The 71883-nt window shown below is 42.5% G+C and overlaps 3 protein-coding genes across 3 annotated transcripts; 2 read left to right on the top strand and 1 right to left on the bottom strand.

Moving 5' to 3' along the window:
- Window positions 1–16851: 16851 nt before the first annotated feature.
- LOC146611700 (cytosolic 5'-nucleotidase 1A-like) lies at window positions 16852–22712 on the top strand. The gene is made up of 6 exons (XM_085343324.1): window positions 16852–16872; window positions 20894–20989; window positions 21165–21288; window positions 21740–21856; window positions 21960–22144; window positions 22404–22712. Exons 1-6 carry the CDS (start codon window positions 16852–16854, stop codon window positions 22710–22712), a joined length of 852 nt encoding a protein of 283 aa, XP_085199450.1.
- A 36984-nt stretch (window positions 22713–59696) lies between these two features.
- On the bottom strand, window positions 59697–61309 carry LOC146611699 (interferon alpha-inducible protein 27-like protein 1). The gene is made up of 4 exons (XM_085343254.1): window positions 61251–61309; window positions 61086–61115; window positions 60796–60957; window positions 59697–60617 (listed from the first exon to the last, which is right to left on the bottom strand). The coding sequence occupies exons 1-4, from the start codon at window positions 61258–61260 to the stop codon at window positions 60535–60537; spliced, it is 285 nt and encodes a 94-aa protein (XP_085199380.1). The 5' UTR covers window positions 61261–61309; the 3' UTR covers window positions 59697–60534.
- Window positions 61310–62947: 1638 nt separating this feature from the next.
- Window positions 62948–71024, top strand: LOC146611698 (uncharacterized). Its single transcript, XM_085343372.1, has 5 exons — window positions 62948–63093; window positions 64516–64674; window positions 69757–69844; window positions 70417–70424; window positions 70704–71024. The coding sequence occupies exons 1-5, from the start codon at window positions 62950–62952 to the stop codon at window positions 71022–71024; spliced, it is 720 nt and encodes a 239-aa protein (XP_085199498.1). The 5' UTR covers window positions 62948–62949.
- The last annotated feature ends 859 nt before the right edge of the window (window positions 71025–71883 follow it).

Genomic DNA, 71883 nt, shown 5'->3' with positions numbered 1-71883 from the left:
AGAATTGAACTAATTGGTCTGATTAATTTTTGTTTTACTTTCAGGTCATAAGAAATGACTCTTCTCATTATTCAGACCCAATAGACTTGTCACACCACCATCAAACAATCAAAAATTTTGATATAAATTCAAAAATGTACTGGAAGCCGGTGTAATGATAATAAAACTGATGTAATGTGCTTTCTGTTTCGTTTCTTTGTTAAGAGCCTTCCAGCAGTTTTTCTAGACTGACTGGAGATGGTTAAGATTATTTTTGCTTAAACAAAGAAAAAGGCTGATACAACAGGTCTGTATCAGGAAGAACCTTTTACAGACCTGTTACACTAGTTTATTCCTGACTCCTCTAAACTGCTTGCAAAACATAGATCAGGAACTAATCCCAGTTACAGTCATAAGAAACAGGGTAGAGTAAAAAAAATGAGAAAAAACCCCCCATACCTTTTATCCTATCAGCCACAAAAGGCTGAAGGGTATTGTCATCCCACCAGGTGTTGATGTGATAACTCGAGAATGAGGTGATGTTTGATACAATTGGTGTATCTACTTGGATGCTGAGGGGAAGCATTAGCAGCATATTTTTTTTCATTACCTTGGTCTCCCAGTAATTATGGAATATCATGATGATAATCTGTGGCATTAAAATGGCCAGTCTTCTTTTTAAATGTAAACCCAAACGGAGAAAAACTAAAGAGATGCCAGTTATGTTCAGTCCTGACTGCACCCTTAAACCTGACTATCAGTCATCCATCTTTAAGAACTTGTACACAAAATCATGTCTTGTCCTTATAACTGTGTATTGATGGTTAAGAACACAGTTATCATTTCTGCTTTTGCAACTCTTTAAATGTTTAACACCTTTTTTGTGAAAATGAAAAATGTCAAGAATTGTCCTATTGATCTGATTAATTTTTGTTTTACTTTCAGTTCATAAGAAATGACTCTTGTTGTTATTCAGACACAATGGACTTGTCACACTACCATCAAACAATCCAACACAGGGACTCTTGTCCAGCAAGCTCTTCAAGTTCTCCACTAACATACACAGGGCAGTATCTGTGGAGTGATGTGCCCGAAAGCCAAACTGCAATGGATGTAATGAGGGTTGGGTGTTTTCTAGGTGAGCAGTGAGGAGTTTAACCACCCACTTCTCAGCTATTTTAGATACGACCGGGAGTATGCTTATGGGGCGATAATTAGCCATGTCAGTCTTCACACCTGCTTTGAAAATTGGTGTAACTGCAGCAATTTTCCAATCTGTTGGAACAATGGAGTGTTTGAAAGACATATTCAAAACATGAGTTGTTGGACGTACAAGCAAATCCATATGTTCCTTTAGGAAGTTTGTGTTAATACCATATACATCAAGTGCTTTTGATTGTTTTAAACCTGTAATTAGTTTAGCAACTTCAGTGTCTGAAATATGAGTGATGGTGAACAAATTTTGACCAACATCATTCACATTATCAGAGCATACGACTGAGTCAAAGCTCTGACTGATCTCCTTAACAGATGAAATAAAGAAAGTGTTTAAGTTACTGGCAATAGATAGAGGCTCTCTAACAATAGAGTTATTTACATAAAGTTCAATTGTGTTTTTACTTTTGTTTGAATGACGGCCAAGTAATTTATTTAAGTGTTGCCAGATAATTTTACCATTACCTTTGGCTCTTTCAATTATATTTATAAAAAATTTGGCTTTGGCCCGTCTCAAACTTCTTGTTACTTTATTCCGCATTGAAGTAAATCTCTGTCTATCCAGAGTTAGACCTGTTTTCAGGAACTGCTTTAGTAATTGATCTCTTGTTTTCATTAAATTCTTGCACTCTTTGTTTAACCAGGGCAAATTAGATGTTGTCTTTATTTTTTGTCGACCTCTAATGGAGTATGTTGATATAACATCCTTGACAATGTCAGTGAAGTGACTGCTGCAGAATTGTGGATCATCACTACACAATAAAGGCTCCCAGTTAACTGATGCTAATGCTTCTGCTACATTTTGTCGCTGACTTCTTGGTATGAATTCATAAAAGGATCTCCTATTAGATGAACTTTGAAAGTCATTCTTAACCCGTGATTTTATAAGTTTTCTAGAAAATAATATAAAATTGTGGTCTGAAATACCAGTGATAAAATTATAAGATTTAATAATTCGCTCGGGCTTATTACTGAAAACCAGATCTATTTTAGTTTTAGAGTATCTTGTTATTCTTGTGGGTTGTTCAATGTGTTGAGTAAAGTTCAAAGTCTCCATTATGTCCTTGAGTGTTTTTGTGTCCTTTTCACAGTCCCAGTTGACATTAAAATCTCCCATTACAATTATTTCATTAGACTTATTATTTATAGCATGATATTTAAGTAATATCTGTAGTTGTTCATAAAAAATATTCTTTGCTGAAGGAGGGCGATATAAACAGATCAACGTAAATGACATTTCTGGGGAAAGAGTGATTTTAACAGAAATATGTTCTATTTCGACATCTATTGGTGAACTAAGTAAAGAGCAATCCAGGTGTTTTTTTTACATACACAAGTATTCCTCCTCCTCTTGTTCCAATTCTATCCCTTCTGAATACTGTGTACTCTGGAAAGACAACCGCAGACTCAGGAGAAGAACTTGTGAGCCAAGATTCAGAGATACCCAAAATAGAAATATTGGAATTGCTTAGAATATGTTCCAGTTACTCATGCTTTGGTAACATACTGCGAATGTTAATGTGTCCACATAGAAGCCCCTTTGGTTTATTTTTAGTGTCCCAGATTACTTTAGCCTGATTAAATGTCTTGCAGATCTTTGTTCCTCTGTAAATTTTAATAGCAGGATTTCTTGTCCTTTTGTTGACAATACTATGAGCATTTAATGATGAGAAACCCTTTACCGGAGAGTGTAGTTTGGGTACAGCAGGTGGGGGCCCAGGCAGCCGAGGTGGAGGCCCAGGCAGCTGAGGTGGAGGCCCAGCTAGCTGAGGTGGAAGCCCAGACAGCCTAGGTGGAGGTCCGAGCAGCTGAGCTGGAGGCCCAGGCAGCTGAGTTAGAGGCCCAGGCAACTGAGGTGTAAGCCCAGGCAGCCGAGGTGGAGACCCAGGCAGCCGAGGTGGAGGCCCAGGCAGCTGAAATGGAGGCCCAGGCAGCTGAGTTGGAGGCCCAGGCAGCTGAGTTGGAGGCCCAGGCAGCTGAGGTGTAAGCCCTGGCAGCCGAGGTGGAGGCCCAAGCAACTGAGGTGAAAGCCCAGCTAGCTGAAATGGAGGCCCAGGCAGCTGAAATGGAGGCCCAGGCAGCTGAGGTGTAAGCCCAGACAGCCTAGGTGGAGGTCCGAGCAGCTGAGCTGGAGGCCCAGGCAGCTGAAGTGTAGGCCCAGGCAGCTGAGGTGGAGGCCCAGCTAGCTGAGGTGTAAGCCCAGCTAGCTGAGATGGAGGCCCAGGCAGCTGAGTTAGAGGCCCAGGCAGCTGAGTTAGAGGCCCAGGCAGCCGAGGTGGAGGCCCAGGCAGCTGAGTTGGAGGCCCAGGCAGCCGAGGTGGAGGCCCGAGCAACTGAGGTGAAAGCCCAGCTAGCTGAAATGGAGGCCCAGGCAGCTGAAATGGAGGCCCAGGCAGCTGAAATGGAGGCCCAGGCAGCTGAGGTGTACGCCCTGGCAGCCGAGGTGTAAGCCCTGGCAGCCGAGGTGGAGGCCGAGCAACTGAGGTGTAAGCCCAGCTAGCTGAAATGGAGGCCCAGGAAGCTGAAATGGAGGCCCAGGCAGCTGAGGTGGAGGCCCAGGCAGGCCTAGGCTAACTAGGCTAATTAGTTGTAGCCAGTCCAAATCACTGATGTTTGAATTAGGTCCAGGATTTAGTTCTATATCACCAGCCAAAAGTAGCATCAGAACAAGTTTCAGAATCTCCAGCGACAGTTGTGGTATATCTGACTGTTCATATTTACCTGGGGGTGGTCTGGCATGACCAAAATCCAAGAATCTTGTGAACAAAAGATGTTGACTCCATTTGGCTGGGAAAGTGGTATAATTATCCAGCTTTCTTGGACATGTCGAACTCCACAGAAGATAAAAATGTATAAAAACAAAACGACAAGTTGATGTCAAGATCCAGGGGTTTTTAGATGGTTTTTTAGGTGGGTTTTTTGGCAAACGCACAGGACCTGCCAAGCTGTGTGTCTGCACCCTAGCAGCCATCTTGTTTTTTTCATTTTGAACATGCAGTGATTTTGTTGTTGAATCACTGCATGTTTAAGATTCACAGGTACAACACCAGAAGACAAACTACTATTTACAATGGATTGTACAAATGGTGCTATAGTGAGGAAAACCTTTTTGAAAAATCGAGGAGGGAGAGCGTCATAAGAGGAACCTTAGTGAAACTGAGACACAGCTCCTAAACTTTGAAGACAAACAGAAAAATTAGACAGCTTTAAATATAGCTTCTGAAAATGTTTAAAGTTGCTTCGGCCTGCTGAGCTGCAAATACAATAACAAACATGAAAAGCATCTCACTCATGAAGTGCTTTCGACCCTTATGGCTGAAGTAGGAGCGATAATAAATGCAAGGCCTCTTGCTCCCATCTCAAGTGATCCAGATTCACCGTTTCTTCTGACTCCAGCAATGATCTTGACACAGAAGGTCTGCACCCCTCTTGCTCCTCCAGGATCATTTGAAGCTACAGATATGTATCGTCAGCAGTGGAAACGTGTTCAGCACTTGGCGAATACATTTTGGGAGAGATGGAGGCGAGAATATCTCTCTACTCTTCAAAATCGAAGCAAGTGGCAAAATAGTCAGCCCAATGTCAAGGAAGGGGACTTGGTGTTGCTCAAAGACCCTCAGGTAAAAAGAAATCAGTGGCCAATGGCTCTTGTCACCAAGGCTTACCCAGACAGTGATGGAAAGGTCAGGAAACTCGAACTGAGGGTCACGAAAGGAGGTACCATTAAGACCTTCTTTAGACCAGTAACCGAAGTAGTGGTACTTTTGTCTATCTGATTATCTACCATGGACAGTCAATGTGTTATTTTCTTTAGCTGATTGAACTGCTAAGAAATTGATAGTGGTATTGTGTTCAATACCAGGCGGGGAGTGTAATGTTATGTGCACATTGAGAATTTTAGCATCTCCTAGTGGTTAGCTTGGAGACTGCGGTCAAGTGAATTTTTATGTGGTTTGGCTTGTATTCCTATTGGATGTTTAGAGTCACATGAGTGGGGTGATACAGGAAGAGTTTCCTATTGGATGTTTAGAGTCACATGAGTGGGGTAATGCAGGAAGCCATTTTAGTATTGGGATTTGCACAATGAGGCGTACCAGAAGTCTCCCTGTTTAATCCTTAAGCATCCACCTGTGTTATGCCATGGAGAAGCTTTGTTTGTAAGTTTGAATTGTGTTTCATCTTTATAAGTAGTGAGTGTTGTATATTTTATTGATTTTATGCATATTTGGAGAGATGTATATATAAATGCCTAGATCTGTTCGCCATGTGAAGCAAATGCATAATTCTTTATTGAGCATATTTCTTTTTGTATTTTTTGTAGTTTCACAAGTTCTGGGAAATCACTGTAAGTTGTACGTTGATGAAGACAAACAAGTAAACAGCCCTCAACTTTACTTTCACGCCTGACTCATCATTCAACGCTTTCAGTGCTTACGGCATATGTTTAGCTATCTGTCACTTCGTGTACCAGAACCACGCACGCAGGGGACAGAATAATAATTATTAGGCAACGTCCTTTCCTTTGGCAAAATGGGTCAAAAGAAGGACTCGACAGGCTCAGAAAAGTCAAAAATAGTGAGATATCTTGCAGAGGGATGCAGCAGTCTCAAAATTGCAAAGCTTCTGAAGCGTGATCATCGAACAATCAAGCGTTTCATTCAAAATAGTCAACAGGGTCGCAAGAAGCGTGTGGAAAAACCAAGGCGCAAAATAACTGCCCATGAACTGAGAAAAGTCAAGCGTGCAGCTGCCAAGATGCCACTTGCCACCAGTTTGGCCATATTTCAGAGCTGCAACGTCACTGGAGTGCCCAAAAGCACAAGGTGTGCAATACTCAGAGACATGGCCAAGGTAAGAAAGGCTGAAAGACGACCACCACTGAACAAGACACACAAGCTGAAACGTCAAGACTGGGCCAAGAAATATCTCAAGACTGATTTTTCTAAGGTTTTATGGACTGATGAAATGAGAGTGAGTCTTGATGGGCCAGATGGATGGGCCCGTGGCTGGATTGGTAAAGGGCAGAGAGCTCCAGTCCGACTCAGACGCCAGCAAGGTGGAGGTGGAGTACTGGTTTGGGCTGGTATCATCAAAGATGAGCTTGTGGGGCCTTTTCGGGTTGAGGATGGAGTCAAGCTCAACTCCCAGTCCTACTGCCAGTTTCTGGAAGACACCTTCTTCAAGCAGTGGTACAGGAAGAAGTCTGCATCCTTCAAGAAAAACATGATTTTCATGCAGGACAATGCTCCATCACACGCGTCCAAGTACTCCACAGCGTGGCTGGCAAGAAAGGGTATAAAAGAAGAAAAGCTAATGACATGGCCTCCTTGTTCACCTGAGCTGAACCCCATTGAGAACCTGTGGTCCATCATCAAATGTGAGATTCACAAGGAGGGAAAACGGTACACCTCTCTGAACAGTGTCTGGGAGGCTGTGGTTGCTGCTGCACGCAATGTTGATGGTGAACAGATCAAAACACTGACAGAATCCATGGATGGCAGGCTTTTGAGTGTCCTTGCAAAGAAAGGTGGCTATATTGGTCGCTGATTTGTTTTTGTTTTGTTTTTGAATGTCAGAAATGTATATTTGTGAATGTGGAGATGTTATATTGGTTTCACTGGTAAAAATAAATAATTGAAATGGGTATATATTTGTTTTTTGTTAAGTTGCCTAATAATTATGCACAGTAATAGTCACCTGCACACACAGATATCCCCCTAAAATAGCTAAAACTAAAAACAAACTAAAAACTACTTCCAAAAACATTCAGCTTTGATATTAATGAGTTTTTTGGGTTCATTGAGAACATGGTTGTTGTTCAATAATAAAATTATTCCTCAAAAATACAACTTGCCTAATAATTCTGCACTCCCTGTATGGACTAAAGCTGGATCTCAAATCATGCGGCAGTTTTTCAAGCAACCTTGACACATGGGACCCAAATTCCTGCTCCACAGTTCCTTTCCTTCCTAATTGTGCAAGCATGCTGACCAGGGAGCGTACCTTTAGTGCAAACATCCTTAGGTTGCTCGAAGGACCACTTGTTATAGTGGACGCCCTGGACCACTATCTCTGAAACGTGATTCGGTACTGTTCCCTGGTAATAATGTCCGGTCAGAGACGGGGAATGATGTCAGAGTGGAAGAACTTTATTTGCCACGAGCCCACATCGAACACACACTATTGCCTAATAATTCTGCGCTCCCTGTAGTGTAAAATTAAATCGCCAACATGACTCATAGCTTGATTCTGGTTTGATTCCTGTTAAGGAAAATACTGAGAAACAGAAATAATCTGGGAAAGAATAAAGAGTTATCACAGCAGACACAAGAGCAGTAGGTGAGATGAGGTGACACACACACAGCAGGAAACACCACATAAATACAAGCAAGTACTTTTCTGAAACAGTTCTTTAGTTTCCACCTGAATAAACAGAAATTTTGGGGGATATATTGTGCTCTCAGGTTCTGCAGGCAGTGAATGCTAAACTTAAGTAGCATTACCCTGAGAGTGAAGAACGTGTAAGATTATACTCACTGATGACGGCCCATCAGAATCACTCAACGAAGTGATCAGAGAACACTGTGTTTGTGGGAGGGAGTGAAAAAGCTCCCACCCTTGAGAAGATCAGCCCTCACATCTTCTTTGATGACCACAAGAATCATATTAATGCTGCATTGGAGGCGTCCACAGTGGCAAAACAGAAGATAGTCATCGGAAGCGAGTCAGTTCATGTTCTCCAAATAGCCTGGTGTTGAAGGTTTTGTGATTTCAGCATTTAAAAGTGGTGTTAAAGAAAAACTGTGATATATCATTTATTGTGTCTTAACTCATCCTCAGTCAAAAGCAATTGAATTGTGTCTAGCACATGTTGAAGGACCATCGTAATCAGAGGGACGTGTCCTTAATCACGTCACAGCAAAAATGAGTGTAACACATTATACTGCATAGGACTTATGTTTAATATACTTTTTATAGAAAGAGTCAGCCAGCCTTTCTTAAGTCTTTAAACTCATTCGAAGTGTCCAATTATATAATTAGAAAATAAAAGGACTGTAACCCGGGAGTGTGATTATCAAAAAGTACATAAAGCTTCTTTTTTTTAAAACATCTCCGAGACTCTCAATCATCACTTCAAATGCCACATTACTCCAAAGGCAGAAAAGCTAAAGACTTGTTCAGCCTGTCTAACACTCCTTTAAAGCTCCATTCAGAACACTTGAGCCATTTTTTTTTTTTTTCAAAAGACTGTGTGATATAAACAGAGAAACAAGAATAGGAAAAAATGAGGAAACAGTCACAATCCAGTCTGGAGGTGAAAAGTGAAACTAACTAGTTGAGATGAGTTCTAATAAAAATCAGCCTTGTGGTGGTAAATGAGCCTGGACGACACAGGCCGGGTTGAGTCAAACGATGATTTTAATGTACACATGTGGCCGATGGACACTGTATGCAGACAGCATCAGATCTCAAAATGGTGGAGCATTGATCAAACTCTTATAGCCTCTAGTGGCCCCCCACCTAGTCATAAAAGCCTAAACATTCACATTCTTTCTCTCACACGGCGCCTAAGCTACAACCTTGGCTCCCTGTTTATCTGCTCCTGCTGAGATGGGGCAGTATGCTCTGTTCTCTTCTAATCAGACATCATAAAACAATATAATTCTTTCACAATAAATCAGCAGTCTAATGTAATGCAAATCAGTTTAACAAATGTAATAGTTATCACCTTCTTCTAATTCAGGAGAATAATGCAAACTAAAACTACATAATAATTCACAATCTTTAATCAGGGGTATAACATGGCATAAGGTAATATTATAATCCCACACACGGATACATTTTGAAATGAATATTTCTAACTTGACTGATCAGCTTATTGAGGACCAGCTCACTATGGGAAAACCAGACCATTGCAGCTATCAGTTGGGCCTGACTGGGTGCCCTATTTTCATCTTTTGTGGACTTGTTCCACTTCTCATCAGCGTGTCCTGGTTCCTCAACATCTGAGCGGACCTTGTTAATCCGGGCAACGTCGAAGCCGGCATGGCTGTGGTATGTTATGGCTTCATATTTATGTCTCTCGCTCATAAACATGGAGACAGACATGGAGAAAATCTTTGTTATTTGGCTTTACTTTTTGAAATTATCCTTGTACTATTTATATTTTTACTCTTTCTTTGATGTTGTTTTTCTGTTATTATTGTTATCATTTCTGCTTTTGCAACTCTTTAAATGTTGTTGTGGAAAATTTAACAATAACCTGCAACACACCCAGTGAGCTTGATTTGAAGTGGGTTTAATAAACACATTGCAATGTGGAGAGAGCATCCCAGTGAAACACCAGGACCATCTCTGAATTGTGGCCACCGCCCTTACATCTTATATACAGAGACACAGACAAAGAACATTCCACAAACTCTTACATGTTGGCCCCTCTCACGGGGGGGCTATACCTTCTCCCTCACAGAGAGAATTATGACCTTGTTTTCTGCTTGGCCGTCACCTAAAGATTTACATCCCTGATAAGCAGAAGGAGTCCCACTATCTGTTTAATGTCTCCCATTACAATGGCCTCACTGTGTTAACTTTCCACATGCATGTAAAGTAGTGACAGGAGTGCTCTTACTATAGTAAAGTGAGAAAGTGATATTATTATAACTAATGTAATATGATTAAATTTGTGATTAATATATGAGAAAAAAAATCTGCCATCACAATGTTTAACACCTTTTTTGTGAAAATGAAAAATGTCAAGAATTGAACTAATTGGTCTGATTAATTTTTGTTTTACTTTCAGGTCATAAGAAATGACTCTTCTCATTATTCAGACCCAATAGACTTGTCACACCACCATCAAACAATCAAAAATTTTGATATAAATTCAAAAATGTACTGGAAGCCGGTGTAATGATAATAAAACTGATGTAATGTGCTTTCTGTTTCGTTTCTTTGTTAAGAGCCTTCCAGCAGTTTTTCTAGACTGACTGGAGATGGTTAAGATTATTTTTGCTTAAACAAAGAAAAAGGCTGATACAACAGGTCTGTATCAGGAAGAACCTTTTACAGACCTGTTACACTAGTTTATTCCTGACTCCTCTAAACTGCTTGCAAAACATAGATCAGGAACTAATCCCAGTTACAGTCATAAGAAACAGGGTAGAGTAAAAAAAATGAGAAAAAACCCCCCATACCTTTTATCCTATCAGCCACAAAAGGCTGAAGGGTATTGTCATCCCACCAGGTGTTGATGTGATAACTCGAGAATGAGGTGATGTTTGATACAATTGGTGTATCTACTTGGATGCTGAGGGGAAGCATTAGCAGCATATTTTTTTTCATTACCTTGGTCTCCCAGTAATTATGGAATATCATGATGATAATCTGTGGCATTAAAATGGCCAGTCTTCTTTTTAAATGTAAACCCAAACGGAGAAAAACTAAAGAGATGCCAGTTATGTTCAGTCCTGACTGCACCCTTAAACCTGACTATCAGTCATCCATCTTTAAGAACTTGTACACAAAATCATGTCTTGTCCTTATAACTGTATTGATGGTTAAGAACACAGTTATCATTTCTGCTTTTGCAACTCTTTAAATGTTTAACACCTTTTTTGTGAAAATGAAAAATGTCAAGAATTGTCCTATTGATCTGATTAATTTTTGTTTTACTTTCAGTTCATAAGAAATGACTCTTGTTGTTATTCAGACACAATGGACTTGTCACACTACCATCAAACAATCCAACACAGGGACTCTTGTCCAGCAAGCTCTTCAAGTTCTCCACTAACATACACAGGGCAGTATCTGTGGAGTGATGTGCCCGAAAGCCAAACTGCAATGGATGTAATGAGGGTTGGGTGTTTTCTAGGTGAGCAGTGAGGAGTTTAACCACCCACTTCTCAGCTATTTTAGATACGACCGGGAGTATGCTTATGGGGCGATAATTAGCCATGTCAGTCTTCACACCTGCTTTGAAAATTGGTGTAACTGCAGCAATTTTCCAATCTGTTGGAACAATGGAGTGTTTGAAAGACATATTCAAAACATGAGTTGTTGGACGTACAAGCAAATCCATATGTTCCTTTAGGAAGTTTGTGTTAATACCATATACATCAAGTGCTTTTGATTGTTTTAAACCTGTAATTAGTTTAGCAACTTCAGTGTCTGAAATATGAGTGATGGTGAACAAATTTTGACCAACATCATTCACATTATCAGAGCATACGACTGAGTCAAAGCTCTGACTGATCTCCTTAACAGATGAAATAAAGAAAGTGTTTAAGTTACTGGCAATAGATAGAGGCTCTCTAACAATAGAGTTATTTACATAAAGTTCAATTGTGTTTTTACTTTTGTTTGAATGACGGCCAAGTAATTTATTTAAGTGTTGCCAGATAATTTTACCATTACCTTTGGCTCTTTCAATTATATTTATAAAAAATTTGGCTTTGGCCCGTCTCAAACTTCTTGTTACTTTATTCCGCATTGAAGTAAATCTCTGTCTATCCAGAGTTAGACCTGTTTTCAGGAACTGCTTTAGTAATTGATCTCTTGTTTTCATTAAATTCTTGCACTCTTTGTTTAACCAGGGCAAATTAGATGTTGTCTTTATTTTTTGTCGACCTCTAATGGAGTATGTTGATATAACATCCTTGACAATGTCAGTGAAGTGACTGCTGCAGAATTGTGGATCATCACTACACAATAAAGGCTCCCAGTTAACTGATGCTAATGCTTCTGCTACATTTTGTCGCTGACTTCTTGGTATGAATTCATAAAAGGATCTCCTATTAGATGAACTTTGAAAGTCATTCTTAACCCGTGATTTTATAAGTTTTCTAGAAAATAATATAAAATTGTGGTCTGAAATACCAGTGATAAAATTATAAGATTTAATAATTCGCTCGGGCTTATTACTGAAAACCAGATCTATTTTAGTTTTAGAGTATCTTGTTATTCTTGTGGGTTGTTCAATGTGTTGAGTAAAGTTCAAAGTCTCCATTATGTCCTTGAGTGTTTTTGTGTCCTTTTCACAGTCCCAGTTGACATTAAAATCTCCCATTACAATTATTTCATTAGACTTATTATTTATAGCATGATATTTAAGTAATATCTGTAGTTGTTCATAAAAAATATTCTTTGCTGAAGGAGGGCGATATAAACAGATCAACGTAAATGACATTTCTGGGGAAAGAGTGATTTTAACAGAAATATGTTCTATTTCGACATCTATTGGTGAACTAAGTAAAGAGCAATCCAGGTGTTTTTTTTACATACACAAGTATTCCTCCTCCTCTTGTTCCAATTCTATCCCTTCTGAATACTGTGTACTCTGGAAAGACAACCGCAGACTCAGGAGAAGAACTTGTGAGCCAAGATTCAGAGATACCCAAAATAGAAATATTGGAATTGCTTAGAATATGTTCCAGTTACTCATGCTTTGGTAACATACTGCGAATGTTAATGTGTCCACATAGAAGCCCCTTTGGTTTATTTTTAGTGTCCCAGATTACTTTAGCCTGATTAAATGTCTTGCAGATCTTTGTTCCTCTGTAAATTTTAATAGCAGGATTTCTTGTCCTTTTGTTGACAATACTATGAGCATTTAATGATGAGAAACCCTTTACCGGAGAGTGTAGTTTGGGTACAGCAGGTGGGGGCCCAGGCAGCCGAGGTGGAGGCCCAGGCAGCTGAGGTGGAGGCCCAGCTAGCTGAGGTGGAAGCCCAGACAGCCTAGGTGGAGGTCCGAGCAGCTGAGCTGGAGGCCCAGGCAGCTGAGTTAGAGGCCCAGGCAACTGAGGTGTAAGCCCAGGCAGCCGAGGTGGAGACCCAGGCAGCCGAGGTGGAGGCCCAGGCAGCTGAAATGGAGGCCCAGGCAGCTGAGTTGGAGGCCCAGGCAGCTGAGTTGGAGGCCCAGGCAGCTGAGGTGTAAGCCCTGGCAGCCGAGGTGGAGGCCCAAGCAACTGAGGTGAAAGCCCAGCTAGCTGAAATGGAGGCCCAGGCAGCTGAAATGGAGGCCCAGGCAGCTGAGGTGTAAGCCCAGACAGCCTAGGTGGAGGTCCGAGCAGCTGAGCTGGAGGCCCAGGCAGCTGAAGTGTAGGCCCAGGCAGCTGAGGTGGAGGCCCAGCTAGCTGAGGTGTAAGCCCAGCTAGCTGAGATGGAGGCCCAGGCAGCTGAGTTAGAGGCCCAGGCAGCTGAGTTAGAGGCCCAGGCAGCCGAGGTGGAGGCCCAGGCAGCTGAGTTGGAGGCCCAGGCAGCCGAGGTGGAGGCCCGAGCAACTGAGGTGAAAGCCCAGCTAGCTGAAATGGAGGCCCAGGCAGCTGAAATGGAGGCCCAGGCAGCTGAAATGGAGGCCCAGGCAGCTGAGGTGTACGCCCTGGCAGCCGAGGTGTAAGCCCTGGCAGCCGAGGTGGAGGCCGAGCAACTGAGGTGTAAGCCCAGCTAGCTGAAATGGAGGCCCAGGAAGCTGAAATGGAGGCCCAGGCAGCTGAGGTGGAGGCCCAGGCAGGCCTAGGCTAACTAGGCTAATTAGTTGTAGCCAGTCCAAATCACTGATGTTTGAATTAGGTCCAGGATTTAGTTCTATATCACCAGCCAAAAGTAGCATCAGAACAAGTTTCAGAATCTCCAGCGACAGTTGTGGTATATCTGACTGTTCATATTTACCTGGGGGTGGTCTGGCATGACCAAAATCCAAGAATCTTGTGAACAAAAGATGTTGACTCCATTTGGCTGGGAAAGTGGTATAATTATCCAGCTTTCTTGGACATGTCGAACTCCACAGAAGATAAAAATGTATAAAAACAAAACGACAAGTTGATGTCAAGATCCAGGGGTTTTTAGATGGTTTTTTAGGTGGGTTTTTTGGCAAACGCACAGGACCTGCCAAGCTGTGTGTCTGCACCCTAGCAGCCATCTTGTTTTTTTCATTTTGAACATGCAGTGATTTTGTTGTTGAATCACTGCATGTTTAAGATTCACAGGTACAACACCAGAAGACAAACTACTATTTACAATGGATTGTACAAATGGTGCTATAGTGAGGAAAACCTTTTTGAAAAATCGAGGAGGGAGAGCGTCATAAGAGGAACCTTAGTGAAACTGAGACACAGCTCCTAAACTTTGAAGACAAACAGAAAAATTAGACAGCTTTAAATATAGCTTCTGAAAATGTTTAAAGTTGCTTCGGCCTGCTGAGCTGCAAATACAATAACAAACATGAAAAGCATCTCACTCATGAAGTGCTTTCGACCCTTATGGCTGAAGTAGGAGCGATAATAAATGCAAGGCCTCTTGCTCCCATCTCAAGTGATCCAGATTCACCGTTTCTTCTGACTCCAGCAATGATCTTGACACAGAAGGTCTGCACCCCTCTTGCTCCTCCAGGATCATTTGAAGCTACAGATATGTATCGTCAGCAGTGGAAACGTGTTCAGCACTTGGCGAATACATTTTGGGAGAGATGGAGGCGAGAATATCTCTCTACTCTTCAAAATCGAAGCAAGTGGCAAAATAGTCAGCCCAATGTCAAGGAAGGGGACTTGGTGTTGCTCAAAGACCCTCAGGTAAAAAGAAATCAGTGGCCAATGGCTCTTGTCACCAAGGCTTACCCAGACAGTGATGGAAAGGTCAGGAAACTCGAACTGAGGGTCACGAAAGGAGGTACCATTAAGACCTTCTTTAGACCAGTAACCGAAGTAGTGGTACTTTTGTCTATCTGATTATCTACCATGGACAGTCAATGTGTTATTTTCTTTAGCTGATTGAACTGCTAAGAAATTGATAGTGGTATTGTGTTCAATACCAGGCGGGGAGTGTAATGTTATGTGCACATTGAGAATTTTAGCATCTCCTAGTGGTTAGCTTGGAGACTGCGGTCAAGTGAATTTTTATGTGGTTTGGCTTGTATTCCTATTGGATGTTTAGAGTCACATGAGTGGGGTGATACAGGAAGAGTTTCCTATTGGATGTTTAGAGTCACATGAGTGGGGTAATGCAGGAAGCCATTTTAGTATTGGGATTTGCACAATGAGGCGTACCAGAAGTCTCCCTGTTTAATCCTTAAGCATCCACCTGTGTTATGCCATGGAGAAGCTTTGTTTGTAAGTTTGAATTGTGTTTCATCTTTATAAGTAGTGAGTGTTGTATATTTTATTGATTTTATGCATATTTGGAGAGATGTATATATAAATGCCTAGATCTGTTCGCCATGTGAAGCAAATGCATAATTCTTTATTGAGCATATTTCTTTTTGTATTTTTTGTAGTTTCACAAGTTCTGGGAAATCACTGTAAGTTGTACGTTGATGAAGACAAACAAGTAAACAGCCCTCAACTTTACTTTCACGCCTGACTCATCATTCAACGCTTTCAGTGCTTACGGCATATGTTTAGCTATCTGTCACTTCGTGTACCAGAACCACGCACGCAGGGGACAGAATAATAATTATTAGGCAACGTCCTTTCCTTTGGCAAAATGGGTCAAAAGAAGGACTCGACAGGCTCAGAAAAGTCAAAAATAGTGAGATATCTTGCAGAGGGATGCAGCAGTCTCAAAATTGCAAAGCTTCTGAAGCGTGATCATCGAACAATCAAGCGTTTCATTCAAAATAGTCAACAGGGTCGCAAGAAGCGTGTGGAAAAACCAAGGCGCAAAATAACTGCCCATGAACTGAGAAAAGTCAAGCGTGCAGCTGCCAAGATGCCACTTGCCACCAGTTTGGCCATATTTCAGAGCTGCAACGTCACTGGAGTGCCCAAAAGCACAAGGTGTGCAATACTCAGAGACATGGCCAAGGTAAGAAAGGCTGAAAGACGACCACCACTGAACAAGACACACAAGCTGAAACGTCAAGACTGGGCCAAGAAATATCTCAAGACTGATTTTTCTAAGGTTTTATGGACTGATGAAATGAGAGTGAGTCTTGATGGGCCAGATGGATGGGCCCGTGGCTGGATTGGTAAAGGGCAGAGAGCTCCAGTCCGACTCAGACGCCAGCAAGGTGGAGGTGGAGTACTGGTTTGGGCTGGTATCATCAAAGATGAGCTTGTGGGGCCTTTTCGGGTTGAGGATGGAGTCAAGCTCAACTCCCAGTCCTACTGCCAGTTTCTGGAAGACACCTTCTTCAAGCAGTGGTACAGGAAGAAGTCTGCATCCTTCAAGAAAAACATGATTTTCATGCAGGACAATGCTCCATCACACGCGTCCAAGTACTCCACAGCGTGGCTGGCAAGAAAGGGTATAAAAGAAGAAAAGCTAATGACATGGCCTCCTTGTTCACCTGAGCTGAACCCCATTGAGAACCTGTGGTCCATCATCAAATGTGAGATTCACAAGGAGGGAAAACGGTACACCTCTCTGAACAGTGTCTGGGAGGCTGTGGTTGCTGCTGCACGCAATGTTGATGGTGAACAGATCAAAACACTGACAGAATCCATGGATGGCAGGCTTTTGAGTGTCCTTGCAAAGAAAGGTGGCTTTACCATCAAACAATCAAAACAAATGGCATGGCAACAGGTTCCACAGGCTCCACAGGTTCTGCATCATGACGTAGCTTTTCTAGTTAGAATAAAAAGGAAGAACAGCAGTTCTGCAGTCAGCAAACAGAGGAAATTCAAGTTTATTTCTATCTGTGTTCCTACTTTCAGAAGCACGATGAGTGAGGGCAGAACTACAGTAAGTCAGTTTTTAATGTATTAATATATGCTGGTGTGTGGCAATTATGTAGTAGTTTTAACAACTTAGTGAAAGTTATATGCTCTGGTGGATGATGGTGTGCCATCCTTTGTGATTTTCTTTTCACTATGTCAGAAAGCTGTGCACTATTAACAAGAAAATATGTCTGTTGTAGCAGTTTTAATGAATATTTCGATAACTTTGTCATCTTTTGAAATAAGGTGTAAAATTGTGTTAAGTAATCAAGAATAATAAAAAAGATATACAGTTATGAAGAGAGTCAGTGAATTGTCTTCCTGTAACCGACACTACAACCAGCTGCTGCAGTATACTCCTGTAAACCTCTTTTCTTTTAACAAATTAGACAAATGCTTTCATTGTGCGATCTACTGTACAATATAAAGCGCCTTGAGGCGACTGCTGTTGTGATTTGGCGCTATATAAATAAAATTGAATTGAAAATTGAATTGAATGAATTGTCATATACAGATAACTGTTTAATTCCACTGTCATGCGGTGTGGTAGGACTCAGGCGCAGAGCAGAGTTCAGGGGAAAGCAACGTTTATTTACACAGTCACCAGGTGCAGATATATACAGTGAGGGGAGCGGGGATCCTGGGTCCGAAAGGGAAGTCCGGGAAAGGAGTCACATACACGCTAGCTCTTCTTCTTTACAACGGTTCAAACAACAGATTGGCTACGGGTCCGGGGAAACTGTGCACAGGAGAAAAGAGGGTTACACAGAGATCACAGCAGGTAGAATAGAATAGAATAGCCTTTATTGTCATTGTACAGAGTACAACGAAATTGGAGTGCCACTCCGTTGGTGCAAGATAAATATAAAATATAAAAAGTACAATAAAATAATCGCAGGTCCACAACGCTTAAGGATACCAGGCTGAGGTTTACTGACAGGTCTAGCACAATCATCCAGCGGTGAGGCTGTCTGCGTCCCGGCCTCAAGAGTCCAACCCATAATTAGAGCCTGACGAGATGCAGGTGTGTGTGCCAAGGGCGGGAGCCTGCAGTGAGCTCCACCCTGGTGGGGAGGAGAGAGGAGAATGTACAAAAAACACATGTGGCCTTGTGGAGCCGGCCGGGCAGACACGGGGACCATGACACCCCCAGTATTAATTTGAATATTATCTTGGAACATGTATATTTTTAAAACCTTAAGTTGCAGTATTTCAGCATCTAGTTAGCCCTATTGAAGACAGCAAAGAAGTGACTTTTTTAAGTGTCAGGTAATTTCAAATGCAGCGTTTCTTTCAGCTCAGCAAATCTTAGCAAACACACAAACTGTTTATGTGCAGTTTGTTGCACAGTGTGTCGCTAGCGAAAGGTCCAACTGCTGTATTTTACAGGGAAAGAAAAGAAAGAGAGCTGACTTTACTCAGAGAAAGATAAGAAAGGTAACAATTGCTTAGTGGTGTTTGATAAACTGCAGTTTTAAGCTTACATGTACGTCCCCATGTTTTTAAATCTGATATTGGGTCCGTACATTGTACACTGCATTTTCAATAATGTGAAACATGCTGTAAAGGAAACTGTGGTACACTAACTGTGTTATTTAAAAGTTGCATGAAAATCCTCTGCAGGATAAACAGGTTATTTTGCTACACTGTGATGGATTAAAAGGTCACAGTTATGTTACATCAAGTGTAGCACAGATTCATATGAATTTTTGCTGATGATGCTGAGATTCATTCTCTGAATTCCACCTTCATACCAACTGTATAGTGCCCAGTGTTGGGCAAGTTACTTTGAAAAAGTAATTATTTATAGTTACTAGTTACTTCTTCAAAAAAGTAAGTGAGTTTGTAACTGATTTACAAGATTCTAAAAGTAATTAATTACTTGAAAAGTAACTATTGCGTTACTTAAAAAAATTGTTTAACTCTCTGGGGTCCAGGGTATAATTGGTCATTTTTTAATACATTTGATGTTTCCTCTACATTTCACTTTTAAAAACTAATTACTTTGCCTTGTTTGGTATCATTCTTTTCAGCACAACCTCACGTGTCTGAATTTACAGTTATGTTTTCATTTTGACATACTGTATTAACACAATTGATCTAAAATAAGACAAAAAACATAAAATCCGAGTAGAAAAAGTTATATTTTTTACTGTAACAACCACAAATATGTTTATTGAATCATATTTCATAACTTTAAATGCAAATATAAATTGTCAATTTTAAAATCAAATGCACAAGTTTTGCAAACAACAAAGTTATTTGCAGTTTCAATAAGATGCCACACAAATTATTTGTGCCACTCCAAAATAATAATTTCTGTCCACTATAAAGGAGAACATTACAAGCCTGACAGCAGGAGGTGTCAGGCTCCTACCTGGAGACAGCAGTCGCCGCATTGTTCTGACACACAACACAAAACCATCCCCAACACTACACGCTAACTACAGAAGATTAACTACACACTCCAAACATGCTAAACGTTGCAAATCTCTCACATCTCAAAACTCGCTCTCTCTCTTTTTCTGCTGTCTTTCTCTCTCACCCTCTCTCGCCGTCACTCCTAAAACTTCCCCCTCTTCCTAAACAACCAAATGTCAAGTTGCCCATTTTTTTTGATTAGTTGACATGGTTCATTTTTCCACCAACACGAACGGGCTGTTTTTTGTTTTGTGTTTTTTATTTTTTGCTCATAAGCAGAGAGTGCTTGCTAGCGCTGTGCTCAGACAGTAAACATGACGAAACTATTGAGGAAAAAACACACATATATATTGTTTATCATGACTCTGGTTTTACGTGGCCTATCAACACAATTTAAAAACTGGTATATATCACCTTGTTGCTTTGTCATCTTAAAGTGGTCGTGTGATTGGCTTACCACGACTACTTTATTCTTCCTCAGTCAAACAGCAGCACTCATGCGATTGTTTTGCCCCCTTAGCTCCAGGTGTTGTGCTAGACAGTGATCGTGATTGCCGTCCGCAGGAGCGCGCACAGCTGCGTAAAGCTGTAGCGCCCAGATTACTTATTTAATCTGATATAAGGTGCGGTAAGCTGAACACAGCTTCAGCCGTCTGTTTGTTGGAAAATTTTAACGCGACCGCACCACATTTTCTTGTTAGTAACTGTAACTAACAGAAGGTTGAATGCTACATGAACAGTATAGAAACTTATACAAACTTACAAACACTGGTATCAGAGCTCAAATAGAATTCACCTATGAACTTTGGGGCCTTTTATACACTGCAGCACACCTACCCTGCAGCTGAGCCAGGAACCACACCTCCGCCACACACTCATCCGAGTTTGTGTGTTTTTCCGTCTGACCAGATGCAGCTTTCTGCAGCATCTTTTAAACATCCTTATACTCTGTGGCAGGACGTGGTCTGTGGTGCCACTACAGGGGCGGCACACACCTGAGCGCCATCACAATCACACCTCACCGACTTAAAAGCTGAACTAGGTCCTGCAGTGTTGTTGTTGTTGGTAATGTGTGTTTGTGAACGGCAAACGAGTGTTAACAACAAGATGCTGGAAGCACGAGCATGAAAGTATGCAGTGTGATGTTTACTTACTCATCACCACAATATATTTATGTGTTGAACAGAAATCATATCCTTCCTTGTCACTAAAAAACAATTCTGTAGGACGATTTTCACTAACTAACTCAGATTGATTCTCAGATTGATTGTTAGGAAAAATTGTGGGAAACAGAAAGAAAGTGGGAGAGTATAAAGAGTTATCACACCAGACCCAAGAGCAGAAGACAAAAGTGAATGGAAGCTGTGGCAACTCAGTGAATAAAATCCAGTCATTTTCATGAAGATCTTCTACACAGAGAAAGATTTAAGGTTAAAAACTGATTCATAACAAGTTCCTACAAAAGTACAGATAAAGCATTAAATCAGCAAGCAAGAAGTGCAAATAGTGAGATAACATACTGTATGAGTGCAGAGGTCAAATAAGAAAATTGTTGACAATTTATTTTTAAACTATGCAAAAGAATGTCTTTATTGAATTGTGGGAAACATTTTTTTCTCCTTTAGCCTGAACCAGAGATCCCCGTCACCATTGCCATGTCTTCAGGACTCCTCTTCAAGCAAGAACAGCAGGGCTATGGCCCTGCCTTCAAATTTGTTGAGGTCATATATTATGAGGGGAAAAACACATACACAAAATTGCATGTAGTGGTTATGTGAAAGATGAGAATATACCACATAAGACAAAGCACCACAGAAACCTGCACACAAATACTGCACTCACACAGTTACTTAACATTCACTCAAATTTAATTTATCTTCGTTGTCCTGCTCTCAGGCTCTGAAGGCAGTCAATGCTGAACTCACAAACCATTACCCTGACAGTGAGGAGCTCTTTAAAGTCAAACTCATCAATGACAGCTCATCATCAGACTTTCTCATGAATCGGATCCGTGAACATGGTGAGTTTATGATACCTCCAAACACACTTACTATTATTTCAAATACATGTGTCTTATGAGGAAACTTCTAAATTTTGAGAAAATGGATAAATGGAAACAATTAGACTGAGACTGAGACAATCTTTCCACTTCTAAGTGATTCTGATCAACTCTTGTTTACCCCAATACCTTTTCTAAATCATTCAGGCTTCATTTGTACAGCACTTTTCATGCCCTTCAAATTTTTAAATAGATTAATGACAGGCTTACAATAAGACAACAAAAACACTAAAACAGAATCTTATAAAGTAGAATACACTTGAAAGTGTAAGTACTCTAAAAACAAGTCAATACAAAAATAATAGATATAAGTAAGTAATAGTAACACTATTGCTAACACTACTCTGATGAATCTAAACAGTTTTGGTAAATCAGATTGTCCAGCAGCCTTTTCATTCCTTCTTGTTTGCAGGGCTGGAAGAACTTATCACTCTGTTACCTGTGACTGAAGATCAACTTGTGAATGACAACACCCACCTGTACCTGTCTGATGAACCAGGGTTGAAGGTTCAGGAAGCTTTGAATGAAGGTAAAAGTGTTAAATGTGGTGCTAATTTTAAGACAAAGTGCAGTTTCTGCTGTTGTACTTTAATGACTCTGTGTGTTACTGTGAATGAATGTCCCTACATCAGGTGTAGCAGCTGCTATCATGTTCACCCCAACAAACATCATCACAGAGTCTGAGAATCAGCTGCGTGTTGCCTTTGATGGCGACGCTGTCCTCTTCTCTAATGAGTCAGAGCTCGTGTTCCAGAGTGGTGGACTACAAGAATACTTGAAGAATGAGGAGCAAAATGTTGAAATTCCAATGAACGAGGTATGAAAGATAGATGATAGAAACACATTCCGTCGTCTTTTAATATTTTTCAAAAAAACAGCTAATTTAACTATATGGTTACAGTTATGTTGGCCTTCTGCACTGTTGTAAGCAATATATATTTAATAATAGAAAAGAAAATCTTTGCTAATTACATTCAAATAAACTGATATCAGCTAAATTATCCAAATGCACTTTCCTGCTTTGACCAGATTGTCATGTGTTGAGTCTCTGCTCTTCTTCTCTTTTCTTTATTCAGGGACCATTCAGAGGATTCTTGGAGGTTTTAATAAAACTGCAGAAAAAGTTCCATAATAGAGGCTTGAAGTGTCCCATTCGTACCTACCTGGTGACATCTCGAGGGGCAGGCTGTGACGGCTACAGAGCTTTAAACACTCTGCGCACCTGGGGTCTGGAGCTTGATGAAGCTGTGTTTGTGGGAGGGGCTAACAAAGGTCCTACACTGCAGAGGATCAAGCCTCACATCTTCTTTGATGACCAGCAGAGACATGTTGATGCTGCATTGGAGGTTGGCACAGTGGCATGTCTGGTGCTCTCACCAAACTAACAATAAATAGCAATCTGTTGATTGGATTTTATAACTGCTGGAAATATGTGAACTTGAAAAGTATGTTTCCATAATGCTTCATAAATGCAAATAAATTAACAAACAAACATCTTTATCTCATCTGTGGTCTGTTGTGTTTTTTTCTACAGTATCAATGTTTTATAAATTTTGAATTCTATCAAATGCTTCTTAGTAAATCAGCTGTTTGTGAAAATCAGCTGATGGTTTTCTTTTCACTGTTGAGTGAAAAACAAACCACTTCAACACCTGAATGAGCAGATCAGAAGGGATGGCAGAAGTGATGAAAGCATTTTTTGTGACATTATGTTCATAAAAAATATTTTATGTAAAAAAAAAAGTCTGCACTATGTGATAGAGCTGCAATAGCAGACTTGGATTTCCTCACACAGAAACAATATTTCAGGATGAAGATGCAAAGTATTATTATTGAAATATGTGCTGTTAATCAAAAGAGAGTAAGTAAGGTTTATTTATTAAGCACTTTTCATAGAAAAGCAGTCACAAAGCACTGTACAGAAAGGGCTTAAATAAACAGAACTTCAGGTACTCAGTCAGACAATAAAGACAATACAAAAGGTCAAATGTAAATTAAAGTTTAAGATTTAAAAAAAAAGTCCATCTATGAGCCCGTCTATTACAGTGGCTGTGATCAGAGTTACGTTACATCAAGTGAAATAGAGGTGAATTTGAAGTTAAGCTGATGATGCTTAGATTCCTTCACTGAATTCCACCTTCACACCAACTTTATAGTGTCTAGTATAAAGACATAAACAGGCATTAAAAGATACAAAGGCATTAACAGTATACTGAGTATAGAGGATGTAAATCTGCAATGACAACTCGTGAAAAATACAGAATGTCTGTACCTTTGCAACCTCTGAAGGTTTCTTGCTTTGATAAGACAGGCTGGATTGTTGATCTGCAGGACGGGCACCTCTATACAGGAAGTCTGGTTCAGCTTTTTTATTGAAGTCCAAGTGTATCCCCTGCTTTCCCTCATATGATAAACCCTGAGAAGCACTATAGGTCAGATCTTATCAGTCACACCAGTTAGCAGCAGCTCCCCTCTTGATCATTGCACTTGTTCACCTGGGATGATTTAAGAGGCCTGGAAAGAAGGCACCAAGGGACTGTAACATTAGAAGGTGGAGTAGCTTGTATGAGCTTTTTAAACTAAAACTACTTAATACTCACATTTATCCCTTTACTCTTTCACAAAGGATTAAGTGTATTGAACACAGTTAGCTGTACTAATGATACACACAAGCTTTACACCATAATAGTTAATTTTAATATAAATGTATAAAAATTATCGTCATGAAAACACAACACAATGATTAAAAACAATCTTGAGAGAATAACAAGACTTCCAGTTTTGGCATGAAGCAAATATATGAGTTCTACATGATTTTCAGCTGATGAAACTCACCAACCATCCCACTGCTGCTCCAGCACCAGCAGTAGCTGACAGACCAGCTGCACCTGCAGCACCATGACACAAAGAAGCTGTCAAAAGCATACAACAGATGCAATTATCTAATCTAAAATTATGATATTTTGATGAACTTTTTCTTTTTGCATGTTGTTGCAAGTTAAAATCCTAATGAAACATCTAATTATTAATTTACCTGCTGACTGCAAAGCAGCTGCCACACTTCCAGCTGCCACTCCTCCTCCATTAGCAACTGCAGCAGACGACATCATGCCTGCAGCTATTCCTGCTGAGGTGAAACCAGCAGCTCCCAGAAGGGATCAAAACAAGACATGACTCACCGGGGTCCATGTCTTTATCTGCTCTGTGTCTGCTCTGAAATGGGCTGATTTTTATAGCAAGCAAGGTTTCATTTCCTCGGAAACAAAACTTTATGTTCAGAGCTGAACAACAGAGGGCGACAGAGAGCAACACAAACTGGAGAGTGATTTCTGTTTTTTGTGTTTCTTATCTTTGCTTATATTGGTAAATGCGGTGGTGTTAGTAGTATTTACGAAAGGGTCACATGTATAAAATAAAGAAACCAGTATCTTTGTGGCTGTAGCTTCATGAGAGATTTGCGTCAGATTAAATGCCAGTTCGTCATTCACAACAGTTTTAATGTCGGAAATATTTATAACCAGATGGCAAGATATCACTTTCTTATCAGTAGATAAAATGCAGTGAAAAAAAATCAAAATAATTTATGCTTAGAAGTAGAATTTGTATCATGTGCGACACTCAGTGTGTATGACTTTGTGTTTTCACTTCAAGCTTTGATGATCGCCTTATTTCTGCCAGTTATAAAAAGCAAGTATGTCAGCCTTGGTACTCAATTACATAAAAATAATGATCAATGTATTATTATTTTCAAATAACAGATAAATAAATAGAATAATAAAATATAAAAAAAATAATAAAAATAACCAGAACACAACTTTAAAATCCATCCATCCATCCATCTTCATCCGCTTTATCCGAGGCCGGGTCGCGGGGGCAGCAGCCAAAGCAAAGAGGCCCAGACCTCCCAGGACTCAAGAGTGGGGAGGAGAACATAACAGCAGTAAGTTGCTTTAATTTATGGAGGGTGTTTGAAATGAGCATTTCATTTAGTCCATGCGATGCCTGCCAGTGAAGGCGAGCACAAAGGTAACAGGATTATTGTGTTTACCTTGGCTACAGTCACAATAACCACTGTGTTAATCACTAATGAGTTCCTCTACAATGCCACACGTGGGGGGGCTTAAGTTATGGCAAAATTAAGCAACATCAGGTATGAAACACGTATGAAGCAGATAATAGCCAACTTTATTTTAGGCTGCACAAAAGAGTCACTCCTTGTAAATATATACATTTATCTACTCTCAAACAAATCCTTAAAAACAAACTATGATAATGTAAAGTGAAAGATGGCAAGTTATAACTACAGGGAGTGCAGAATTATTAGGCAAATGAGTATTTTGTCCACATCATCCTCTTCATGCATGTTGTCTTACTCCAAGCTGTATAGGCTCAAAAGCCTACTACCAATTAAGCATATTAGGTGATGTGCATCTCTGTAATGAGCAGTGTTGGGACTAACGCGTTATTAAGTAACGCGTTACAGTAACTACGTTATTATTGTGGTAACGAGCACGGTAACTAGTTATTATGCCAAAACCGGGAACGCGTTACTCGTTACTGGGATTTAGATAGGCTCGTTATTCGTTACTTCGTGTGGTGGCTATCGCGGAGCTTCCACAGATTCAATAACATTAGCAAGTGGTGGAAGCCAGCAGGTGGATGAAGGAAAAGGGAGGCAAGAGGAGAGACCCGAAGCAGCCGCCGGTCCGAGTATCAGGTGAACTGAACTTCAGGTAAGAAGTTATAACCTGCAGTCTATCTGGGTCAGATATGAACCAAGTTTAGGTGGAGTTTATTTTCGTTATGCTGACTTTTTCGTACTGCGTGCTAGCTAGCATGACGGAGTTTCTATACAGCTGGGTGGCTGCTATGTTACTGATGTTGAACTTTATTTTGTTCATAAGGTTAATTATTAGAGTTGCCAACCGTCCTGTAAAAAACGGAATCGTCTCGCATTCAGAGAAAATATTACGCGTTTCTTATTGAGGTGAAAAGGAACAGTTTGTCCCAGACTTCAGCTACAATGAAAAAGACACAAAGCTGGAGTTATTCTGCGTCTTTGCTGCAGAGCTGCCTCTTCTTCTCTCACCCTCCCTCTCCTGTTTCTACTTCAATCATGAAACTGATCAATGATCAGCTGATCGGCTTTTCTCTCTTGTTTGTTTATCGCCCACTTTGCGCCAGAAAGAGGAAACCAGCGGATGTCGCGCTAAACAACAGCAGCGCGTTTAAGCTTGATCAGCTGTTGTTAGAATTTATTTAATATTAATTTCTAGTACAGCTGATGTTTGCTGGAGCCACAGCTGTAAACCTGCGGGTCATGATGTCGGTTTGGTTATGTGGTGAGATGGAAACATGAAGACGAAACCAGGAGATGTCCTTACTGAATCATCAGAGCTGTGATGGAGAAACAGGTTTACCTTTTAGGTGACATGAATGAGTTGAAGGGAAGTTATGAACTGTTTCTGAGAGACAAATAACACCAGGATCCTTTTCTAAGTAGCTGACAGCTGGTAACTGTGCAGGTGCGGATCTAGCAAAGTGTTGCCAGAGGTCCATGTAGAGCATTAACAGGGAAAGGGGGGCACAAGGAAATACTTTCTTATTCTCATTTAAAATGTCTCACTTTAAAAAAAAATAATTATCTGAGTCTTGCAACAAACGATTGATAGATTGATACATATATACCATCAGAACAGTGTACATCACTGTCACAACAGTGTTTATTTTCATTCAAAGGCTTTATGATTTTTCCTATAACGGTGGGCCAGTCTCTAGTCAAAATGCCCGGGACAATTTTTTTTTGTCCCAGTCCAGCCCTGTATGCAGCTCATCTGCAGTCTGGTGTTACCAACATCTTCCTATTCAGAAGGCAGAATTTCCGAGTTCTGAGTACAATCGAAAGCACCACGACTGCAGTTTTTGTGTTGGATGTAAAAAGCAGGCTACGATAGAATCAGGCGTGGGATTTCTCCCGTGGAAATGTGCACATTATTTTTTCCTTTCTATTGGTAGGTGGCACAGTGCACTTGTGGCAAGTAAGCAAGTTAGAAGACTGGCAGTCTGGCTGGGTATCCAGTTACGGAAGCAACACATTAACAAGAGAATTCTGAGTAAAACCAAAGTTACTTTCCCTAGTAACTAGTTACTCTGAAAGTAACGAGTAACTTGAAGTAACTGAGTTACTTTTGATAGAAGTAACTAGTAATGTAACTAACTAATTTAAAGTAACTTACCCAACACTGGTAATGAGAAGGGGTGTGGTCTAATGACATCAACACCCTATATCAGGTGTGCATAATTGTAATGTTATGTGCACATTGAGAATTTTAGCATCTCCTAGTGGTTAGCTTGGAGACTGCGGTCAAGTGAATTTTTATGTGGTTTGGCTTGTATTCCTATTGGATGTTTAGAGTCACATGAGTGGGGTGATACAGGAAGAGTTTCCTATTGGATGTTTAGAGTCACATGAGTGGGGTAATGCAGGAAGCCATTTTAGTATTGGGATTTGCACAATGAGGCGTACCAGAAGTCTCCCTGTTTAATCCTTAAGCATCCACCTGTGTTATGCCATGGAGAAGCTTTGTTTGTAAGTTTGAATTGTGTTTCATCTTTATAAGTAGTGAGTGTTGTATATTTTATTGATTTTATGCATATTTGGAGAGATGTATATATAAATGCCTAGATCTGTTCGCCATGTGAAGCAAATGCATAATTCTTTATTGAGCATATTTCTTTTTGTATTTTTTGTAGTTTCACAAGTTCTGGGAAATCACTGTAAGTTGTACGTTGATGAAGACAAACAAGTAAACAGCCCTCAACTTTACTTTCACGCCTGACTCATCATTCAACGCTTTCAGTGCTTACGGCATATGTTTAGCTATCTGTCACTTCGTGTACCAGAACCACGCACGCAGGGGACAGAATAGTGAAAAAACAGCATCACACCTGGGATAATACAGTAAGTCTGGATAGCAGAGACCGCTAACGCTCATTAGTCTTCCTGCCTCGTTTAGTTTTACCTTGCATGCCGAATAGTCATCATGGACAATAAGCCAGATACAGAAGATCAACAGAAGACTAGATCTCCAGGAACATCTGTGAAATCATATGTGACCAGATCTGTTGCTAGTTCTTCTAACAGCTCCTGCAAGTCTTCAGCAAGCCTAGTAGCTGCTAAAGCACGCGCAAGAGCTGAAGCAGTGCGTGCTCGCTCCACCTTTGTCAAAAAAGAAACTGAACTCATGGTGGAAGAAGCCCAGTTGAGAGTAGAAGAGGCACGCATGGAGGCTGCTCTGGCCACACTGAAGCAAGAGAAAGAAGTTGCAGCGGCTTTAGCTGAGGCGGAGGTTTTGGAATCAGCCGTAGCAGAACTCGGCTCTAAACAAGATCTCAGGGCAGCGGACATCATAGGAATTCCCCGACTCCACAGAAAAAAGAACAAATGATTATGTTGAGTGTCACTCAAGAATGCACTCTAGTCAGCTGTCGTTGCCCGGCCTTGAGTCCCATATCACCTCCAGTCGGCCACGCGATTTCTCTCATGCTCCACCACTCCAGGACAACGAACTGAATCCCATTCGTACAGCCATTGATGGACTGAGCTCCACTCCAGCTCGTGTCAAGAGCCATACTACCTTTGAAGAAAATGGTATGAAGCATCCATCTGCTCAGAATTACCCTGGGATTTATCCATGTAGTGTCACCCCCCTGCAGGAACCTCAACCACACACACATCCTCTTAGAATGCAAGCAGCGCAGCCCTCTGCTCTGAACCATACCGGCATTAATGACTTTGCTGTATACATGGCTCGCCGGGAACTTGTGACATCCGGGATGACAAAGTTTGATGATCGTCCAGAGAATTATTGGGGCTGGAAGTCTACCTTCATGAACATCATTGAAGGGCTAAAACTCACCTGCAATGAAGAGCTCGACCTTCTCACTAGATGGTTAGGTCCTCAATCATCTGAGCAAGTCAGGAGAATCAGAGCTGTTCATGTCAATGACCCTGCTGCAGGGCTCAGGATGGCGTGGATGCGACTTGAAGAGAACTACGGGTCTCCTGAAATAATTGAGAAAGCTCTGCTGGACAAACTGGAGAGATTTCCTAAGATCAGCAACAGGGACCCTCTCAACCTGAGAGAGCTTGGTGACTTGTTAAGGGAGTTGGGGTCAGCAAAGTTAGAAGGTTGTTTGCCTGGGCTCGCCTATCTGGATACCTCTCGCGGCATTAACCCAATAGTGGAGAAACTGCCGTATGGCCTTCAAGAAAAATGGATGACACAAGGCAGTGCGTACAAGCTGCAAAACCAAGGCCAGTTTCCACCATTCTCATTCTTCACTGACTTTGTCTGCAAAGAAGCCCCCACTCGTAATGATCCAAGTTTTGCATTTAGCTCATTTGGGATGACGACAGTGAAACCAGAAAACTCACCTAAAAGGTACACGCATTCCAGGAACCACGTCTCATCCAGCAAAACAGAGATTACATCAACATCTGCCATCAAGCCCACAGAGTCAGCTAGCAGTAAGTTGGATGTGGACAGACAGTGTCCGATTCACAAAAAACCCCACCCTCTCAAGCGGTGTAGGGGCTTTCGAGCTAAGACACTGGATGAACACAAAACGTTCCTGCGAGATAGTGGAGTTTGTTTCAGATGCTGCTCCTCAACTGAACACGTTGCTAAAGACTGCAAAACAATTATTCACTGTAAAGAGTGTAACAGTGACAAGCACGTCACAGCACTTCATCCAGGACCAGCTCCATGGGCTGTCAAAGACCCTGAGGATGAGCATGGCGGGGAGGAAGATGAAGCGGCTTCTCCTGACATAATCTCCAAATGCACAGAAGTGTGTGGAATTGCCAATAACTCCCGCTCTTGCTCTAAAATCTGTCTCATAAAAGTGCATCCTAGAGGACAACCAGAAAGATCTATAAAAGTCTATGCCGTACTTGATGACCAGAGCAATAGGTCTCTTGCTCGGTCCAAATTCTTCAACCTGTTTGGCCTCAAGGGTACCGGTTCTCCCTACACGCTGCGCACATGTGCTGGAGTCACTGAGTTATCTGGCCGAAGAGGAGTTGGATTTGTGGCTCAGCCATTGGATGGACGTCTCAGCATTCCTCTTCCCACACTTATTGAGTGTAGCCATATCCCAGATGATAGATCGGAGATACCTACTCCTGATGTAGTCAAACACCACCCACACCTAAAGTCTATCACTCATCTCATCCCTGAACTTGATCCAAATGCGCAAATTCTCCTTCTGCTGGGTCGGGATGTGTTACAAGTCCATAAAGTGAGAGACCAACGCAACGGGCCCAATAATGCACCCTATGCCCAAAGACTGGACCTTGGCTGGGTCGTAGTTGGAGACGTCTGTTTGGGTGCAGCTCACAAGCCGAAAGCAGTTAATGTCTACCGGACTAACGTTCTGGAGAATGGGCGTCACTCTCATTTCAGTCCATGTCCCAACCACCTAGTTGTGAAAGAGAAGCTTACAACAAGGACAGGCATAAGACCTCTCAACTCTCAAACCCTGTCACACTTTCATCCTCTGGACAGCCTGTTTCAGAACTCTGATGATCATTTACTTGGCAACAAAATCTTCGAAAGAACAGAGAATGACAATGAAGTTGCCCCATCTATTGAGGACAAACGGTTCATTCAGTTGATGAATAATGAGATGTTCATAGATGATGCTAACAGTTGGGTAGCTCCCCTTCCCTTTCGCATGCCAAGACCACGGCTGCCTAACAACAGAGGACAAGCTCTGACTCGTTTCACCAGTCTCTGCAAAACTCTAGAAAGGAAACCTGAGATGAGGAGACATTTTCTGGCTTTCATGCAGAATATCTTTGATCAAGATCATGCTGAACCAGCTCCAGCACTCAACGATGGAGATGAATGTTGGTACCTTCCCAGTTTTGGCGTCTATCATCCACGCAAGCCTGGCCAGATCCGAGTTGTGTTTGATTCAAGCGCTCCTTATCTTGGCATCTCCTTGAACGATGTGCTGTTGACAGGGCCAGACTTAAATAACACTCTGCTGGGAGTCCTAATGCGGTTTAGGCATGAACAGGTAGCCATCACAGCAGATATTGAGCAGATGTTTCACAGCTTTGTTGTCAGGGAAGACCACAGGAACTTCCTCAGATTTCTGTGGTTTAAAGACAATGACATCACGAAGGAAGTTGTGGAATATCGTATGAGAGTCCATGTGTTTGGCAACCGCCCCTCTCCAGCTGTGGCTACTTATGGGCTTCGGAGAGCAGCTTTACATGGAGAGGGCGAGTTTGGGGAGGGGGCAAAGGAGTTCATACACAGGAACTTCTACGTTGATGATGCACTCAAGTCACTGCCATCTGCAACAGCAGCTATCAGTCTTCTCAAGGCAGCCCAAGGCATGCTTGCCATCTCCAACTTGAGACTTCATAAAATAGCATCCAATTGCCTAACTGTCATGCAGGCTTTCCCATCAACAGATCATGCAAAAGACTTGAAAAATCTCGACCTGGACAAAGATTCACCTCCTTTGCAGCGAAGTCTTGGATTAAGCTGGGACCTTGTGAATGACACTTTTACATTCCGTGTTGCCAGGAGCGAGAAGCCATTCACCCGAAGAGGAGTTCTTGCAACTATCAATAGTTTGTTTGATCCACTTGGTCTCGTAGCTCCCGTTACTATTCAAGGAAAGCTCTTGTTGCAGCAGCTCACTCGTGACAGCAGTGACTGGGATGCTCCCCTCCCGTCTGAAAAGGCAACAGAGTGGATTACCTGGAGGGATTCACTGCAGGATTTGGAACAGTTTGCAATCTCCCGAGCCTACATTGCTACGTCCCTGTCCACTGCACAACGTACAGAGATCCATATCTTCTCGGATGCTTCCACCAAGGCCATTGCGGCTGTGGCATATCTCAAAGTGGAAGATGTGGAAGGTAAATGTCATGTAGGTTTCATAATGGGGAAAGCCAAGTTAGCCCCCGTGCCATTCCACACTATTCCCAGGTTGGAATTAGGTGCTGCTGTTCTGGCAGTGGAAATTGCTGAGCTGCTTGTGAAAGAGCTGGACATTAGTCTTGATAGTCTGAAGTTCTATACTGACAGCAAGGTGGTGCTGGGGTATATTTACAATGAAAGCAGGAGATTTTATGTGTATGTCAGCAACAGAGTGGAACGGATAAGGAAGTTCTCATGCCCTGAACAGTGGCAATATGTCCACACTGATGAAAACCCTGCAGATGTTGCCACCAGGTCAGTGCATCCAGCTCGTCTCTTAAGCACCAACTGGCTTACAGGTCCACGTTTTCTGAGACGTTCTGGGGACATAGACTCAGGTAAAGAAACATCCTATGACCTCATTGATCCAGACTCTGATACAGAGGTCAGAAGCCACATTACTACTGTTGCAAACCCCCATAGGAGTATGGGGTCGCATCGATTTGAAAGATTCTCCATGTGGCAACCCCTTGTCAGAGCTGTGGCCTCCCTAATCCACATCGTCCAATCCTTCAGGTCTGAGAAGGATAGCAATGGGCAAGACTGCAAAGGTTGGCATCACTGTTTGAAGCCACACAAAATGGATACACTGTCGCAAGCAAGGCATACCATTATTGGATGTGTACAAAAGGAGACATACCAAGTGGAAGTGTCTTGTTTGGAGAAAGGCGAAGTAATTCCCAAAAGCAGTCCTCTGAGGAAGCTCAGCCCAATTCTTGATGATAGCAAACTTTTAAGAGTTGGTGGGCGGCTCCAGCATGCTTCAATCGAGACACATGAAAAGCATCCTCTCATCATTCCTGGCCGCAGCCACATAGCTACTCTACTTGTAAACTACTACCATGAGCGGGTTCACCATCAAGGCAGAGTTTTTACTGAGGGAGCTATCCGCACGGCTGGCATCTGGATTGTAGGGGCAAAGAAATGTATCTCCAGAAACCTGCACAAGTGTGTTACATGCAACAGACTTCGTGGTAGACCCGCAGAGCAAAAGATGGCAAATCTTCCACCTGATCGTCTTAGCACTGAACCTCCATTTACAAATGTGGGCCTGGATGTATTCGGCCCCTGGAATGTCTCCACCCGTCGCACCCGAGGTGGTGCCGCAAACTCTAAAAGGTGGGCAGTACTCTTCACGTGTTTAAGTGTTCGTGCTGTACATATCGAGCTCATAGAGTCAATGGACACATCGAGCTTCATTAATGCTCTACGGCGGTTCTTTGCTATGCGTGGTCCTGTGAAGATGATCCGCTCTGACTGTGGCACAAACTTTAAGGGGGCTTGCAGAGAACTTCAAATTCTCCTACGGGATGAAACCGATATCTCAAGGTACCTCAGTGAGGAAGGATGCACATGGCTGTTCAACCCACCTCATTCTTCCCATATGGGAGGAGTATGGGAAAGAATGATTGGGGTTTCGAGACGGATTCTTGACTCTATGCTTTCTCAGATCAGTCCCTCGCATCTCACTCATGAAGTGCTTTCGACCCTTATGGCTGAAGTAGGAGCGATAATAAATGCAAGGCCTCTTGCTCCCATCTCAAGTGATCCAGATTCACCGTTTCTTCTGACTCCAGCAATGATCTTGACACAGAAGGTCTGCACCCCTCTTGCTCCTCCAGGATCATTTGAAGCTACAGATATGTATCGTCAGCAGTGGAAACGTGTTCAGCACTTGGCGAATACATTTTGGGAGAGATGGAGGCGAGAATATCTCTCTACTCTTCAAAATCGAAGCAAGTGGCAAAATAGTCAGCCCAATGTCAAGGAAGGGGACTTGGTGTTGCTCAAAGACCCTCAGGTAAAAAGAAATCAGTGGCCAATGGCTCTTGTCACCAAGGCTTACCCAGACAGTGATGGAAAGGTCAGGAAACTCGAACTGAGGGTCACGAAAGGAGGTACCATTAAGACCTTCTTTAGACCAGTAACCGAAGTAGTGGTACTTTTGTCTATCTGATTATCTACCATGGACAGTCAATGTGTTATTTTCTTTAGCTGATTGAACTGCTAAGAAATTGATAGTGGTATTGTGTTCAATACCAGGCGGGGAGTGTAATGTTATGTGCACATTGAGAATTTTAGCATCTCCTAGTGGTTAGCTTGGAGACTGCGGTCAAGTGAATTTTTATGTGGTTTGGCTTGTATTCCTATTGGATGTTTAGAGTCACATGAGTGGGGTGATACAGGAAGAGTTTCCTATTGGATGTTTAGAGTCACATGAGTGGGGTAATGCAGGAAGCCATTTTAGTATTGGGATTTGCACAATGAGGCGTACCAGAAGTCTCCCTGTTTAATCCTTAAGCATCCACCTGTGTTATGCCATGGAGAAGCTTTGTTTGTAAGTTTGAATTGTGTTTCATCTTTATAAGTAGTGAGTGTTGTATATTTTATTGATTTTATGCATATTTGGAGAGATGTATATATAAATGCCTAGATCTGTTCGCCATGTGAAGCAAATGCATAATTCTTTATTGAGCATATTTCTTTTTGTATTTTTTGTAGTTTCACAAGTTCTGGGAAATCACTGTAAGTTGTACGTTGATGAAGACAAACAAGTAAACAGCCCTCAACTTTACTTTCACGCCTGACTCATCATTCAACGCTTTCAGTGCTTACGGCATATGTTTAGCTATCTGTCACTTCGTGTACCAGAACCACGCACGCAGGGGACAGAATAATAATTATTAGGCAACGTCCTTTCCTTTGGCAAAATGGGTCAAAAGAAGGACTCGACAGGCTCAGAAAAGTCAAAAATAGTGAGATATCTTGCAGAGGGATGCAGCAGTCTCAAAATTGCAAAGCTTCTGAAGCGTGATCATCGAACAATCAAGCGTTTCATTCAAAATAGTCAACAGGGTCGCAAGAAGCGTGTGGAAAAACCAAGGCGCAAAATAACTGCCCATGAACTGAGAAAAGTCAAGCGTGCAGCTGCCAAGATGCCACTTGCCACCAGTTTGGCCATATTTCAGAGCTGCAACGTCACTGGAGTGCCCAAAAGCACAAGGTGTGCAATACTCAGAGACATGGCCAAGGTAAGAAAGGCTGAAAGACGACCACCACTGAACAAGACACACAAGCTGAAACGTCAAGACTGGGCCAAGAAATATCTCAAGACTGATTTTTCTAAGGTTTTATGGACTGATGAAATGAGAGTGAGTCTTGATGGGCCAGATGGATGGGCCCGTGGCTGGATTGGTAAAGGGCAGAGAGCTCCAGTCCGACTCAGACGCCAGCAAGGTGGAGGTGGAGTACTGGTTTGGGCTGGTATCATCAAAGATGAGCTTGTGGGGCCTTTTCGGGTTGAGGATGGAGTCAAGCTCAACTCCCAGTCCTACTGCCAGTTTCTGGAAGACACCTTCTTCAAGCAGTGGTACAGGAAGAAGTCTGCATCCTTCAAGAAAAACATGATTTTCATGCAGGACAATGCTCCATCACACGCGTCCAAGTACTCCACAGCGTGGCTGGCAAGAAAGGGTATAAAAGAAGAAAAGCTAATGACATGGCCTCCTTGTTCACCTGAGCTGAACCCCATTGAGAACCTGTGGTCCATCATCAAATGTGAGATTCACAAGGAGGGAAAACGGTACACCTCTCTGAACAGTGTCTGGGAGGCTGTGGTTGCTGCTGCACGCAATGTTGATGGTGAACAGATCAAAACACTGACAGAATCCATGGATGGCAGGCTTTTGAGTGTCCTTGCAAAGAAAGGTGGCTATATTGGTCGCTGATTTGTTTTTGTTTTGTTTTTGAATGTCAGAAATGTATATTTGTGAATGTGGAGATGTTATATTGGTTTCACTGGTAAAAATAAATAATTGAAATGGGTATATATTTGTTTTTTGTTAAGTTGCCTAATAATTATGCACAGTAATAGTCACCTGCACACACAGATATCCCCCTAAAATAGCTAAAACTAAAAACAAACTAAAAACTACTTCCAAAAACATTCAGCTTTGATATTAATGAGTTTTTTGGGTTCATTGAGAACATGGTTGTTGTTCAATAATAAAATTATTCCTCAAAAATACAACTTGCCTAATAATTCTGCACTCCCTGTATGGACTAAAGCTGGATCTCAAATCATGCGGCAGTTTTTCAAGCAACCTTGACACATGGGACCCAAATTCCTGCTCCACAGTTCCTTTCCTTCCTAATTGTGCAAGCATGCTGACCAGGGAGCGTACCTTTAGTGCAAACATCCTTAGGTTGCTCGAAGGACCACTTGTTATAGTGGACGCCCTGGACCACTATCTCTGAAACGTGATTCGGTACTGTTCCCTGGTAATAATGTCCGGTCAGAGACGGGGAATGATGTCAGAGTGGAAGAACTTTATTTGCCACGAGCCCACATCGAACACACACTATTGCCTAATAATTCTGCGCTCCCTGTAGTGTAAAATTAAATCGCCAACATGACTCATAGCTTGATTCTGGTTTGATTCCTGTTAAGGAAAATACTGAGAAACAGAAATAATCTGGGAAAGAATAAAGAGTTATCACAGCAGACACAAGAGCAGTAGGTGAGATGAGGTGACACACACACAGCAGGAAACACCACATAAATACAAGCAAGTACTTTTCTGAAACAGTTCTTTAGTTTCCACCTGAATAAACAGAAATTTTGGGGGATATATTGTGCTCTCAGGTTCTGCAGGCAGTGAATGCTAAACTTAAGTAGCATTACCCTGAGAGTGAAGAACGTGTAAGATTATACTCACTGATGACGGCCCATCAGAATCACTCAACGAAGTGATCAGAGAACACTGTGTTTGTGGGAGGGAGTGAAAAAGCTCCCACCCTTGAGAAGATCAGCCCTCACATCTTCTTTGATGACCACAAGAATCATATTAATGCTGCATTGGAGGCGTCCACAGTGGCAAAACAGAAGATAGTCATCGGAAGCGAGTCAGTTCATGTTCTCCAAATAGCCTGGTGTTGAAGGTTTTGTGATTTCAGCATTTAAAAGTGGTGTTAAAGAAAAACTGTGATATATCATTTATTGTGTCTTAACTCATCCTCAGTCAAAAGCAATTGAATTGTGTCTAGCACATGTTGAAGGACCATCGTAATCAGAGGGACGTGTCCTTAATCACGTCACAGCAAAAATGAGTGTAACACATTATACTGCATAGGACTTGTGTTTAATATACTTTTTATAGAAAGAGTCAGCCAGCCTTTCTTAAGTCTTTAAACTCATTCGAAGTGTCCAATTATATAATTAGAAAATAAAAGGACTGTAACCCGGGAGTGTGATTATCAAAAAGTACATAAAGCTTCTTTTTTTTAAAACATCTCCGAGACTCTCAATCATCACTTCAAATGCCACATTACTCCAAAGGCAGAAAAGCTAAAGACTTGTTCAGCCTGTCTAACACTCCTTTAAAGCTCCATTCAGAACACTTGAGCCATTTTTTTTTTTTTCAAAAGACTGTGTGATATAAACAGAGAAACAAGAATAGGAAAAAATGAGGAAACAGTCACAATCCAGTCTGGAGGTGAAAAGTGAAACTAACTAGTTGAGATGAGTTCTAATAAAAATCAGCCTTGTGGTGGTAAATGAGCCTGGACGACACAGGCCGGGTTGAGTCAAACGATGATTTTAATGTACACATGTGGCCGATGGACACTGTATGCAGACAGCATCAGATCTCAAAATGGTGGAGCATTGATCAAACTCTTATAGCCTCTAGTGGCCCCCCACCTAGTCATAAAAGCCTAAACATTCACATTCTTTCTCTCACACGGCGCCTAAGCTACAACCTTGGCTCCCTGTTTATCTGCTCCTGCTGAGATGGGGCAGTATGCTCTGTTCTCTTCTAATCAGACATCATAAAACAATATAATTCTTTCACAATAAATCAGCAGTCTAATGTAATGCAAATCAGTTTAACAAATGTAATAGTTATCACCTTCTTCTAATTCAGGAGAATAATGCAAACTAAAACTACATAATAATTCACAATCTTTAATCAGGGGTATAACATGGCATAAGGTAATATTATAATCCCACACACGGATACATTTTGAAATGAATATTTCTAACTTGACTGATCAGCTTATTGAGGACCAGCTCACTATGGGAAAACCAGACCATTGCAGCTATCAGTTGGGCCTGACTGGGTGCCCTATTTTCATCTTTTGTGGACTTGTTCCACTTCTCATCAGCGTGTCCTGGTTCCTCAACATCTGAGCGGACCTTGTTAATCCGGGCAACGTCGAAGCCGGCATGGCTGTGGTATGTTATAGCTTCATATTTATGTCTCTCGCTCATAAACATGGAGACAGGCATGGAGAAAATCTTTGTTATTTGGCTTTACTTTTTGAAATTATCCTTGTACTATTTATATTTTTACTCTTTCTTTGATGTTGTTTTTCTGTTATTATTGTTATCATTTCTGCTTTTGCAACTCTTTAAATGTTGTTGTGGAAAATTTAACAATAACCTGCAACACACCCAGTGAGCTTGATTTGAAGTGGGTTTAATAAACACATTGCAATGTGGAGAGAGCATCCCAGTGAAACACCAGGACCATCTCTGAATTGTGGCCACCGCCCTTACATCTTATATACAGAGACACAGACAAAGAACATTCCACAAACTCTTACATGTTGGCCCCTCTCACGGGGGGGCTATACCTTCTCCCTCACAGAGAGAATTATGACCTTGTTTTCTGCTTGGCCGTCACCTAAAGATTTACATCCCTGATAAGCAGAAGGAGTCCCACTATCTGTTTAATGTCTCCCATTACAATGGCCTCACTGTGTTAACTTTCCACATGCATGTAAAGTAGTGACAGGAGTGCTCTTACTATAGTAAAGTGAGAAAGTGATATTATTATAACTAATGTAATATGATTAAATTTGTGATTAATATATGAGAAAAAAAATCTGCCATCACAATGTTTAACACCTTTTTTGTGAAAATGAAAAATGTCAAGAATTGAACTAATTGGTCTGATTAATTTTTGTTTTACTTTCAGGTCATAAGAAATGACTCTTCTCATTATTCAGACCCAATAGACTTGTCACACCACCATCAAACAATCAAAAATTTTGATATAAATTCAAAAATGTACTGGAAGCCGGTGTAATGATAATAAAACTGATGTAATGTGCTTTCTGTTTCGTTTCTTTGTTAAGAGCCTTCCAGCAGTTTTTCTAGACTGACTGGAGATGGTTAAGATTATTTTTGCTTAAACAAAGAAAAAGGCTGATACAACAGGTCTGTATCAGGAAGAACCTTTTACAGACCTGTTACACTAGTTTATTCCTGACTCCTCTAAACTGCTTGCAAAACATAGATCAGGAACTAATCCCAGTTACAGTCATAAGAAACAGGGTAGAGTAAAAAAAATGAGAAAAAAAACCCCATACCTTTTATCCTATCAGCCACAAAAGGCTGAAGGGTATTGTCATCCCACCAGGTGTTGATGTGATAACTCGAGAATGAGGTGATGTTTGATACAATTGGTGTATCTACTTGGATGCTGAGGGGAAGCATTAGCAGCATATTTTTTTTCATTACCTTGGTCTCCCAGTAATTATGGAATATCATGATGATAATCTGTGGCATTAAAATGGCCAGTCTTCTTTTTAAATGTAAACCCAAACGGAGAAAAACTAAAGAGATGCCAGTTATGTTCAGTCCTGACTGCACCCTTAAACCTGACTATCAGTCATCCATCTTTAAGAACTTGTACACAAAATCATGTCTTGTCCTTATAACTGTGTATTGATGGTTAAGAACACAGTTATCATTTCTGCTTTTGCAACTCTTTAAATGTTTAACACCTTTTTTGTGAAAATGAAAAATGTCAAGAATTGTCCTATTGATCTGATTAATTTTTGTTTTACTTTCAGTTCATAAGAAATGACTCTTGTTGTTATTCAGACACAATGGACTTGTCACACTACCATCAAACAATCCAACACAGGGACTCTTGTCCAGCAAGCTCTTCAAGTTCTCCACTAACATACACAGGGCAGTATCTGTGGAGTGATGTGCCCGAAAGCCAAACTGCAATGGATGTAATGAGGGTTGGGTGTTTTCTAGGTGAGCAGTGAGGAGTTTAACCACCCACTTCTCAGCTATTTTAGATACGACCGGGAGTATGCTTATGGGGCGATAATTAGCCATGTCAGTCTTCACACCTGCTTTGAAAATTGGTGTAACTGCAGCAATTTTCCAATCTGTTGGAACAATGGAGTGTTTGAAAGACATATTCAAAACATGAGTTGTTGGACGTACAAGCAAATCCATATGTTCCTTTAGGAAGTTTGTGTTAATACCATATACATCAAGTGCTTTTGATTGTTTTAAACCTGTAATTAGTTTAGCAACTTCAGTGTCTGAAATATGAGTGATGGTGAACAAATTTTGACCAACATCATTCACATTATCAGAGCATACGACTGAGTCAAAGCTCTGACTGATCTCCTTAACAGATGAAATAAAGAAAGTGTTTAAGTTACTGGCAATAGATAGAGGCTCTCTAACAATAGAGTTATTTACATAAAGTTCAATTGTGTTTTTACTTTTGTTTGAATGACGGCCAAGTAATTTAGTTAAGTGTTGCCAGATAATTTTACCATTACCTTTGGCTCTTTCAATTATATTTATAAAAAATTTTGCTTTGGCCCGTCTCAAACTTCTTGTTACTTTATTCCGCATTGAAGTAAATCTCTGTCTATCCAGAGTTAGACCTGTTTTCAGGAACTGCTTTAGTAATTGATCTCTTGTTTTCATTAAATTCTTGCACTCTTTGTTTAACCAGGGCAAATTAGATGTTGTCTTTATTTTTTGTCGACCTCTAATGGAGTATGTTGATATAACATCCTTGACAATGTCAGTGAAGTGACTGCTGCAGAATTGTGGATCATCACTACACAATAAAGGCTCCCAGTTAAATGATGCTAATGCTTCTGCTACATTTTGTCGCTGACTTCTTGGTATGAATTCATAAAAGGATCTCCTATTAGATGAACTTTGAAAGTCATTCTTAACCCGTGATTTTATAAGTTTTCTAGAAAATAATATAAAATTGTGGTCTGAAATACCAGTGATAAAATTATAAGATTTAATAATTCGCTCGGGCTTATTACTGAAAACCAGATCTATTTTAGTTTTAGAGTATCTTGTTATTCTTGTGGGTTGTTCAATGTGTTGAGTAAAGTTCAAAGTCTCCATTATGTCCTTGAGTGTTTTTGTGTCCTTTTCACAGTCCCAGTTGACATTAAAATCTCCCATTACAATTATTTCATTAGACTTATTATTTATAGCATGATATTTAAGTAATATCTGTAGTTGTTCATAAAAAATATTCTTTGCTGAAGGAGGGCGATATAAACAGATCAACGTAAATGACATTTCTGGGGAAAGAGTGATTTTAACAGAAATATGTTCTATTTCGACATCTATTGGTGAACTAAGTAAAGAGCAATCCAGGTGTTTTTTTACATACACAAGTATTCCTCCTCCTCTTGTTCCAATTCTATCCCTTCTGAATACTGTGTACTCTGGAAAGACAACCGCAGACTCAGGAGAAGAACTTGTGAGCCAAGATTCAGAGATACCCAAAATAGAAATATTGGAATTGCTTAGAATATGTTCCAGTTGCTCATGCTTTGGTAACATACTGCGAATGTTAATGTGTCCACATAGAAGCCCCTTTGGTTTATTTTTAGTGTCCCAGATTACTTTAGCCTGATTAAATGTCTTGCAGATCTTTGTTCCTCTGTAAATTTTAATAGCAGGATTTCTTGTCCTTTTGTTGACAATACTATGAGCATTTAATGATGAGAAACCCTTTACCGGAGAGTGTAGTTTGGGTACAGCAGGTGGGGGCCCAGGCAGCCGAGGTGGAGGCCCAGGCAGCTGAGGTGGAGGCCCAGCTAGCTGAGGTGGAAGCCCAGACAGCCTAGGTGGAGGTCCGAGCAGCTGAGGTGGAGGCCCAGGCAGCTGAAGTGTAGGCCCAGGCAGCTGAAGTGTAGGCCCAGGCAGCTGAGGTGGAGGCCCAGCTAGCTGAGGTGTAAGCCCAGCTAGCTGAGATGGAGGCCCAGGCAGCTGAGTTAGAGGCCCAGGCAACTGAGGTGTGAGACCCAGGCAGCCGAGGTGGAGACCCAGGCAGCCGAGGTGGAGGCCCAGGCAGCTGAAATGGAGGCCCAGGCAGCTGAAATGGAGGCCCAGGCAGCTGAGTTGGAGGCCCAGGCAGCTGAGGTGTAAGCCCTGGCAGCCGAGGTGGAGGCCCAAGCAACTGAGGTGAAAGCCCAGCTAGCTGAAATGGAGGCCCAGGCAGCTGAAATGGAGGCCCAGGCAGCTGAAATGGAGGCCCAGGCAGCTGAGGTGTAAGCCCAGACAGCCTAGGTGGAGGTCCGAGCAGCTGAGCTGGAGGCCCAGGCAGCTGAAGTGTAGGCCCAGGCAGCTGAGGTGGAGGCCCAGCTAGCTGAGGTGTAAGCCCAGCTAGCTGAGTTAGAGGCCCAGGCAGCTGAGTTAGAGGCCCAGGCAGCTGAGTTAGAGGCCCAGGCAGCTGAGGTGTAAGCCCAGGCAGCCGAGGTGGAGGCCCAGGCAGCCGAGGTGGAGGCCCAGGAAGCTGAAATGGAGGCCCAGGCAGCTGAGTTGGAGGCCCAGGCAGCTGAGGTGTAAGCCCTGGCAGCCGAGGTGGAGGCCCGAGCAACTGAGGTGAAAGCCCAGCTAGCTGAAATGGAGGCCCAGGCAGCTGAAATGGAGGCCCAGGCAGCTGAAATGGAGGCCCAGGCAGCTGAAATGGAGGCCCAGGCAGCCGAGGTGTAAGCCCTGGCAGCCGAGGTGTAAGCCCTGGCAGCCGAGGTGGAGGCCGAGCAACTGAGGTGTAAGCCCAGCTAGCTGAAATGGAGGCCCAGGAAGCTGAAATGGAGGCCCAGGCAGCTGAGGTGGAGGCCCAGGCAGGCCTAGGCTAACTAGGCTAATTAGTTGTAGCCAGTCCAAATCACTGATGTTTGAATTAGGTCCAGGATTTAGTTCTATATCACCAGCCAAAAGTAGCATCAGAACAAGTTTCAGAATCTCCAGCGACAGTTGTGGTATATCTGATTGTTCATATTTACCTGGGGGTGGTCTGGCATGACCAAAATCCAAGAATCTTGTGAACAAAAGATGTTGACTCCATTTGGCTGGGAAAGTGGTATAATTATCCAGCTTTCTTGGACATGTCGAACTCCACAGAAGATAAAAATGTATAAAAACAAAAGACAAGTTGATGTCAAGATCCAGGGGTTTTTAGATGGTTTTTTAGGTGGGTTTTTTGGCAAACGCACAGGACCTGCCAAGCTGTGTGTCTGCACCCTAGCAGCCATCTTGTTTTTTTCATTTTGAACATGCAGTGATTTTGTTGTTGAATCACTGCATGTTTAAGATTCACAGGTACAACACCAGAAGACAAACTACTATTTACAATGGATTGTACAAATGGTGCTATAGTGAGGAAAACCTTTTTGAAAAATCGAGGAGGGAGAGCGTCATAAGAGGAACCTTAGTGAAACTGAGACACAGCTCCTAAACTTTGAAGACAAACAGAAAAATTAGACAGCTTCTGAAAATGTTTAAAGTTGCTTCGGCCTGCTGAGCTGCAAATACAATAACAAACATGAAAAATTTGGAATTGAGTTAATTGAGTTAATTTTGGGATCTGGAAGTTTTGTTGTTTTTTTTTCTAATACAGTGTTAAAATGGGTCAAAGTAAAGGATTTTTAAAATTATTTATCAGAAAAAATTGGCTTTTAGATATGAAAATTCTTTCATGAGTGAAGCTGATCAAAAGCTGAAGGTAGTGGCGAACCCAAATGTTCACATTGTTTATGGAAAAGTGCCAACTTGGTTTAATCAGTGTGAAAGAGAAAATGGGATGATCCACACAGTCATTATTTTCTTAATCACAAAGTAGTTTTGGTCTGTGCTGATATCTTTGGTAAAAGCGTTCTTGACTGATAAGTTGGGATTTAACATGATAAACTTACAGTAGATAAGACAATGTACCACTGGAAGACAGGAGGTATTGTTGCTGAAAATGGGCCTGTGTACACCTGTGTAGATATTCCATTAAACCTCATTCACGATTTATAGTCAGTGTTACTATTAAGCATTTATATTTCTTTAAATTTCAGATTAATTTTGTGTTACTCAACATCAAACTAACCTTTATTTTCTTCATAAATCAAGACATTTCTGACTGGATTCAAACTTCTGAGCTGTAGCGTACATTGCAGTGAGAGTCCATGGTTATTGATTATAGCAGATGATGTAGAGTATCAGGACAGGGACAGACTGTTAAAACGTTATGAGCTGTCTTGCTGCAGAGAAAGTGGAGTCTGTCATCCTTGAAATGCTACCAAGACAGGCAGCTGGCAGGATTGAATGATGCTCTGCCTCTGTGGTCAAGTACAGACATAGGCTTTAAGCAACCATGAGCCACTGATAAGTGTGACAGATCAGTATTAATAAGAATCCAAAAGTGGATTTGTTAAACAGCTATGAGCCACTGATAAGAAAAAACAATGAGCATGCAATAAAGTGGACTTGTTAGGGGGAGATTTTTATCGGAGTTGGAATAGTTTGGCTCAATTTTTGTTAAAATACAGAGCTAAAAAGTTGTCTTTGTTTCAAAACCTTGATCAGATACAGTCAGATACAAACATGCAATATACACTACTGCTCAAGTTTGTTTTCAGTTTGAAGAGTCCTTGTTTTTCATGATTAAAGTACATTCATTTGAATGTAATATTCCATGAAGCTTATGCAAAATGTTTCCACAGATGTTTTTGAAACTAAATCAGTCCTCATAAATCACTTATAATGTTTAAGGAAATATCTACACAACCATACAAAGAACATTTTTAGTAACAATTACTCCTGCTGTAATTCTTTATTATCAGGATGTCCTAAAAACTCTATGAAAAGCCTTCAGTTCCTACAAAATACTGTAGGAAGAGTATTGACAGGCCAATGAAGGCTTCCCTTCCTTGGCTTCCTCTTAATACCAGAATTGAATCCAAACACCTCTTAATGACCTTGTAGTACCATATCACCCTATTAGAGCACTTCGCTCTTGCTCTGCAGGCCTACTTGTTGTTCCCAGAGTATTTAAATGTAGAATGGGAGGGAGAGCCTTCAGTTTTCAGGCCCCTCTTCTGTGGAACCAGCTTCCAGTTTGGATTCAGGAGACAGACACTATCTCTACTTTTAAGATTAGGCTTCAAACTTTCCTTTTTGCTAAAGCATATAGTTAGGGCTGGATCAGGTGATCCTGAATACTCCCTTAGTTATGCTGCAATAGGTGTAGGCTGCCGGGGGATTCCCATGATGCATTGAGTTTTTCCTTTTCAGTTACTTTTCTCACTCAACATGTGTTAACAGACCTCTCTGCTGAATCACACTTGTTATTAATCTCTGTCTCTCTTCCACACCATGTCTTATCCTGTTTTCCTTCTCTCACCCCAACCTGTCACAGCAGATGGCCCCGCCCCTCCCTGAGCCTGGCTCTGCCGGAGGTTTCTTCCTGTTAAAAGGGAGTTTTTCCTTCCCACTGTCGCCAAAGTGCTTGCTCATAGGGGGTCATATGATTGTTGGGTATTTCTCTCTATGTATTATTGTAGGATCTATTCTACAATATAAAGCGCCATAAGGCGACTGTTGTTGTGATTTGGCAGTGTATAAATAAAATTGAATTGAATTGAATAGATGACCTAGGGTTTAACCTTTGCATTGTTTTAAATAATTTAAAATAAGACAATGAAGTAATGAACATTTTAAATGCATTTTTATTGAAGCTGGTATCATTTTCGTCTAAACAAACCGCAAAACTTCTGGAACAATGTTGTTTGGACAGGCGAGACCAAAGTGTTTTTTTCTGTCATGGAACAGTTCATGGAGGTCTGAGCAGAAACTTCACTATTGCCTTACAAATTGCTTACTAATACTTTTTTTAAATATTAAAGCTTTTATGAATGTTTGACATGTAGCTATGTTTGTTATTGCTCTTGCTTATTTATTATTTATCCTACTTATTCTATTTACATTTGCACTTTTTAACTTCTGGTAGTTGTTCAGACATAATTGTGACGTCACACCACTGCAGTGACAACAGCAATGGAATGTGATGAAGCCTCACCCATGAACAGTCCTCCTTTACATTCAGGAATCAGATGAATAAAGGATCAGGGCCTTTTCTTTCTTACTTCAAAACAAGTTCTGTACATTTAATTTGTCAGGTCAGGTTAGTTTGAATGACCTGTTTTTCCTTTTGTTGTATGTTCTGTTTGCTTAGGAGGAAACCTCTCCTTGCATTATTATGAATCAGCACAGTGCTGTGTGCTGCAAGCTGTGGTGCTCTAACGTCCTCATCTGCAGACTTATATTAAACACAGTATGATTAAAATTAAAAACAAGATTAAAAATCCCACTAAAGGTCACTTTACTGTGCGTTCATTGTGATTTCACGTGTACTCCGGGGTCTTTCACCTGAGTTCAGCTAAGAAAAAAACACCTTGTGTTGATGTTTACTGAGGATGTTTAGTTTCCCTACAAAACTTTGTACAATGTTTCACAGTTTTGCAAGCAGGGATGGAAGAATACTGTACTCTGAGGAGCTCGAGTTATTGCATGCTAAGCTACATCAGGTATGAAACACCTGTGAAGCACAAAATAAAGAAATGATAGATTGCTTAATAATAACAAACTGTCACTTTACATTAGGCTGCTTAAAAGAGTCACTATCTGTAAATCTATAACTTTATCTATTTTCAAAAAATCCTTAAAAACAAACAATTATAATGTAATCTTAATTGTTCAAGTCTTTGGGGTGTGGGATGTAATACAGGAAAGACAGATGGTACCAACTAGTGTAAAATTTCTTCACATGCTTGAGTCATACCTTGATTCTGGTTTTAAGCCTGTTATGAATAATAGTGAGAAACAGAAACAGAAATAAAATGGGAGAAAATAAAAGGCTTATCACAACAAACACTAGAGCAGAAGGTGAAATGAGTTATAAGAACAACCAGTGATTGAGGAGACAGGACAGGAGATCCTACGAAATGGCAGCACTGGAGATCATGACAGGACACAGTTTCATGAAAGTGTTATTATACTGCATTTAATCCTAATCATTTTCACCTAATCTGGAGTGATGGACTACAAGGATACTTGGAGCGTGAGAAGCAAAATGTTGAAAATCCAATGAAGGAGAAATGATAGGAGCACATTTCAACTTCTCATGTTTTAAAACTATCTAAAACTAAGCCTTTTTTTTAACATCTCTGAGATGCTTGATCATCACCGCAAATGACTTCATGTGGAACATTGTAAAGGGATATGTTTTTTTTTTTTATGTGGCAAAGACGTTTGTGCTTCCACAGCTATGAACCATACTTGATAACCATATTTATTTTATTTCTTTAAAAACTACATCCCTGTGCTCCTCCTTTATCTGGTTTGTATTGTTCCTTTAGAAACGGGAGTGGCAGTTCTTGGATAAAAAGCAAAAGACATACATCAGGTATGTCTTTATATACAGTTAAAAAAACAGTTAAAAACTCTTCTGTTCAAACAAGCCTTTTGTTGATCTACATATTTTATTTTATTTTTTTACATTATTTACATTTGATCTTTTACATTGTATATAATGTCTACTGATTTTATTGTTTATTTTAATATTTTAATATTTGTGTACAGCGCTTTGTGATTGCCTGTCTGCGAAAAGCGCTTAATAAATAAAGTTTACTTACTTACTTACTTACTATATATGTGCAGCTGAGCTCTTGATTGTTATCTTTGAAAGCATGGACATGCAAGACATATGTGTGTATATCTATCTATCTATCTATATATATATATATATATATAAAAAAAACAAAAAACACCCAGCACGCCCCTGCGGGCGGTTTATCCTTCAAGCTCGGGTCCTCTACCAGAGGCCTGGGAGCTTGAGGGTCCTGCGCAGTATCTTAGCTGTTCCCAGGACTGCGCTCTTCTGGACAGAGATCTCCGATGTTATTCCCGGGATCTGCTGGAGCCACTCGCCTAGCTTGGGAGTCACCGCACCTAGTGCTCCGATTACCACGGGGACCACCGTTACCTTCACCCTCCACATCCTCTCGAGCTCTTCTCTGAGCCCTTGGTATTTCTCCAGCTTCTCGTGTTCCTTCTTCCTGATATTGCTGTCATTCGGAACCGCTACATCGATCACTACGGCCGTCTTCTTCTGTTTGTCTACCACCACTATGTCCGGTTGGTTAGCCACCACCATTTTGTCCGTCTGTATCTGGAAGTCCCACAGGATCTTAGCTCGGTCATTCTCCACCACCCTTGGGGGCATCTCCCATTTTGACCTCGGGACTTCTAGGTTATACTCGGCACAGATGTTCCTGTACACTATGCCGGCCACTTGGTTATGGCGTTCCATGTATGCCTTGCCTGCTAGCATCTTGCACCCTGCTGTTATGTGCTGGATTGTCTCTGGGGCATCTTTACACAGTCTGCACCTGGGGTCTTGCCTGGTGTGATAGACCCCAGCCTCTATGGATCTTGTACTCAGAGCTTGTTCTTGTGCTGCCATGATTAGTGCCTCTGTGCTGTCTTTCAGTCCAGCTTTGTCCAGCCACTGGTAGGATTTCTGGATATCAGCCACCTCCTCTATCTGCCGGTGGTACATACCGTGCAGGGGCCTGTCCTTCCATGATGGTTCCTCGTCTCCCTCCTCTTTCTTGGGTTTCTGCTGCCTGAGGTATTCACTGAGCACTCGGTCAGTTGGGGCCATCTTCCCAATGTATTCTTGGATGTTCCTTGTCTCATCCTGGACTGTGGTGCTGACACTCACCAGTCCCCGGCCCCCTTCCTTCCGCTTAGCGTACAGCCTCAGGGTGCTGGACTTGGGGTGAAACCCTCCATGCATGGTCAGGAGCTTTCTTGTCTTTATGTCAGTGGCTTCTATCTCCTCCTTTGGCCAGCCTATTACCCCAGCAGGGTACCTGATCACGGGCAGGGCGTATGTGTTGATGGCCCGGATCTTGTTCTTACCATTCAGCTGACTCCTCAGGACTTGCCTGACCCTCTGCAGGTACTTGGTGGTTGCAGCCTTTCTAGCGGCCTCTTCATGGTTCCCATTTGCCTGCGGGATCCCCAGGTACTTGTAACTGTCCTCTATGTCTGCAATGTTGCCTTCTGGTAGTTCAATCCCCTCAGTTCTGACTACCTTCCCTCTCTTTGTTACCATCCGACTACACTTCTCCAGTCCGAACGACATTCCAATGTCATTGCTGTATAGCCTGGTAGTGTGGATCAGTGAATCGATGTCTCGTTCACTCTTGGCATACAGCTTGATGTCATCCATGTACAGGAGGTGGCTGACAACTGCTCCGTTCCGTAGTCGGTATCCGTAGCCAGTCTTGTTAATGATCTCACTGAGGGGGTTCAGGCCTATGCAGAACAGCAGTGGGGACAGAGCATCTCCTTGGTAGATCCCGCACTTGATGGTAACTTGTGCTATGGGCTTGGAGTTGGCCTCTAGTGTTGTACGCCACATCCCCATTGAGTTCCTGATGAAGGCTCTTAGGGTCCCATTGATCTTGTACAATTCTAGGCATTCCAGTATCCAGCTGTGGGGCATTGAGTCATAGGCCTTCTTGTAATCAATCCAGGCAGTGCACAGGTTGGTCAGTCTGGTCTTGCAGTCTCGGCTGATTGTTCTGTCTACCAGTAGCTGGTGTTTTGCACCTCTGGTATTCTTGCCAATTCCTTTCTGTGTCCCGCTCATGTATTGACCCATGTGCCTGTTCATCTTAGCCGATATGATGCCTGACAGGAGCTTCCATGTAGTACTGAGGCAGGTTATTGGTCGGTAGTTGGAGGGGACCGGTCCCTTCTTGGGGTCCTTGGGGATCAGGACCGTCCGGCCTTCAGTTAGCCATTCCGGGTGTCTCTCGTTAACTAGCAGCTGGTTCATTTGTGCTGCCAGACGCTCGTGGAGTGCAGTCAGCTTCTTCAGCCAGTAGGCGTGAACCATGTCGGGCCCTGGTGCTGTCCAACTCTTCATACTGGAGACCCTTTCTTGGATATCTGCCACTGTGATGGTTACTGGACCCTGTTCAGGGAGGTCGCTGTGGTCTGCCCTCAGATCCACTAGCCACTGAGCATTGCCGTTATGGGTTGCATCCTTCTCCCATATGCTCTTCCAGTATTGCTCCGTCTCCAGCCTTGGTGGTGCTGTTCTCTTATTATTATTGTTCCCTTGCCACTGAGAGTACACCTTTGCTGGTTCTGTGGAGAACAGCTGGTTTATTCTCCTGCCTTCTATCTCTCTGGTGTACCTCCTCAAGCGGCTGGCCAAGGCTGTGAGTCTTTGCTTGGCAGTTTCCAAGGCCTCAGGTATGGACAGCTTGCTGTATTTCTTAGGCACCTTATTTGTCACACCTTTCTGCAACTCTGTTAGTTGGCTAACCTCCCTCCGTGCTACTTTGATCTTGCCCTCTAGCCTCCTTCTCCATGGAGGGTACTGCCCCTTGTGGCTGTTCAACTTGTAGCCAAGCATCTCACTGATCACTGCTGCCGTATTGTAGATCAGCTTGTTAGTGTCGGTAATCGTGGTTGTAGGTATTGCCCGTAGTGCTGTATTAACATCATCTAGCAGACCTTCTGAGGGTACTTCACGTAATCTTGGTAACCGGCTACGGGGGATCCAGGTTTCAAGCTTGGCCATGATCCTATTTTTCAGGTCAGTTCCTCTCGCACTCAACGATCCTTCTCCTATCGCACTTGGGGCTATGTACCCAATCTCGGGTGGGGGTGATGATATCTCCCCCCTGACCTGGCGTCCTGACTCCTCCTTGCCGTAGCATTTGTGTTGTACCTCGTCAATCTCTAGCTGTGAGAGCAGTCCCTTCTTTCGAATGTTGGAACACTGAGCTACTAGTTGTTTCGCCGTCATTGTGGATGTTGGGTATCGAAGAATCCATAGGTCCCTCATCCTATTCATGTAGCCCCTTCCGCCGGGGTTACTTGCGTAGTAGCATTCCAACAACGCCCTGTTTTCGTCCCTTGCCCACCGATGCCTTCTTGTTCCAGTAGCCCACTTTTCGTCAGGGTGCCCTGGTTCCTCAACACCTGACGCGGACCTTGTTGATCCGGGCGACGTCCGAGCCGGCATGCCTTCATATTTATCTGTCTCGCTCATGTCTGCGGTAGGCTTGCTTAGCATAGGGGGTCTAGCCTTAGGACCCTTACTGGATACAGACGCCCCAGGCAGGAATCGAACTTGCGATCCTCTGTTCCAAAGGCGTGTAGTTTAACCACTACGCTATCCAGCTGCTATATATATATATATATATATATACATGTACAGGAGTTGTCAGCCACCTCCTGTACATGGATGACATCAAGCTGTATGCCAAGAGTGAACGAGACATCGATTCACTGATCCACACTACCAGGCTATGCAGCAATGACATTGGAATGTCGTTCGGACTGGAGAAGTGTAGTCGGATGGTAACAAAGAGAGGGAAGGTAGTCAGAACTGAGGGGATTGAACTACCAGAAGGCAACATTGCAGACATAGAGGACAGTTACAAGTACCTGGGGATCCCGCAGGCGAATGGGAACCATGAAGAGGCCGCTAGAAAAGCTGCAACCACCAAGTACCTGCAGAGGGTCAGGCAAGTCCTGAGGAGTCAGCTGAATGGTAAGAACAAGATCCGGGCCATCAACACGTACGCCCTGCCCGTGATCAGGTACCCTGCTGGGGTAATAGGCTGGCCAAAGGAGGAGATAGAAGCCACTGACATAAAGACAAGAAAGCTCCTTACCATGCATGGAGGGTTTCACCCCAAGTCCAGCACCCTGAGGCTGTACGCTAAGCGGAAGGAAGGGGGCCGGGGACTGGTGAGTGTCAGCACCACAGTCCAGGATGAGACAAGGAACATCCAAGAATACATTGGGAAGATGGCCCCAACTGACCGAGTGCTCAAGTGAATACCTCAGGCAGCAGAAACCCAAGAAAGAGGAGGGAGACGAGGAACCATCATGGAAGGACAGGCCCCTGCACGGTATGTACCACCGGCAGATAGAGGAGGTGGCTGATATCCAGAAATCCTACCAGTGGCTGGACAAAGCTGGACTGAAAGACAGCACAGAGGCACTAATCATGGCAGCACAAGAACAAGCTCTGAGTACAAGATCCATAGAGGCTGGGGTCTATCACACCAGGCAAGACCCCAGGTGCAGGCTGTGTAAAGATGCCCCAGAGACTATCCAGCACATAACAGCAGGGTGCAAGATGCTAGCAGGCAAGGCATACATGGAACGCCATAACCAAGTGGCCGGCATAGTGTACAGGAACATCTGTGCCGAGTATAACCTAGAAGTCCCGAGGTCAAAATGGGAGATGCCCCCAAGGGTGGTGGAGAATGACCGAGCTAAGATCCTGTGGGACTTCCAGATACAGACGGACAAAATGGTGGTGGCTAACCAACCGGACATAGTGGTGGTAGACAAACAGAAGAAGACGGCCGTAGTGATCGATGTAGCGGTTCCCAATGACAGCAATATCAGGAAGAAGGAACACGAGAAGCTGGAGAAATACCAAGGGCTCAGAGAAGAGCTCGAGAGGATGTGGAGGGTGAAGGTAACGGTGGTCCCCGTGGTAATCGGAGCACTAGGTGCGGTGACTCCCAAGCTAGGCGAGTGGCTCCAGCAGATCCCGGGAAAAACATCGGAGATCTCTGTCCAGAAGAGCGCAGTCCTGGGAACAGCTAAGATACTGCGCAGGACCCTCAAGCTCCCAGGCCTCTGGTAGAGGACCCGAGCTTGAAGGATAAACCGCCCGCAGGGGCGTGCTGGGTGTTGTTGTTATATATATATATATATATATATATATATATATATATATATATATATATATATATATATATATATATATACACACACATACTTCTCACGTGTACAGCACTTTGTGTTGGTCTTTCACGTGGAATTCCAGTAAAACTGATTCATGTTTGTGGATGTAATGTGACAAAATGTGGAAAAGTTCAAGGGAGCTGAATACTTTTGCAAGCCACTGTATATATACAGATAGTGTTCATGCTATTTTTAAAAAACAACATCCTTATGCTGCTCCTCCTCTGTTCATATTTGCTGTCAGGGTGTGTTGTTTTCTAAGAAATGGGAGTGGCCATGCTTGGAAAAAGTAAAAAATCTGCATCAGGTTGAAACATATTTTAGTATCTGCAGTTGAGCTCTCTGTGTCATCTAAGTTATCTTTGAAAGCATAGACATGGACTGGGAAGAGACATGTGAGTCTATATTTTTAGTAATAGTTTTATTCCGTTATACAGTGTTTATGAATTGTTATTATTCACTTATTGCAAATTTTTCTTGATATCTTTTTGTATTTCATTGACAGGTAAGGCAATCGTTACGATTGCAGGTATGCCATCACATTAACCCCATTAACCAGAGCGTAATTTTGATATGAAAATCTTTAATCTAAACTTTTTGATCTAGGAGCTACTGGAGCTGTGATTCTGACTCCTGCCATTCTGACAACGCTGGGGTTCACTTCAGCTGGAATAGCAGCAGGCTCCATCGCTGCCAAACTGATGTCATACTTGGCAATCACTGGTGGAGGTGGAGTTGCAGCAGGAGGTCTCGTAGCAATCTTGCAGTCATGGGGTAAACTGAATAATTTGTAATATATTTTCTCTCTCTTTCTCACTAGCTCCCTCTAAGTGCGTGTCAAACAAAACAAACAATAGACATATTTTATTATATTTTCCTAATAGTACCTAAGAGTAATATTTTAGTCCACTTTGGCTGTTGATGTTTATCAAAGATATGAAACACTATTTTTGCATACATCTGTATAAATAAAGGGTCATGAGTAAAATAGTGTATGTAAATCAGGGTGTGACAATGAAGAATAAAAGCTTTTCTCATGTTGCACAAGTATAACAAACAGCTAATAGTGTCTAATGTGATTTCACTGCAGGTGCAGCAGGTCTGTCATGGGCTGCCACTGCATTGTTTGGAAGTGTTGGTGGAGCAGCGGGTTGGATGATCTCAACTGTGTGTAACCTCAACGTGACTGTGAAATCTGAAAATTAACACACTGAATAAACACAAACTGGCCTTCAAATGTTTCCTATTGTGCCAAATTAGACTGACTCAATAGCCTGAATTAAAATTTATTTTTTTATGTGTAGAGGACAGACACTCCGATTAAAGCATGATTTGAGGACCAAGTTACAAAAATGATTGATAAAGCTTGCTGATGACTTTTACTCATCATTTTTTAAATAAAATATCATTGTAGAGGATGAAGATGGAAGATGTTTTATCTCACCCAAAGACTGATATGATGCATATATATATGAAAAACACCCAGCACGCCCCTGCGGGCGGTTTATCCTTCAAGCTCGGGTCCTCTACCAGAGGCCTGGGAGCTTGAGGGTCCTGCGCTCTTCTGGACAGAGATCTCTGATGTTGTTCCCGGGATCTGCTGGAGCCACTTGCCTAGCTTGGGAGTCACCGCACCTAGTGCTCCGACTACCACGGGGACCGTTACCTTCACCCTCCACATTTTCTCGAGCTCTTCTCTGAGCCCTCGGTATTTCTCCAGCTTCTCGTGTTCCTTCTTTCTGATGTTGCTGTCATTCGGGACCGCTACATCGATCACTACGGCCGTCTTCTTCTGTTTGTCTACCACCACTATGTCCGGTTGGTTAGCCACCACCATTTTGTCCGTCTGTATCTAGAAGTCCCACAGGATCTTAGCTTGGTCATTCTCCACCACCCTTGGGGGCATCTCCCATTTTGACCTCGGAATTTCCAGGCCATATTTGGCACAGATGTTTTTGTATACTATGCCGGCCACTTGGTTATGGCGTTCCATGTATGCCTTGCCTGCTAGCATCTTGCACCCTGCTGTTATGTGCTGGATTGTCTCAGAGGCATCTTTACACAGCCTGCACCTGGGCTCTTGCCTGGTGTGATAGACCCCAGCCTCTATGGATCTTGTACTCAGAGCTTGTTCTTGTGCTGCCATGATTAGTGCCTCTGTGCTGTCTTTCAGTCCAGCTTTGTCCAGCCACTGGTAGGATTTCTGGATATCAGCCACCTCCTCTATCTGCCGGTGGTACATACCGTGCAGGGGCCTGTCTGTCCATGATGGTTCCTCGTCTCCCTCCTCTTTCTTGGGTTTCTGCTGCCTGAGGTATTCACTGAGCACTCGGTCAGTTGGGGCCATCTTCCCAATGTATTCTTGGATGTTCGTTGTCTCATCCTGGACTGTGGTGCTGACACTCATCAGTCCCCGGCCCCCTTCCTTCCGCTTAGCGTACAGCCTCAGGGTGCTGGACTTGGGGTGAAACCCTCCATGCATGGTAAGGAGCTTTCTTGTCTTTATGTCAGTGGCTTCTATCTCCTCCTTTGGCAAACTTATTATACCAGCTGGGTACCTGATCACGGGCAGGGCGTAGGTGTTGATAGCCCGGATCTTGTTCTTACCGTTCAGCTGACTCCTCAGGACTTGCCTGACCCTCTGCAGGTACTTGGTGGTTGCAGCTTTCCTAGCGGCCTCTTCATGATTCCCATTCGCCTGCGGGATCCCCAGGTACTTGTAACTGTCCTCTATGTCTGCAATGTTGCCTTCTAGTAGCTTGATCCCCTCAGTTCTGACTACCTTCCCTCTCTTTGTTATCATCCGACTACACTTCTCCAGCCCGAATGACATCCCGATGTCATTACTGTATATCCTGGTAGTGTGGATCAGTGAATCGATGTCTCGTTCACTCTTGGCATACAGCTTGATGTCATCCATGTACAGGAGGTGGCTGACAACTGCTCCATTCCATAGTCGGTATCCGTAGCCAGTCTTGATAATGATCTCACTGAGGGGGTTCAGGCCTATGCAGAACAGCAGTGGGGCCAGAGCATCTCCTTGGTAGATCCCGCACTTGATGGTGACTTGTGCTATGGGCTTGAGGTTGGCCTACAGTGTTGTCCGCCACATCCCCATTGAGTTCCTGATGAAGGCTCTCAGGGTCTTGTTGATCTTATATAGTTCTAGGCATTCCAGAATCCAGGTGTGGGGCATTGAGTCATAGGCCTTCTTGTAATTAATCCAGGCAGTGCACAGGTTGGTCAGTCTGGTCCTGCAGTCTCGGCTGACTGCTTGGTCTGCCAGTAGCTGGTGTTTTGGGCTCATGTATTGACCCATGTACCTGTTCATCTTAGCCGCTATGATGCCTGACAGGAGCTTCCACGTGGTGCTGAGGCAGGTTATTGGTCGGTAGTTGGACGGACCGGTCCCTTCTTGGGGTCCTTGGGGATCAGGACCGTCCGGCCTTCGGTTAGCCATTCCGGGTGTCTCTCGTTAACTAGCAGCTGGTTCATTTGTGCTGCCAGACGCTCGTGGAGTGCAGTCAGCTTCTTCAGCCAGTAGGCGTGAACCATGTCAGGGCCTGGTTCTGTTCATCTCTTCATACTGGAGACCCTTTCTTGGATATCTGCCACTGTGATTTTTACTGGACCCTGTTCGGGGAGGTCGCTGTGGTCTGCCCTCAGATCCACTAGCCACTGAGCATTGCCGTTATGGGTTGCGTCCTTCTTCTCCTTCTCTTCCAGTATTGCGCCGTCTCCAGCCTTGGTGGTGCTGTTCTCTTATTGTTCCCCTGCCACTGAGAGTACACCTCTGCTGGTTCTGTGGAGAACAGCTGGTTTATTCTCCTGCCTTCTATTGCTCTGGTGTGCCTCCTCATGCGGCTGGCCAAGGCCGCTTGAGGAGGCCAAGGCTGTTTGTCGTTGCTTGGCAGTTTCCAAGGCCTCATGTATGGACAGCTTCCTGTACTTCTTAGGCACCTTCCTCAAAGGCGGAGTTGCGCCTTTCTGCAACTCCAATAGTTGGCTAACCTCCCTCCGTGCTACTTTGATCTTGCCCTCTAGCCTCCTTCTCCATGGAGGGTACTGCCCCTTGTGGCTGTTCAACTTGTAGCCAAGCATCTCACTGATCACTGCTGCCGTATTGTAGATCAGCTTGTTAGTGTCGGTAATCGTGGCTGTAGGTATCGTCCGTAGTGCTGCATTAACATCATCTAGCAGACCTTCTGTGGGTACTTCACGTAATCTTGCTAACCGGCTACGGGGGGTCCAGGTTTCAAGCTTGGCCATGATCCTATCTTTCAGGTCAGTTTCTCTTGCACTCAAAGATCCTTCTCCTATCGGTGATGATATCTCCCCGAGTGGGGGAGATATCATCACCCCCACCCGGGCTTGGTACCCAATCTTGGGTGGGGATGATGATATCTCCCCCCTGACCTGGCTCCCCCTTGCCGTAGCATTTATGTTGTACCTCGTCAATCTCTAGCTGTGAGAGCAGTCTCTTCTTTCGAATGTTGGAACACTGAGCTACTAGTTGTTTCGCCGTCATTGTGGATGTTGGGTATCGAAGAATCCATAGGTCCCTCATCCTATTCATGTAACCCTTACTTCCAGACACATACACACATAGACATTTGCGCACTATTTTGTCACGAAGTATTTTACGGCTACCTCTAAAAACAGTCTAAACACAGTTCCTTTTGGCGAACTGGTGGTTCAGATCGTCAGACTGAATCCCACCGCCGTGGACCAGACCGCCCAGACTCGAGTCCACCTTCCGGGGCTTTCCTCCTCATCTAAGAGGGCTGTGCACAGACTTCGGTGCTGGCTCCCCACGGCGTCAGGAATCAGTCCGCCAGATCTTGGAACAGAGTCACGGATAACAGTTCTGATGTTTCTGCTCCGGCTACAAAGGACCAAAACAAATGTCAAAAGATGTATTCTAAGACACTTCTTCAGCTGAGAATCAGAGAGGAGAAACACACAGTTTTACTTGCATGCAAGGGCAGTACAGAGCACTCGCACTGAGAGTGAGCGCTCTGAGACTCGCGCTCTGCCACTGCCCTGGTCTTTATTTATAGATCAGTGGGTGCGTTTGATCATTACATTGGAATATGGATGTTTAGGTGTGTGTGTGTGTGTGTGTGTGTGTGTGTGTGTGTGTGTGTGTGTGTGTGTGTGTGTGTGTGTGTGAGAGAGAGGTTAAGCTGTGACCCCGTGAAGACTTCCGTAAACCTGCTGGTCTGGAAATCCAGCAGTTCATTTAAATAAAAAGGGACTTAGACTAGCTACGTTTATCCTACCGTAAAATTGGAAAAGAAGGTACGACCTCTCCCAGTTCCCCAGGATGTAGGTGTGAATGCCAGTGCACTCTTGAATGCACACAAAGTCGTTACAGACCTCCTAGGATGAGACATTCTTTCAATATGCCACCAACTATATACTTCTAAACACAAATGATTACATGCAGTATTCTACCATAAACAAACTTATATTATTAAAAGATTATACTGACTACTAAATATAATTTCCATTGACAGGTATAAAAAATGAAAGGTGGTGGATTAGCCAGATGCTGGCAGATGTGTAAAAATAACTCTGATGTTTGGTGGTGGCTATGGCGGAGCTTCCACAGAGGCCAGCAGGTGGATGAGGGAAAGGGCAGGAAGGAGGAGAGACCTGAGGCAGCCGCATTTCGTATTGAACTGAAAAGGAACACGATTTGTCCCGTACTTCAGCTAGAATGAAAAAAGACAAAAAGCTGGAGTTATTCTATGTCTTTACCCGCTGATGCCTCTTCTCTCATTCTCTCTCCCTCCTTCTCCTGTTGCTACCTCAATCATGAAACTGATCAATGATCAGCTGATCGGCTTTTCTGACGCAAGTCCCGTCTCTCTTGTTTGTTTATCTCCCACTTTGCGCCAGAAAGAGGAAACCAGCGGATGTCGCGCTAAACAACAGCAGCACGTTTAAGCTTGATCAGCTGTTGTTAGAATTTATTTAATATTACTTGTATCAGCTGATTTTTTCTGCAGCCACGACCGTAAAGCTGCTGGTCATTACCTTTTAGGTGACATGAATGAGTTGAAGGGAAGTTATGAACTGTTTCTAAGAGACAAATAACACCAGGATCCTTTTTTATGTAGCTGACAGCTGGTAACCGTGCAGGGGCGGGTCTAGCACAGTTTTGCCAGGGGGTCAGGTAGGGCATTAACAGGGAAAGGGGGGCACAAAGAAATACTTTTCTTTCTTATTCTCATTTAAAATGTCTGGCTTTTAATAAATAATTATCTGGATCTTACAACTAAAGTTTTTATCTCATGTAAAATGTATAGAAATCATACATATACCAACAAGACAGACATCAAGACAGATATCACTGTCATGACAGCGTTTGTTTTCATTCAAAGACTTTATGGCGTTTCCTATAATACCTGGTGGGCCGGTCTCTAGTCAAAATGCCCGGGCCAACTTTTGTCCCAGTCCAGCCCTGTATATATTAAAAAAACAACTATATGTAAAATAATTAAAGATGTTTTTCTGATTTTTAAAAGAGGTAGTGGTTTATTTAATTGCAACCTGTAATTTATTGCAGTTAACTTTTATTTGTTTAATTGTCTACAAAAGGTTTGAGGTGTGGAATAAATTGCAAAGGAGTTTGAAAACTGGTTTTAGGATGTGTTTATGCGGGGGGACGATTTTCTTGTAAAACAAAGCGAGGTCCTAGCAAAACAAAATTGGTAACCACTTCTGTAACACAACATAAGAACACTGGGCCATAGCTCAGCTGGTTTCTATCAAAGACAAATGGCTCACCGGGGTCCATGTCTTTATCTGCTCTGCGTCTGCGTCTGCTCTGAAACGGGCTGGTTTTTATAGCAAGCAAGGTTTCATTTCCTCAGAAACAAAACTTTATGTTCACAGCTGAACAACAGAGGGCGACAGAGAGCAACACAAACTGGAGCATGGTTTTGACTGGAATGTTCTTTCTGGCACAAAACTGCTCAGATGTCATTAATGAGAGACATGTTTCAGATGTGTTTGACAGATTAAATGTCAGCAATTTTTTTTCCAACAGTTTATATAGCAGAAATCATTTTGGGCAGACCATCAACGTTTTTAACAAGTTGCACAATTTGACCGTGTTCATGTATTTCGTAATAAAACACCACAGCATTACCAGCACTCACATTTCAGCCAAGCTTTACTGAAGCATGACGCTGATACTTTTGGTAACTGTTTCTAACAACAGTAATTATATTCTTTGTTATTATTATTTTTCTTTCTGATTATCATAATTTCCTGGTCTCAGATGAGAGTAGCCAAAAATCCCACAGCCCCTCCAACAGAGCCCACGGCTGCGGTGGCGGCCCCAGACAGACCTGCCATACCTGCAGAGAGAAAACAGGCTTCAGAACACCAGACAGCTGATCGAGCAGTTAGATGAAATAACTGAGCTGCAGAGAAGAGAGGGAGGCTTTATCCTCACTGCAACACAGCGACATGTTATTGTTTATAAGGTCTGTCCGGTATATCATACTAAGGGTTTTTTTGTTTTTGTTTTTTTACCTGCTGACTGTAAAACAGCCACCAGACTTCCTGCTGCCACTCCTCCTCCATTGGCCACAGCAGCTGCAGACATCATGCTTGCAGCGTAGGAGCCTGCAGCTATACCAACTGAGGTGAAACCTACAGCCCCCAGGACAATAGGAGCAGACACCACTGCTCCACCTGACAACAGGAAGAAACACCTGGTTACTGATCATCAGGATGCTTCGAAATGAATACGTGTATGATATGTGCAACTTCTACCAGCCTGAGTGATAATAAAAAAACAAACAAACAAACAGCTGTATTACCTGCTCCAGCTGCGATTGCTATAGCTGTCACTGAAACACAAAAAAAGAAAGCAAAAAACATCTTACCTCAGCTCAGCTGTAAATATTTTGACATTTTCTGTGATGCTACTATCATAAGCTTATATGATGTAGTTATAGATAATATAAAAAGGCAGCTGTACTCACATAGACCCATTATTCCACTCAGGATGAGGAGCCTAAGACTGGATTGTGCCTTATAAACAAGTGGGAGGGTCAGCTGTTATTCCTAGGAAACGAAACTCTTAGAGTGGGCGTCACTGGGTCTGTGAAGTAAACAACGCTTCCTCAGTCATTTTGGAACAAGTGATTCTGAGGTTGGATCTCAGAGGGTTTGACATATTTATTTTTATTTTACTTTTGTTATGCTTTTCATGTACAGTGAAGTATTTCAGGGAATTTGCAAGAGAGGAAGTTGCTTAGTCACCCTGCCTAAAATTAAAAAAACAAAAACAAGTCGTTATGCAGAGCTTGTATGGACTTCACTTGGGTCATTGCAAATGTATTTCTGTGCTATTATGTATGGTAAGAAAAAATAAATACAAATAAATTGACAGTAATTATACCCAAAATTACTACATTGCAGTATTGTATTTTTACAATACTGCATGGGGTGGCTGTAGCTCTGGTGGCAGAGTAGGTCAGCCACTAATCAGAAGGTCGGTGTTTCGATCCCAGGCTGCCTCCTAAAATATCCTTGGGCCAAATATCCTTGGGCAAGATAATAACCCCATGTTTGCCTACTGGTGGTGGTCAGAGGGTCCGGTGGCGCCAGTGTCCGGCAGCCTCGCCTCTGTCAGTGCGCCCCAGGGCAGCTGTGGCTACAATGTAGCTTGCCATTTCCAGTGTGTGAATGGGTGAATGACTGTAAAGTGCTTTGGGATCCTTAGGGACTGAGTAAAGCTATACAAATTTACAATTTACCTAGGAGGTACGCATCACATGACATTATTAACCACATGATTCATTCATTTCATGTTTTTATGTCTCTTTGACCTCCGCGGGGACTGCAGATGGAAACTAGCTCTGACTCCTTCTGTTGTGGCTGAACTGAGGTTCTTTTCAAGTGGAATAGCAGCAGGATCCAGTACTTCCAAACTGATGTCATATTTTGCTATATTTTACGGAGGTGCAGTTCCAGTGAGTGTCATAGCAACCTTGTACAGTAGTTCGCAGGTAATATATTTTCTGTTTTGTTCTCTGTCTTTGTTTAAACAAAACAAACAGAGAGAGGAAACAGCAGGAGCGCCTGGTAGATTTAAATATATTCAAATATATATTCAAATGTTTTAGTTGACCTTGAGGTAGAATCCAACAGAAGGGAAAGCTTTATCCTCACTGCAGCATAATGACGTGTGTCAATCTGTGGAACCAGCACCCCAATACAGGAAGTCTGGATCAGCTCTTAGTTTAAATGTCTAGTCATTTATCCTTCGGGCCTTATCCAATACGCAGTGTAGAGCCTAGATGGAGCCGATGATGAAGGTAACTCACCCTGTTCTAACTGCCTCAAAAGCCCTCTAGTTGTTTACTCCATCCTGTTAAAAACAACAACAACAACAACAACAACAAACAAATGGGTCCTGAGTAGCCTTCTGGACCAGTTTTACCAGTCACACCTGTTATGGTAGCTCCCCTCTACATCTGTGCATTTGGTAATTAACTGGGTTCAATTTAGTGGCTTCCATGACTAAGTTCCAAGGGTCTGTTACTTTTAAATGACTTGAGTAACTTTTAAAACTTATTAAAGAAACCAAAGCGAGGTGAAGTCAACTTTATCCCTGATGCCCCAGAAAACTACAATGATGAGTCTCTTGAAAATGAAAGATGCATTTTGGAAGATGAAATGAAGAAGAGGGATAAGAACATGGCACTCATCACCCAAAAGATGGACATCACATTCTCTCTCAGGAGGAAAGAAGTTGTGGAGATGCAGCCCTTGGTCAAGGAAATGCAGCTCAGATGGCCAGCTCTCTTCTTGAAAGAACAGGTTAGATAATCTCTTAAATATTTAAAGGAAAACTTCCATTTTTTTTCAGTGTGGTCTTATTTCTAGAATGGAAAACGTTCATTTACTCACCCAGACAAATTTCAAGGCATTTGGAGTTGTTAGAAAGAAATTTTAATCCCAATGTTACGAGTCAGTCGTTTTGCAGGAGAGAGCTGAGTCACGGTTATGGGGAAAGGATTCACTGAGACCACTAAGAAATGCCTGAATTAAGCCAAAAACCACTGTGGGGATTTTTTAATATAAGGAAATAACATTAAAATGTGTTTAAAAGCTCCAAAAAGTTGATTTTATATGATATAAAATTTCTTTTGAACAACTCCAAATGCCTTGAAACTTGTCTGGGTGAGTAAATGAACGTGAGCGCCATTTCTTGTGCCCTTGAGAAACATCTGTTTGTATCACTCCAATATCTTGTAGAAAAGGTTGAAGGCTACCGTTGAGCTAACAATGCTAATGGTAAAATATAAAAAAATAGTTGGCTCTAAAAATATTAAGCTAATTTTGGTATTACCAACAATTCGATTGAAGTGAAATCTATTTACTTGTCAACTTACTGTGTATAATAATGGATTGCATTTATTTTGCACTTTGCTGGGCACTTTACAATTCCACTACTTATTCACTCTCACATTCACACATCGGTGCAGGGAAACCACAGTTATAGCCACAGCTGCCCTGGGGTAGACTGACAGAAGCGACGCTGCCATATTGCACCATTGGCCCCTCTGGCCAACACCAATGGGTAGTAGGGTAAAGGGTCTTGCCCAAGGACGCAATGACCAGGACAGAGAGAGCTGGGGGACAGAACCAGCATCCTTCTGGTTATAGATGAGTTTCCCAACCCCCTGAACCACGGTCGCCGCAATGGCTTGTCTTCACTGGGCATCTAGAATCTTTTGGTGCTGACCCTTAGCAGGCCACAGACATGAAACTCACAGAACAGGATTGAGAAAGTCACTTGCGTGTTATGAAAATATCCAAATTTGACCACAGGATGTTATTCTTACTTCATTCTTACAAAACTATAAAGTTAATGAAATTTTTGCAATGAATTTAAAATACAGTTTACTGATTTATTTCTTTTCTGCAATGCATCCTGTAACAGTTGAAACCATTATTTTGTCTAATCAGCATTTGATTAGGTATTCTATATACTTAATGTAAAATCTGCCGATCAGATTTTTCTTGTTTCTTTTTTTTTAATGCGTCAGTTATAATTTGTACCACCACTACCACTAAAAGGGGGAAAAAATCCAATCAAGACCTGACAAATAGATCAACCGAGACTAAATGTTTTGAAATTAAGCTGTTTTAACCAAATTTGAAAACAATGTCATTTTTATATAATGTACCTTTAAAAGTTTTCTTCTATATTTTTTTTTTGTTGTTGTTGCTTTGTAGATTTGTGCGGAATTCTCACGCATTACCACCAAGGATCTCATGGGGACCTTCATGACTGCCCTCGACACTTACTCACTTCGGCTGATTAAGCTGTATCGAATTAGAAAAGCTGCTTTCCGCAATGACATGGATTCCCTGTTGCAGGAGTTTGATGAACAGGTATTATATATAAAAATGTATTGGTGTCTGTGTGGTGTATTCATAATTGTCTCTGGTACATTTGTTGTATGGGCAGTATGTGTTCACTGTTTGATTGTGTAATTACGTGTTACGCACTGGCAATGCATGCCGGTAGATGGTATACAGGAAGTAAAGAGATGGTCTTACCGCACACAGTGGTCCCGCGTACTTATTCAGATTCAGAGTAAGAATCACACATGGTGTCAGAAGTGCTGTGTGACTTGTAAGACTCCATACATCTGCCGAGTGTGAGGAGAAGGGGAAGGTGGAAACAAAATGCCGAATGACGACGTAGACGATCGTCCGAGGGCAGGAGTTAGCACCGCGGCTAGCACTCCCAGCGCTACGTTTAGCATCCAACCACCGGAGCCCTTTGATTTTTCCAAACCACACGAATGGACAAGATGGGTCCGTCGCTTCGAGAGATTCCGTCAGGCAAGTAATCTGTCTGCGAGCTCGGAGGAAAATCAAGTGAACACTCTCATATATTGTATGGGAGACGAAGCGGATGACGTCCTGAGAGGACTAAAGTTAAGTGATGTAGACCAACGGGACTATGCTAAAGTGAGAGATAGCTTCCACAACTTTTTCATTGTCAGGAAAAATGTTGTTTATGAGCGCGCACGTTTTAATATGCGCAAACAAGAGCCGAATGAGACTGCTGATGCATTCGTGACTGCCTTGCATGCATTAGCAGAGCACTGTAACTACGGACCGCTCCACGATGAGCTGATAAGAGACAGAATAGTAGTGGGCTTGGCCGACACGAGGCTGTCTGAGCGCATGCAGATGGAAAAAGACTTGGACTTGGATAAAGCTATAAATATGGCCAGGCAGTCAGAAGAAATCAAAAAGCAACAGTCAGCTTTGAGAAGTGAAACAAATGTAATGCATGTAAATGCGAAAACAGTTGACAGAGTGATACAAAAGCACGACAAAACAAAGTTCAACATGTTCAAAAATAAAACTGTCAAAACACAACAGCAATATAGCAAGAGACAAAGTAACAAATGCTACAAGTGCGGAGGCTCTCCACATCCGAAACCTGAGTGCCCAGCAAATGATGCAAAATGTCATTTATGTGGAAAAAAAGGTCACTACCAGCGAGTCTGCAGACAAAGCAAGACAGTGCAAAGTATTGAGGAGGAAGAGGAGCAAGGTTTCTTCCTAGGCTCAGTTTCCAGTGACGGCCAGGCGTGGACAGCCAACATACAAGTGAAAGATGCAAAAATCACTTTCAAACTGGATACGGGAGCAGATGTGACTGTAATAGCTGACTCGGACTTATCAAAGATTTTTGCTAACGAACACAGACCAGTCCTCCAGCAGCCAGAAAAACCTTTGTTAGGCCCTGGAAAAACACCACTGGACGTTGCAGGTTTTACAAAGCTACAGCTCAACTACGGAGCGAAACAGACAACAGAGAAGGTCTATGTTGTAAGAAACCTGAGCACTCCACTGCTAGGCCTGCCCGCCATTACAGCTCTTGGCCTGCTGGTGCGAGTTGACGCGGTTTCAATGGACACTCTGAAGACTACTTACCCTAAACTTTGCAATGGTCTAGGGAAAGTGCAGCGGGCCTATCACATTAAACTCAAACCGAATGCTGTGCCGTACTCACTCAAAACTCCGCGAAGGCTTCCTCTGCCTCTGATGGGAAGGGTAAAAGAGGAACTCCAACGAATGGAAGAGCTTGGTGTCATTACCCGAGTTGAGGAACCAACGGATTGGTGTGCCGGCATGGTTGTTGTTCCAAAGAAAAACAGCCCTAGGCTAAGACTTTGCGTAGACTTTACCGGACTAAATGAGTATGTGTGCAGGGAAAAATATGTGCTGCCATCGGTTGAACAAAGTCTCGGAATGCTCGCAGGAGCCAAAGTGTTTAGCAAACTGGATGCCAACATGGGCTTCTGGCAGATTCCCCTGTCCGATGAGTCTGCCAAACTCACCACCTTCATCACACCCTTTGGGCGGTTCCACTTTAACCGCCTACCGTTTGGGATCAACTCAGCGCCCGAACACTTTCAGCGCATGATGGCGGAGGTCATCGAGGGTCTCGAAGGAGTGGTGTGTCACATTGACGATGTGTTGGTGTGGGGACGTAACCATCAGGAGCACGATTCCCGTCTCCATGCTACACTGCAAAGACTGGAAAAAGCAGGCATAACGCTGAATGTTGAAAAATGCGAGCTCTCCCAGAGCAAGGTTGCTTTCTTGGGTCACATCATAGCGGATACAGGAATCAGTCCTGACCCGAAGAAAACGGAGGCAATTACAGAAATGACAGAGCCAACTAATGTGTTGCGTAGTTTTCTGGGCATGGTGAATCAAGTGGGCAAGTTCATCCCCCATTTAGCTGAAAAAGACAAAGCCCTGCGAGATCTTCTTTCCAAAAAGAACGCATGGTATTGGGGAACTGACCAAGTGAGAGCTTTCAAAACATTACGAGATGCCCTGACCTCACCCCCAGTGCTCGCAATGTATGACCCCAACAGAGACATTAAAGTATCAGCAGATGCTTCATCCTATGGTCTCGGAGGTGTTCTTTTGCAGCTGTGGGAAGAAGGATGGCGACCAGTGGCGTATGCATCGAGGTTCCTTTCTCCTACAGAACAACGATACGCACAAGTGGAAAAAGAGGCACTGGCATCTACATGGGCGTGTGAGCGTTTTCGTGATTTCCTGATTGGTAAACATTTTTGTCTTGAAACGGACCACAAACCTCTCGTTTCCTTACTGGGAGGACAAGCTCTGGATCTCTTGCCACCCAGGATCCAGCGATTCAGAATGAGACTCATGCGTTACTCGTACACTGTGCAGTACGCCCCAGGGAAATCGCTCTGGACAGCAGATACTTTGTCCCGCTCACCTCTGAAAAAACCAATGAACCTGTCAGACAAAGAGCTGATGGAAAGCACAGACATATATGTCGACAGTATTGTAGCAAACATGCCTGTCAGTTCATCATATATGCAAACACTGAAGGAACAACTGAAAAGCGACAGTGTGTGTGCTCGCGTCATGGACATGTGCACCGAAGGCTGGCCAGAACATGCAAAACAAGAGCCTTTACTGCGAAATTACTGGCCTGACCGAGCCACGCTCACTGTTGAAGACGGCCTTTTGTTAAAAGACACACGGCTTGTCATTCCTTCAGCAATGAGAAACGAGGTGCGGGAAAAACTTCACGAAGGACACCAAGGTGTGGTAAATGTAAAGCTCGTGCACGCCAAACAGTGTGGTGGCCCGGGCTGAGTCAACAAATCTCTGAGATGGTGCTCAAGTGCAAAACGTGTATTCAAGAAAGACACAATAACAGTGAGCCACTCATGCCAACAGAATACCCTGCCCGCCCATGGCTGAGAGTGGGCACAGATCTTTTCGAGCTGGGAGGGAAAACTTACCTTCTCGCCGTTGACTATCACTCTAGATTTGTTGAGATTGCTTTGTTAAACAGGACAAGATCAAACGATGTCATTACTCACCTGAAATCTTTCTTTGCCCGTCACGGCATCCCAGAGGTCCTCATGTCTGATAATGGGCCACAGTATTCAGGTCAAATCTTTACAGACTTTGCAGCAGCATACGGCTTCAAACACATCACAAGCAGTCCCAAGTTTCCACAAAGTAATGGAGAAGCAGAACGTGCTGTGCAGACTGTAAAAAATCTTCTGAAAAAAGCAGCTGATCCTTATCTAGCTCTTCTTGCCTATAGAGCTACACCACTGCAGTCCGGATACAGCCCTGCAGAGCTTTTAATGGGCAGACGTCTGCGAACCACACTGCCGATGCTTCCATCGCAGCTGGAGCCCACACTGCCGGACAACGCACTGCTCGCTCGAAAGGAAAGGGAGAAGAGGATGATGGACATGGCAAACTTCAACAGGCGCCACCGCGCAAAACCTTTATGCAGCCTGTCCCCAGGAGAGCAAGTTTGGGCGACTGATGTCAAAACTACAGGCACTCTTATCCAAAATCACTCTACACCCCGATCATACACAGTGGAGTTACCACAAGGGACTGTGAGGCGTAATCGTGTGCATTTGATTCCTTTAAGTTCACCTGTGCATGAACCTGCTAATGTGCCTGTGTTGCAGAAGCCTCAAACACCCAGTGTGATCCCTGCTACACCTGTTAACACTGATGTGGTCAGAACCAAGTCAGGGAGGCCAATAGTTAAACCTAAAAAGTTAGATCTGTAAGAGAGAAAAAAAAAAGGTTGTTGTTATATAACTGTGTTATAATGGTTTTGTAGAGCACAGTAAAATAAAGCTAAAAAGAGTTGTTAAGAAAAGAAAAGAACAAGAAAACAAAAACAAAAGGTTAAAAATGTAATGCAGATTGTTTGCCAGATGTTCTTGTATGGCTTTGAAAAAGAGAAAAAAAAGAATCAAGAGGTAGTCTGGTTGGAAGTTCTGTCTTGAGAAAAGTAATATTCTGTTTTTGTTTAAAAGGGGAGATGTGGTGTATTCATAATTGTCACATGTCACATTTGTTGTATGGGCAGTATGTGTTCACTGTTTGATTGTGTAATTACGTGTTACGCACTGGCAATGCATGCCGGTAGATGGTATACAGGAAGTAAAGAGATGGTCTTACCGCACACAGTGGTCCCGCGTACTTATTCAGATTCAGAGTAAGAATCACACAGTCTGGTTTATGAGGAACCTGAAGTTCCCACTGTAACGAAAGATATTTTAACAATTTTTAACATCAATTTGGTAAATATTTAATCGTTTTCAGAAAGTTTGTCCTGAATAGGATTATAAGCTAGCAAGCAGCGCTGTGTGTTTGGCAGATGGCAGGTCATGACAGACAGTTGAACTCTCATCCCACTCATGGCCCTTTTTGTTATACATGTTGTAATAAGTGTGCTACATTTCTTGCACATCAAAATTACTTTAAAAAAACTGACAAAACCATGAGCAATTATCTGGAATAACTAATTTCAACGTCTTATTTCTTAAGGCTGTATTTTTAGCAAAAAAACTTAATGTGTTTTAAAAACAAAATGGTAGGTTTATAAATGAGACTGAGTCTTATTTGATTTCCTTGTTTTAGGTCTCAAACATAGTCCAGCATCGACGAACCATCAGTTTGGAAGGGTTTCCGATATTTGTTCGCGATGACGAGACCAAACTCTTCTTAACAAATTCAAATTCAAATTCAAATTTTATTTGTCACACACACACAACCATACACAGTATGACATGGGGGTGAAATGCTTGTAGCTGTACAATGCCCGACCATTAAATGACAGAAGAAAAGTTTTACAATATTTACAATTTACAGTTTACTACAAAAATTTACAAATTAACTTAGGAATTTACAGTAAAGAATGTGCAAATAGCAGAAGAGATTATAAAGATAAGGATTATAAATTATAGGAATTATAGGATTATAGGAAATGTGTGGTGACGTGTGTGAGAGTCCAGTCTTATAGTGACGTGTTTGGGAGAGTCCAGTCCTACACCTGGTTCAGGCCCCGAATAGCCTGGGGGAAGAAGCTCCTCCTCATTCTCTCTGTTTTGGCCTTAAGGGAGCGGAAGCGCTTCCCAGACCTCAACAGTGAGAAGAGTCCATTGTTGGGATGGGAGAGATCCATCATAATCTTCCTAGCTTTGGACTTGCACCGCTTGGTGTAGATGGACAGCAGGTCAGGGAGCTCTGATTGAATGATGCGTTCTGCCGAGCGCACCACCCTTTGCAGATCTCGTCTCTCCTGCTTGGTGCTGTTCCCAAACCAGGTGCAGATGTTTGCCGTCAGGACGCTCTCGATGGTGCAGGAGTAGAAGTTCTTGAGCACCTTCAGTGGCAGATGGAAGTCTCTAAGTCTTCTGAGGAAGAAGAGACGCCGACGGGCTTTCTTAACCAGGGTGTTGATGTGGCAGGACCATGACAGGTCCTGAGTGATGTGGACATGTCTGGTGAGCATGCAAATGTACTCAATCTTCGGTTTTGGTTTTCAGAGACTTGTATGTACTGTTGTTGTTTTTTTTTATGCATAGGATACAGATCCAGTAGAGAGGGCAACCCGAGGTGTTACGGTGGGCATCCTCACTGTTCTGGAGGACTACGTGGGACCCAACTCACAGTCCACAGTGGTCAACACTGCCATTGTTTTGGAAGCGGACATTATTCTTGATGATCTGCCAGACCTTCCCACTGCCTTTGCCTACCTGTTTGGCCTACTTTATGGGCTTAACATGGAGTTTCCCAAAGAACTCAAGTACACATTTGAAGCTGTGCAACACATTTATATGGAGTTGACATCTACCTGTTCCCAGAGGATAAAAAGCTTCAAAACCAAGTTCTTAACCAAAGTCTAACCTATTTGACAACATGTTCAACTCAAATGCAACTTGTGTAAAACAGAATGCAGCAATTTGCTTTGATTTACAGTTTTTGGGTTTCGTGGTAAGTTGCTCTGAAAAAAGTTAATTTCTGACTTTAAGAAAATGGTAAGGTGCAGAAAGTTCTGAATCAATCTCTTCTGTTCTAACTTTACTTAATGTAGCTTGCATGACTGACTGCAGATTTCATGTATAACAATTTTTTTTATAAAATGTTGAAAGTGTTTATTCTAACTTGAACTGTTTTAAACAATTTTTATAATCTGGTTTTAGGTACTAGTTTTATAACAAATGTGGCGCGATACTGAACTTCAGAGGAAATTAGTGTTGATACCATTACTATTAAAAGACAAGTGGTGGAAAAATTTGTTTGAAAGTTGTTTGCTGCCATCTGATGTTTTGAATCTGTTTGTTAGTGACTGTATCAAGATAGGTTTGATATTCTGCCTGACAATACCACACCTTTAAAATTGAATGAGTAACATTTGTTACAAAAATTTGACTTTTTTGTGTTTTTGGAAGGACTTTATTTGTGGCTGAATGTTGTCAGTAGCCTATGTTAAAAATGGCTGATCTCAAAAGTCAACATTGTCAGTGGTGCAGTTGTGTTTGAACACAAAGTTATTTGAAAATCAACTCTCTAAACATTCATTGGTACAACAGGGAGCACCTCATGGAAACTATAAAAGATACTTTTTCTAAACTTTAGGAAATACGTTGCCAAAACAATAAAATATGAGTTAAGAAAAAGCACAATTATTAATTTTGTAAACACAAAAACATTAGCTGAAACAACTTTGCTCCTAAACTTGAAATTATAAGTTATCCATCAGAA

The sequence above is a fragment of the Diplotaxodon limnothrissa genome, linkage group LG19 (assembly GCF_057381915.1).
Source record: "Diplotaxodon limnothrissa isolate DT_005_m linkage group LG19, D_limnothrissa_male_GT1.1, whole genome shotgun sequence".
NCBI lineage: Eukaryota > Metazoa > Chordata > Actinopteri > Cichliformes > Cichlidae > Diplotaxodon > Diplotaxodon limnothrissa.
This window is presented reverse-complemented; position numbering and strand designations above follow the sequence as displayed.

Bases quoted from the DNA above. Each gene is read 5' to 3' on its own strand.
- LOC146611699 (XM_085343254.1), bottom strand. The intron at 60,958-61,085 runs GTAATACAGCTG...TCCTGTTGTCAG, and splicing joins AGCAATCGCAGCTGGAGCAG to GTGGAGCAGTGGTGTCTGCT. The intron at 60,618-60,795 runs GTAAAAAAACAA...TTCTCTCTGCAG, and splicing joins GGCTGTTTTACAGTCAGCAG to GTATGGCAGGTCTGTCTGGG.
- LOC146611700 (XM_085343324.1), top strand. From the start codon at position 16,852: ATGAGTGAGGGCAGAACTACA. The intron at 21,289-21,739 runs GTGAGTTTATGA...TCTTGTTTGCAG, and splicing joins GAATCGGATCCGTGAACATG to GGCTGGAAGAACTTATCACT. The intron at 22,145-22,403 runs GTATGAAAGATA...TTCTTTATTCAG, and splicing joins TTGAAATTCCAATGAACGAG to GGACCATTCAGAGGATTCTT.
- LOC146611698 (XM_085343372.1), top strand. From the start codon at position 62,950: ATGAAGAAGAGGGATAAGAACATGGCACTCATCACCCAAAAGATGGAC. The intron at 63,094-64,515 runs GTTAGATAATCT...GTTGCTTTGTAG, and splicing joins CTCTCTTCTTGAAAGAACAG to ATTTGTGCGGAATTCTCACG. The intron at 64,675-69,756 runs GTATTATATATA...TCCTTGTTTTAG, and splicing joins TGCAGGAGTTTGATGAACAG to GTCTCAAACATAGTCCAGCA.